At 38.1% G+C, this 60,825-nt stretch overlaps 3 protein-coding genes across 10 annotated transcripts; all 3 read right to left on the bottom strand.

The window, feature by feature from the left end:
- Window positions 1-13,520: 13,520 nt before the first annotated feature.
- Window positions 13,521-22,704, bottom strand: LOC145774520 (uncharacterized). 6 transcript variants are annotated; one of them, XM_082585776.1, is made up of 12 exons: window positions 22,474-22,704; window positions 20,918-21,069; window positions 20,605-20,696; window positions 19,339-19,487; window positions 18,818-18,976; window positions 18,269-18,622; window positions 17,867-18,058; window positions 16,306-16,445; window positions 15,762-15,894; window positions 15,516-15,632; window positions 15,070-15,164; window positions 13,521-14,061 (listed from the first exon to the last, which is right to left on the bottom strand). In XM_082585776.1, exons 1-12 carry the CDS (start codon window positions 22,517-22,519, stop codon window positions 13,834-13,836), a joined length of 1,857 nt encoding a protein of 618 aa, XP_082441902.1. In that variant the 5' UTR covers window positions 22,520-22,704; the 3' UTR covers window positions 13,521-13,833. The 6 variants fall into 6 exon arrangements, with proteins under 6 accessions (XP_082441902.1, XP_082441903.1, XP_082441904.1 ...); XM_082585777.1 differs by having other exon boundaries at window positions 19,339-19,436; XM_082585778.1 differs by lacking the exon at window positions 18,818-18,976.
- Window positions 22,705-24,702: 1,998 nt separating this feature from the next.
- LOC145774745 (histone H2B-like) lies at window positions 24,703-27,975 on the bottom strand. 2 transcript variants are annotated; one of them, XM_082586044.1, is made up of 2 exons: window positions 27,900-27,951; window positions 24,703-25,124 (listed from the first exon to the last, which is right to left on the bottom strand). In XM_082586044.1, the coding sequence occupies exons 1-2, from the start codon at window positions 27,900-27,902 to the stop codon at window positions 24,738-24,740; spliced, it is 390 nt and encodes a 129-aa protein (XP_082442170.1). In that variant the 5' UTR covers window positions 27,903-27,951; the 3' UTR covers window positions 24,703-24,737. The 2 variants fall into 2 exon arrangements, 1 of the variants encoding a protein (XP_082442170.1); XR_014290050.1 differs by lacking the exon at window positions 24,703-25,124 and adding an exon at window positions 25,740-25,867 and having other exon boundaries at window positions 27,900-27,975.
- Window positions 27,976-40,030: 12,055 nt separating this feature from the next.
- Window positions 40,031-54,824, bottom strand: LOC145774044 (uncharacterized). 2 transcript variants are annotated; one of them, XM_082585182.1, is made up of 14 exons: window positions 52,920-54,824; window positions 51,864-51,935; window positions 51,519-51,643; window positions 50,180-50,281; window positions 49,731-49,919; window positions 48,859-49,006; window positions 48,198-48,337; window positions 46,959-47,105; window positions 46,201-46,347; window positions 45,103-45,243; window positions 44,797-44,914; window positions 44,431-44,574; window positions 44,167-44,280; window positions 40,031-40,932 (listed from the first exon to the last, which is right to left on the bottom strand). In XM_082585182.1, the coding sequence occupies exons 1-14, from the start codon at window positions 53,302-53,304 to the stop codon at window positions 40,364-40,366; spliced, it is 2,541 nt and encodes an 846-aa protein (XP_082441308.1). In that variant the 5' UTR covers window positions 53,305-54,824; the 3' UTR covers window positions 40,031-40,363. The 2 variants fall into 2 exon arrangements, with proteins under 2 accessions (XP_082441308.1, XP_082441309.1); XM_082585183.1 differs by having other exon boundaries at window positions 44,167-44,277.
- Between the last annotated feature and the right edge of the window lie 6,001 nt (window positions 54,825-60,825).

Below are 60,825 nucleotides of genomic sequence, written 5' to 3'. Positions count from 1 at the left end.
CCCCGGGCCCTACTCACTTATGCCCGGAGCTGATACTCCATGCTTCTGCCTCCTTAAAGTCCTGGTTAAAAGACTTTCTTTCCTGCTGTTTGCGCCACCTGAAAATTTCCAGAATCTGGAGAAGAGCCCTTGTGGTTGCAGTTCCTAAGCCGAAGCCCCCAGGGGATCCGAAGAGCTACCGCCCAAACTCACTGGTCTGCATCCCTTTCAAGATCCTCGAGAGACTCATCTACGTCCGTGTCGAACCAATAATAGATCTGCAGCTCCCCCGTGAACAAGCTGGCTTCCGACACGAACGATCAACCATAGATCAAGTCACACTTATGACTCAAGACATTGAGGACAGTTTTTCGGCTAAGAAGAAGGCTGTTTGTTGCTGTTTATTGCTTTGTTGTTCTGTTTGACTGTTTTGTTGTGTTTGTTGATCTCACGGCTGCCTATGATACCGTATGGCATAGCGGCCTTACCTGCAAGTTACTCCGTCTGCTCCCTGACAGACACAGGGTCCATATGATGATGGAACTTGTGCAAAACCGCAGTTTTACCCTCACAACCAGTAGCGGTCGTCGAAGCAGACTACGCCGACTTAAAAACGGCGTCACACAGGGCTCAGTCTTTGCTCCTCTCCTGTTCAACACATACACCTATGACTTGCCCCCCACCATCTCCAGGAAATGTGCTTACGCAGACAACCTGGCACTCCTGCACTCAGCGGGAAATTGGTAGTCAGTGGAGAGGAACCTCAGCCAGGACATGCAAACACTATCAGCATACCTCCAGAAATGGAAGCTACAGCTCAGCAAGGCAAAGACAGTGTCATCGGCCTTCCACCTTAACAACCGGGAGGCACAGCGTGAGTTGAACATCAACATTGATGGGGAGCGCCAGCCTTACTGTTCCGAACCTACTTATCTCGGCATAACTCTGGACAGGTCACTCACGTACCGCCGACACTTGGAGTCTCTGCGCAAAAAACTATCTACACGCGTCGCACTTTTGAGGCGATTGGCGGATTCCGGCTGGAGAGCTGATGCCAAAACTCTTTGTACAGCTACCCTAGCCCTTGTTCATTCCACCTCTGAGTACTGCGCACCAGTCTGGTGCCGTAGTTCTTCTCACACCCACCACATTGATACCACCATACGACGCACTGTGACTGAATGCCTGCGTCCCACTCCGACGGTCTACATACCCATCCTAGCAGGCATCCAATCGGTTGAGCTACGTCGTAAAGGAGCCACGACTTCTCTCGCTCGCTGCGCTCTGGACTCCGACCATCCCCTCCATGCAACATTCAAGCCACCACCACCTTCAAAGCAGCAGCTGAAATCAAGACGCCTCTTTGTGCCTGCCGCACAACAACTACTTAAAAACACAGAAGAACTTGGTTTAAGTGCGGAACACTGGACGAACCACATGTGGAACACGGAGTGGCAAAACCACACCTCCACGCTCCGTGACTTCATACCCGACGCCGATCCCCGTCCACCGGGGATGTCCCTCGCAAGACTTGTGTGGGTCAGACTTAAACGCCTGCGAACTGGCGTCGGCCGTTTTCGTTCGGACATGCACAAGTGGGGCCTGGCTCCTTCACCAGAATGCGAGTGTAGGTGCCACTGAACAGACCGCAGACCATGTCATCCACCACTGCTTAACCCACCGGCCTCCACACGGTGCGCATAGTCTGAGGGTCCTGGACGATGAGCCTATTGAGTGGCTGATGATTTCTTGCCCTCCAATCTAGCCTGAAAAGATCTGCTCGTACGCCGATGATGAGTAGTTTTTTTGATAGTTACATTCATGATAGGCCTATCACTAATCAACCTGTATAAAATACTGGTTATTGCCTACCTGCTATACTAACCTATACGAAAAACATCTGAAAAAAAAAATCACAAAACAAAATTATGACGTCATTCATGATGCAATGCTGACGTCATACTTGAAGAGGGAATTATTTTAGCATTGGTAACTTATTGTAACCGAAAAAGTAACACCAACAACAAACAAGCGACTACAATAAGAAAAAAAATGTTATGACGTCATCAATAACATAATTTTGCGTGGTTTTTATCTCGTGTATTTTGTAGTGGCAGTCAGTCCAAATATAAAAAAAATAACATAACTTATCTAATTCAACAATTGCATAGAAATGCCGTAAAAAGAGCTTAAAATTGATTTGGGGGTGATCACGTGATCCAAAAAGTTGCAGCACCCACTAAAACTGAAGTTAGATTCATCATCTACAAAAAAATGCAAAAAACAACGTGTAACACGTTTAGCCTAAAGACGCTCATTTTGCCCCTAAGGGCCTGAACTAGATGAATTTAATGAAGTTAAAGGAAGATGTACCTAATCAAAGTTACAGAAAGCTGGAAAGCAGGCTACTCGCAAGGTTACGTTGTTATAGGAACTATGAATTAAAAAAAAAAATTTCTTGGGACGGAAAGCTCCAATAACTCCGATTCACCAGCTCAATCTTACAAACGATATTTATTCTACTTTACGCTATGTTGCAAAGGATTCGCTAGCTGTTGGTAGTTTATTCACAAATGTAGACTATCAACAAACTCAGATATCATCGATAAGTTTGAAGTCCTGTGGAAATATCTTTGTAGGCCTACGTCTGATGTGTAGTTGTAGGCATGTGGAACAAATTTAAACAACTTGTACAACAATGACATTTTGGATAAGTTGGTAGGCTACTTTTGAAAGAAAGCTACCCAGCAAACTTGAGTTGCAAACCGGAACGCATCACCCCATGATATCTACTCGAGGAAATCATTGATTGCAACTTTCGAAACACTTTTCCAAATATTTTTGTTGCTTTGAAAATTTGTTACCTAAACCAGTAGGGGAGACCCGGGTAAGTTGGCGCAGCAAAATGTAAATTGAATTTGTGAGCTAATAACAAAGCATATGTTAAAGCGAATGCTATAGAAGAGTAGAGAATTTATCACTCTAGAAGTGGACATGTTCTTGCATCAAACCAACATTCCTAGGTATGTAAGTTTTCAAGTTTTCGGAAAAAATTAAAATGGGCCGACTGTGCATGTAATTTGGCCCACCATGGAAGGTAAGTTGGTCACGTGGCCAACATGTCCATCTCTTGGTATACTAAACAGTGGAAAAGCTCTTTCTCCTCAATTTAACTTTCTTTCTAATTATTGCTTGGTTTTATACACTAGCGTACGCAGGGGGAGGGCATGGCTCCCCATAAAAATGTTTTAGTAGTTATCGACGTAGATTAAGACATTTAATATGTTTTGGATTGCACTGTCAAAGCAATTAACAACGTTGTTTTAGAGATGATGTTTTTATTTTTTGTCCGATCTGAGGAACTATAGGCCTACGGTGAAGCCATTACTATACGGTACCGAGATTAGCTTGCTTTCAAAAACAGAGAAGTAAAGTGGGGCGAGTTGTCACAGCACGATTTCCATGTGATAACCCAAGCGTATAACTACGAGTTTTCAATGGAAGGCATAGTTTTCCGTTCTCTTTCGTACAAGCAGTGAAGGTTAATAAATTTGTCACGCAGAAATTATGAGGAGTGCCATTGAATTTTGGGCAAAATCAGGTTTTATAACCGAACTAAAAATTGGTCTGGCAAACTAAGGTATGATCATAACTGATCAAGAAAGATAGCCTACCATTCGTTTGCTTTAAGCCTGCTTATTTCATCATACCAAACAGATAAGACATGCAAGTAGAGATGTACACATGGTTGTTGAAATCACGTGATTTCATACCACGGGGCGTGTAGTCACAGCTGTGACAAGACAACAAAAATAAAAACTGTATCGTTGTCACAGCTGTGACTACACGCCCCATGATGTGCATTTTTGCTGTTAAGAAACATAAAAAAATATTTTTGCTTATACAACAAGGTAATATGCGTATTTGTTAAAATACAACGCTTTTTTAGAAAAATGTTTAAGCTTATAATGGATAAATGATACACACATATATTCGATAGTGACACATAATTCTCAAGATGACATTTTTATTGCTTTTGAAAATGGGCATAAACTTTTTACCAATATGTTGTCAATCAATTTCTTTGCATTTCGCATATTTGTTTATTCGTTCAGCCTGTATTAAAACCATTTTTTATTGGTTTCTGTCATATTTTAATCATAATAAAGCATGTGCAAAAATTTTGTGACAACACGCCCCGGGGTGGGGCGTGTTGTCACAGCCCATTTACTTGCATTAAACATGCATTTATGTAAAAACGAAATAACACTGGTCAACAAAAAAAAATAATAATTTCTTGTTGCAAGAGATTTTTTGATCGATTCTGAATGAATTTTAGCCACTGATTCCAAATCTGCAATCAGATTTTTTCTGCAAGCTCTAGTTTTTATGCAATAGGCCTACACCAATGGATATTTTGAGGCTTGCAGCATTTGGTCTGAAATTTAAAACAAAATTCCAACTATTTAGTTCTAGTTACCACGGCCGTTAACCTCGATTTACAGCTAACCTACGATTTATTCGTGAAGCAGGCCTACAAAGCTTATTTTCAAGTTCCTCTGGGAGATCCAGAGAAGAAATGGGCTCCACATATTGTCTGCCATAATTGCGGAGAAATGCTTAGAGACTGGGCAAAGAAAAAAACGTAACGGTCATGAAGAAGGTCATCTCGCCAAGGACTGTCCGGAGAGGAGGTGTTTCCGATGTAGGAAGATGGGTCATCTCGCTCGCCGATGCACTGAAGATGTTGAGGACGTTGGAGACTTTCGCCGAAAACGTGACTAATTGGTGTCCCTATGGTGTGGCGTGAACCGAAGGACCACTGTACTGATTGTTACTTTTGTTTGATTAACACCAAGGGCATTGGCAGGAAAAACAGACAAAATATTTATTATCCAAATATTCCATCCGCTATTCGACCTGCCCTTCACTCTGAAACGTTTCCACCTCCAGTATTTAATGGTTTTGTATCTTCCGATGATGAAGAAACAGTCTCTTGAGATTTACCACGGTAGGGGACCGTTCAAATATTACGTAACGCTATCGAGGGAGAGGGGGGGGGGTTGTGAAAAGCGTTACGTTAGCGTCACATCGTGGGGGTTCAAGCAAACGTTACGTAACGCTTACGAGTAGGCCTACGGTACGGTAGTTTATTTGTGCTGGCTGGTATCGTCGTTTGGATACTAAATAAAGCTGAAATCATATCCAACAGCACCTATTCACTTCAGCACCAACAAAATCTCTATCAAGTATCAACTACGATACTGTAATTTCCGTAATTCTATACAGGTTCTAAGTCAGGGACGGGCAACATCCCGCGACGAAATTTTGAGCGGCCCGCAGACAGTTTCCGGTCTTTACATAAATGTGGCCCGCGGCCACACTCTGCCGCAATCCACCACTATACTTGCTTACTACGTCAAATAATAGTGACTGTTGGTTATTTTTTAGTTCTTTGATTATTTGTTTTCGGTTTTTAATCAAGTGACAAACATGTTATGTTCTGTCATAAACGGGCCTTCCATTCTTTGTCTCTTGTAAGAATCTCCTTCAGTCTCAAGCCGGAAAAATAGATCAAAGTGAAATTTGGCTGATTAGTGTAATAATTAAACCGGGAACGTATACAAATAATAGTGATTGTTGGTTAAACTTTAGTTCTTTGTGTTTTAGTTTCTTTGTTTTCAGTTAGAATTAACTTAGATTTTGAATTTACACTAAATATTTTCCTATGGATTTTGCTAAGAAACGTAAAGTTGAAAAGGAGTGTAGCGAATTTAACAAATACCTATGCTCAAGCGCTTTTTCACACAAGTCGGCAAAAAAGCAGTAGGCTACCGTATGTTTGCTTTGCAATGAAAGTGACAACTTTGATCGACCACAGATGTCTCATTGACTTCAGCAGCTATTAAAGTAGGCTACATTACGTTAATTGTTAATAAATTCATTAACTCTCGTGCCCAGCATCATTTTAAAATGATTTGCGGTTTAATGCAAAACGCCCAACATCATTTTAAAATGATTTGAGGTTTAATGCGAAAAGCCCAGCATCATTTTAAAATGATGCTGTTTGATGCGCGATATAAAACTTTGTGTTTGTAGCAGAATATCCATATATTTACTTGTCCCTTGCAAAATACTTATTTTATTGATATTCTCGTGTTTTAAAAAAAAAAAAAATTGCTCAAATTTGACAAAGTGTGATTACTTTAGCCAACAGTTAAAAGAAAAGTATGTACTAACTAAAGGAACAAGGCATGTTTGATTTTTGTTTGACACTTCATCTCATTAGGAAGCCCACTGAAGAAAAAAAATCTTTTTAGGTTTTACAGAAAAGGTGGGAGTACTTTTTTTGTAAAATGCTTCATTTTCACAAAATTTTTAACAAAAAAAAAGTACACATTTTGAAAATACTGCATCATCAAATATGTTGTATTAGGAAAGTAGGTTCTAACATTTATAGTCAGAACTTGAAATTATCTTTCCAATGAAATATTCCATGTCAATATACACAATCGGTGTCACGCGTGTCAACTCGTTAAAGTTAGAGAAAAAATAGCAAAAATGCCTGGGTTTTGCGGTCAAACCGTGTAAAATCGCTGGGCGCGAAAGAGTTAAAGACTGTTTTTGGTCTTTATGCTTTAAACTTAAAGGTGCACTGCAACGAAAATACATGGCTTTTGTATTTTGTAGATCTTTCTGAAATAAAACGTTTTTCAACAATTTTTTTATTTTTTGTGTTACCATTTAATTAAAAAACCTTTTTTGATTTGAATGATTCTGATTGGTCAAAATTTTTGATGACGTGATTGGCTGGCAACGCTGCATCCAAGGTCTACTGTTTTGCGTGCAAACACAAGGAACAAATTGCGTAGGCTACCGAAACAGCGAACAATTTTGTGCTAAGGGAGTTTTTACGCCCTTAAAATGGTGGCTTCTTGTATGGCTCCCGGTTGTAGCCTACTAACCGGGGAATCGTCAAAGGGGTACCCTTTCATCGTTTACTTCTGAATAATGACGACAACCTGAAGAAATGGATGTCGGCGATGAAACTCAAAGACCCACCTGCAAACAAGCACTGCCGTGTGTGCAGCAATCATTTTCTGGCCAACGATTACCAACGTGATCTACAGGCAGAGCTACAAGGCACCAAGTCCAGACACCTGCTCATCCCTGAAGCTGTTCCTTCTGTCTTTGATTTTTCAAGATATGTGAAAGCCACTGTCAATGCAGTAGCCTATTACCCACAAAACTCGATCGACCTAGGTACAGGTCTGTGAGTACGATCGGGCGTTTGGATCGAATAGCAAAGCGAGAAAACAACAAGACTTTGAAACAGTTTTGGCTAACACAGAGTCATTCTCCTGGCAACATTCGCTTTCAATTATTGTCGGCATGATGGCACAATTACCACACATAGGCCTACACCAATGCAAATTTTCCATCCGCTTGCTGTAGGCTACTAAATGTTTTCAGTAGGTACATAACGTTTTAATTCCAAAAAAAATAATATAGCTAAAATTTCGTGTCTCAAACGTAAGCTTTAGGTGCACACAAACCAAGATATTTTATCAACACGTGTTTCCACGTCATAATTTTGATATAAACTGGCAAAACGGGCTTTGTAATGGAAAAGCGTCACGTGGGAGAGGGGGGGGGGGGTCAAAAATTCGGAAAAACAGCGTTACGTAATATTTAAACGCTCCCTAGAATGCGAGTACAATAAGGAAGTAGATGCAGACTCTGAAGGCTCTAGTTCTGAAACCATTCAGAAATTTAACCAGTCAGAACTAAATGACTTGGTACGAGACTTGGACTTATCCAAGCAAGCTGCTGAGCTTTTAGCATCAAGACTTAGTGAAAAACACGTAGGCCTATTGGACCGTTCCACAAAGGTTTCGTTTTTCAGGAAACGAGATGAAATGTTTATGTCTTTTTTTTTTTCAGAGGAAAAGCAGTTAATTAACTGCAATGATATTCCAGGCCTTCTCGTCCAACTAGGAGTTTCTTCATATGATTCAAGTGAATGACGCTTATTTATAGACAGTTCCAGGCGAAGCCTGATGAAGTGTGTTCTTTTGCACAATGGTAATGCATGTGGAGGAGTTCCAGTTGGTCATTCAACTGTCTTAAAAGAATCATATGATGATATTAAGCTAGTCATTGACTTGCTGAAATATCATCTGCACAATTGGATATTATGTGTTGACCTGAAAATGGTTGGTTTCTTACTTGGTCAGCAAAAAGGATACACAAAGTTTCCATGTTATCTTTGCATGTGGGACAGCAGAGCTAATGACAATCAAGCATTGGACCCAAAAGGATTGGCCCATACATGAAACACTTGAAGCCGACATGTCAAACATGTTAAACGATCCGATTGTAAGTAGCCTAGAGACAAAATTGTTTCCCCCCCCCTTCACATCAAGTTAGAGTTGATGAAACAGTTTGTGAAAGCTTTAAGCCCTGATAGCGACTGCTTCCAATATATTGTTTATACATTTCCCTCCATTTCATACAAAAAGATTAAAGCTAGTGTCTTCAATGGACCACAAATTCGAAGCCTTGTGCGAAACCAACAGTTTACCGATAAGATGAAAACCAAACAGAGAGCAGCATGATTGTCCTTTGTGGGTGTCACTAAAGACTTTCTTGGAAACAAAAAGGCTCACAATTACGAGTTTCTTGTGAGCAAAATACTCTTTGCTTTCCGCGACTTAGGATGCAGAATGAGCATTAAAGTTCATTTCTTATTCAGTCATCTGGACAAATTTCCAGAAAACCTTGGAGCTGTCAGTGACGAACAAGGAGAGCGGTTCTTATGAAAGTAGAAGAACGTTACCAAGGCCGATGGAATCGACACATGATGGCAGATTACTGCTGGAGCATTAAACGAGACTGCCCCAAAAAGCTTACAAACGCAAGAGCCTCAAATGCCAATTTTGCCCAGCATGTAGTGTGGATTTCGCTTTCTATTTTCTGCCAGTGAACTTTTCTTACAACATCAAACTTTTAAAGGAGCTTATTTATACTTGTAATTGCAATAGGTCTGCATGCAGTGCTTTGGTTACTACTGTAGTTGTGAAAATGATTCGTTTGTTATGTATATAGCCTATATAGTTTTTGAAATTTTGTTTGCTACGCTTTTCGAATAATTTTGTAATGTTTTTTTCCAATATTTTGGTGCATTTCTATCAGTAAGTATAGATCCAAGCTATAGACAAAACAGTTAAGCAGTTATTTCAGTCGTAGAAAATGTTTTTTTTCCTATTCATCAAAATATAATTTTTTTGAAAAATATTCGGTTTTTACTCAAAAAAAGGAAAAAATTAAAATTTGCAAAAAATCTAGAGCTTCTAGACCAAAAATAACGTCATATTCGGATTCAGCACCCCAAAATCAAGTGAATTTGAAAATGCAACAAACTTTTTGTTGACCAGTGTAATCTAGAAAAACTTTAGCTGTAGCTAAAAGAAGTCGAATGATACCTCTTTCAATTGCACTATCTAGCATCTCGATACCATTGGCACAGAACGAGATATATGCTGATTTGTAAAAATTGTGACAACACGCCCCACTTTGCCCTACCAGCTGACACTCCCTCTGAATAGCCTACTTTACCGCAGAAGCGTATTCTATCCTTTCTTAAAGGCTTGTCTTCTGCAATTGCGAGAACGATTCAGCTCTCAAACAACTAAGCTTATTGCATTTTCACTTCAATCTCTGCTACCGAAATATTGTTCAAGTCGACCATTTAAAGCCATTGAAAAAAATGTTAGCACGTACAGCTCTTTTCTTTCATGTGGAAAAGATTCGGTCAAAATAGAATATCCGAGATGACAAATCCATTGGCGTAACAGTTCATGTATAGCCTACCTGATAACGTTATGGATGCTTTCAAAGCCGCAGTGGACCTAAAAACGTTCCCCAACATCGCAACGTTGCTACAGATATTTGCAACTAGGCACCAGTAACAACAGCTACGAATGAAAGATCATTCAGTACCGTACTTTAAAAAGTACATAAAGAATTATTTGAGATCTACAATGGAAAAAGAGCGTCTCAACGGACTAGCATTATTGTACATTCATCGGGAGTTAGAGCTAAACTATGATCATGTAATAACAGAGTTTAGCAAGAACAATCGACGATTGGACTTTGTCTAAAATTACTTATTTGGTTGTGTGTACGTTGCGTTTATCACCTTGGTGCAAACGCAATAACCTAGATTCCGGGTTTTCGTTTCTAATCAGGTGAATTTAGTCCTAGCAATCCGGCTTATCATTATTTTGCTCTCACCATTATTGCTGGACGATAATTAAAAACACTGTTGTCTTTTTCGTCATTTTATCGCCCTACGTGAGATCTCATGCAAACCGTTTTGCGTCTAATCTAATTCAAGTTTGTTTATTGTCTGGTAGGTCTATGGGCCACCAACCCACCATTAATATCCAAAATAACTTTTATAGGTAGGTAATTAATCTAATCAATATAATCTCGCATGCCAAAACCGTATTACATTTATCGAAATTTAGGTGTATCAAAGCTTGAAATAGGCTAATAATATGATATGAAATTTCATGGGTAGGCTACGCTTGGAGAGAAACCAGAGTTAAAAGCAACATTTTTTGGGAATCTTAATCAAAGTTTTCAATTGTCCATTGAATGATTTATTAGCTTTACATGGGGGAGACTCAGGTAAGTTGGCCCACTCTAAATAATTTTGTAAGTAGCCTACAACAGTTATTGTTACGTATCATACGCATACCGACAAAGTGCTGTTGAAACTACTTTATCACCAGGTTGGGGGCTCTAGCAAGCAGTGTAAACATGTGAGCACGATTTTTGTATGAAAATTTATGATTTTTAATTTGTTTGGATTTTAGAACTTTTTAGATGTCGAGTGATTTTTTTCTTACTATATAAGAAAAGTTATTATTTAGTGAGTGCAGCGCTAGGGTAGTTATTAAGGCTCACTTTGACGGTGAAACCGTTGTTAGAAGCTCGATAGTTTGACATAAATGTTAGTTTTTACAATATGGTTGCCATGCAGGGAAGTTGGCCCATTTCGTGGGTGGGTATGTTGGCCACCATGGCCAACTTGCCTTCATGAGGTATTAGCCTATATAGAATGATAATAATTGACTAATTAATACGATGACTTATTTTTGCAAGATTGAAGTGGCCTATCATCAAGTATCCAAAGTAGGCTAAGTAAATCGGGGCTTTACATCGGCATTTAAACGATCAATAACAATAATACACTTTCTAACATCGTTTTTATGGCACAGAATGCGACAACTTCCTAACCCATATGGTAATAATAGAATAATGGAAAGTAATTATATCAAGAAAACCAATCGTGGAAATGTGTCTCAGCAGGTGTATGAAGAGGGGCTAAAGATGTTCAAGAATGGTGTAAGTCAACGAAAAATATGCAACCACTTCTCAAGCGACGGTCTAAAACGTACCTCGTTTCGGAGATACATTAAAAAATGTTCCCATACAAAAATGGGGTTTGTACTGCAAACAAGGTCTTGCCTATCAGTATCGTTAGGTGACCAGATCGTTAGGAATAAAGGCATGCCGTTCCAACTGCATGATATCCCAGCCAGCAAGCACGTATGGGCCCCACATGGGGACCCATATGGGCTGATGTACGGGCCCCATGTGAGCTGCCTATATGGGGCCCGTACACATTGTGTCCGCGGGCATCACATTGAGCCAGTATGGGCTGCCCATATTCATTTATGGGTTGCTCACATTCAACCCACATATTAATGTGGGCTGCCTATATTATGTAACCCATAAATCTAATACAGGCTGCCCATATGTAACCCATAAATCTAATATGGGCTGCCACATGCAACCCATAAATCTAATATGTAACCCATAAATCTAATACAGGCTGCCCATATAGTATATATATATAACTGCAGACATTGCACACCGTTTCGACCTTCCGGTCTCCTCTACTGGCAGACCGGGTATAAGAGTCAAGTACCTGCGCCGAGGTCGCGTGAAGGAGACGTGGGCGCCGCCCGGCGGTCAATTACTGCCGGTTCCAGCGTCCACACGCGACGGGTCGCAGGTCATTCTTCTGGGCTATGCAGAAAGAGCCTGTCTCCCTGGCCCGCTCCGCCATTCCCAATTTTCGGACGGGTCATGTAACGTCTTCAATCCACACTCTCCCTCCACAGGTACCTCGACTCTCCAGCCTGGCCCCCGCGACCTAAGCTGGTGGACTTACCCCTCCGGGTGCATCGTCACCCCTAAATCACGCCGCCGCGGGGTGTGGCAGGCCGGTTTCCTAAAGTCTTCGACCTGGCTATGTTTGTTTGTGCTCTCTCGCCGTGTTTTTTTTTTTTTTGGTTTTGCGCGTTGGACTGTTATTGGTGGTTTGATAAATTCGCCCCCTTCGATCGTTTTCGCCCCCGATCGCCCCTTTTGATTCTTTCGCCCACTTTGAGAAACGCTGGTCTAAAACGTACCTCGTTTCGGAGATACATTAAAAAATGTTCCGATATTGGTACCCATGCAAAAATGAAGTTTGTAGCCTATTGCAAACAATCCTACCTATCAGTATCGTTAAGGTGACTAGATCGTTAGGAATAAGGGCATGCCGTTCCAACTACATGATGTTTGATACAACCTTTGTTAGTTTCGAAAGCTTATTTGGTATAGGCTACTCATGTAAAAAAAGTTTAATGAGGTAAAATACAGCATTATAGCCTAATAGTAGATTATATTATAAACCATACATGAATGCATACAATGTATGTATGCCTCTATAAAACCAAGGAATAATTAGAAAGAAAATAAAATTGGGGAGAAAGAGAACTTTTCCACTGTTTAATATACCGTAGATGGACATGTTGCCCACGTGGCCAACTTACCTTCCATGGTAGGCCAAATTACCCGCACAGGAAGGCAAGATGGTCTATTTTATTTTTTTCGGAAAACTTAAAAAATTATATACCTAAGAATGTTTGTTTGATGCAAGAATATGTCCACTTCCAGAGTGATAAATTCTCTACTCTTCAATGGCATTCGCTTTAACATATGTTTTGTTATTAGCTAACAAATTCAATTTTTCATTTTGCTGCGCCAACTTACCCGAGTCTCCCCTACTTATTAAAATTCTTCCATGTGTAATATTGCGAATGTGCCTTTAAACTTTTAATTTTTGTGGGAACTTGCCCTATTCGTACCCTGCGTTTCGCATTTGCCTTACGCGTTTTCGATGACCTCTTGATTGGCCGCTGTTAAATACGCTTTCCTGAGCGTTGCCGCATTCCAACTCGAGTTCCAATAATAAGTTCAATCGTTTTAGTGCCGCAGGTATGTGAGCGTTTACGTTGAAGTCTGAGTACATGTTGAGATTGAAATAAAGCTATCTGTTTGCGTATGACAGTTCGTCACGAGATAGTTAGAAGTCAAGGATTTCGTGTAACAGTACAAGCCCAGGCTACACCATGGTGAAGAAACAATAATTTGAAACTTAATTTCAATTAACTAAATCAAACCTTTGTGACTTCCACAAAAATCTAGTTTTTAATTGGTTGAATTTAGTCAAATACAAAGTGTGAGTCTTGGGCAAAACGACAGAATATTGGAGAACAAAATAGCCTACGGCTAAAAAAGATAAAAATTGCCAACATTTTTCTGAGGGACAAATCCCCCACACATCGTTAACTATTTTATTTTAATCACAACATCTAGCCTACAATGTTCACTTCGCTTGGAACTTTTGCATCACTAAATTTCTGCTGATCAGGCATTAATCCGCTACTGAGTCACTTTGAAACACAAGGAAACAAATTTGGAGATATCTGACCAATATCACACCTTGGCCTATTAGATGCACTTTTTTTTTAATTTGTCTGCTGTCAAACATACTGTTGAGACAGTAAAAAAAGCAGCAACTAAACTGATAATAACGATCGAGTAATACTCATTATCATCATTACCTACAATTGCAGGTGAGTTATCTAAAACATTAATGTAAAAAATAATCTGACGTTGTTCAGGGAATTGAGAAGATCTCACAGCAAGAAAGTACTTCCCTTCGTGGGACGGCTGCACCTACAAATAACAAATTGAGATTTACGCTATGACACGTGCAACGTAGCGTATAGGTGAAAGTGGTCCCGTACAAGACCTTACTGCCGTTATGAGCTTCAGCCGTAGTGCAGAGTATCTTCAATTCACAGCCCGTCCGATACCTCAGTTGGAAGCGCCTGAGTTTATGAGCTAATTCCTAAGAAGCTTCAAGATCAAATGGCGCTGGTTCGGCTTTCGGGGTGTGCGCTTGAGCAACGCATTTCAAGCACAGCTTATCATTCAGCGGCACCTATAGAATGAAATAGTTTATAGGACATTTTAACCATAAGCGGAAACCTCATTTTGTAAAATCTTTGCAACGGGGCATGCGTCAGTGGTTAAAAGCTTTTACAAGTATGCAAAACGGTCGAGTATAAGCTCTGAAAGAAGCTTTCTCACGTAGCCACTTTAACAAGTCGAAATTCTGCCACTGAAATTGACTACAATGCAACCGCCAACCAATCAGAACGTGTTACAAGAGGCTACCGTCCAATTGTGACCCTTCTAACATTCATCCAGAGAGTTAATGCTTGTTTTGAACTTTATTTGGTAATTACAGAAGAAAAAGAGCAATAGCAGTGGTGAGAATCGAACACGCGTCAATGAAATGACTACTTTCTAGCCCTAACCCTAAGCCAACCAGCTGACAAAAAATCCATCACTTAATTTGCTTTCTATGATCTTCTTTTCGCCATTTTTACGTCACTTAAACCATAGCTTATGATTGGTTGGTGGTTTCATTCTAGTCAATTTCAGTGGCAGAATTTCGACTTGTTAAAGTGGCTACCGCTTTCTCAGTCAGAGGATAAAGATTTCCACAATCAATCAATATGCGTGTGATCTACACGCCTACCACATACAAAATGATCTTCTGCAACGCAAATACCCTTAACATATATTTTTATAGGCAAAGGCAACTGCACTAGATCATTTTTGTGTATAAATTAGATCTACTAACTAGTTTATTATTATCAAAACTAGTTCATTTACTTGAGGGGCGGTAAAGGTGAAGGTATAATTATCATCAACACTTGTGGGCAGTCGCTCGAAATTCAATCCGATGAGATTTAAACTTGCTGACGAACCTAGAAAGCAGTAGACACTTAAACAGCAATAATAATGTATGCGTTCTTATATAATATCTTATGGCGTTGTATCCATCGCAGGTTTGCGTTGTAGGCCTACTCGGTGCTTTATAAAGCATAGTCAGCGCAGCCGAGTACATTGTTACGTCGAGTGTCATGCAGGAATAACAAAAAGTGCTATTTTTGAAACACTTTTGCCAGTAATAGCTATAGGCTATAACTGATCCAAAAGTACATTATTTGCATCAGACAAAAAAAAACGACTTAACTACCCAATAGGCTACCCATGCATAAAACAAACCAATCAAACAATAGTAAAGCCTACAATCATAAATAATTTCCATGTCTTACCATATTTAGTTAAAGTCACATACTCAACACGCGAGTTGGACAATATTGTTACGTCACAGCGTTCTTTCCGCTGAACCACCCACACACAAGTTGTTGGGGTTGTTTGGTACGGCGCGTCTGCAACATACATGCAAGATAACGCTTTTATAGAGAAACCTGAACTCGGGCTAATTTTTATTGAAACTTTTTCCTAAGTCCATTGACCTTTGAACTGTCATTAAAAGTTGAACATTACTGTTTACTGACACAGCACGGACAGTTTTAATTCTCGGGCCCTTCCATTTTCATTATACTTCTTTGTGTAAGGCGTTATGGCTTGACACGATATAGATTTTTTATCGTCTTTTCGTTGAACTGATGCAAGTATCAAAGGTTGCCGCTGAAAAAAAATTCCAAAAATTACCATCAGCAACAATTTAGGCATAGTCGTAAGCTTAGCATACAAAAAATGAACAGTTTTGATATTCATGAAAATTATTATCTGAGAATTACTTATCTGCAATAAGTGCAAAGTTTATCCAGAGAATACGAATGTAAAATCAGAAAAAATTATATCGTTTTAATTCTTTCGTGGCGTTTCCTGCAGCTTGGCAATGCGCAATCTTAGGGAGTGCCAAGTGAGCTAGAATAGAATGTTCTTAAGATATATACCGTGCAACAGTATGATGGACATGAAATGTTTACTTCAAAATACTTTAGAACTGTAAACAAGAGATGTAAGATAATTAGCCTACCGTGCTAGTAGAGAAAAATTTAGAAAATAAAACATCCTTGCAGAACCTTGACCCACTTTTGGAACACGCAAGCTAACATCACCAATTTGAAACACTGAATGGTCCCCAACAGGATATTCATCTTGGTAATTGCATGTAATAGACAGTTTACGCCCATCCAGAACAGTCAAATTGCTGTCTATAGATACGTGAGGAGCTATGAAACAAAAGTTTTCAACATTAAACATGATGATACCACCCGCTCACACTTTTTGATAACATAATAATGGAACAAAATAAATCTCAAATATTGTAGCTTTATAGTTAGAGTAGCCTACAAAAACAACTATCATGATAAACTAGTTTCATTTCTAATCGATAAACAAGCGCTTCGTAAAGAATGGTCAAAAACTTAAAAGTCACTAAAACTCCGAAGTAGCATATCAATAAAACCAGGGAATTCTATAAGTAGCCTACAGAATGCGAAACTACCTTCTCAGAATAGGGTGCGTCAAAAGTTACCAGATGTTTTCTTCGCCAAAAATTTTATTTTTGCCTCAAAAGTAAACCAACGTTTGTTTGGTAAATCTATTTTAAAATCTGCGAAAAGACACAACTTTAACTTAATCAATTTACCTTCACTTAATTTATCAAGGCAGCAGTTTTTGAAAGTTTGAACTGCTCAAAGCAAGGAGGCTACAGCCCTCCCAAAAATAGAAGTTTACAAAATGAGCTACAGCTGTGCAAAACCATCAATTTATCTAAGGGCAGCATTTCTGCATGAGCAAGTTTTTAGCACAATGTTTGTTAAAATAATCAAGTTGTAACGAGGCTATGAAGCCTAAATTTATTAACGCCATCACACTTTATAAACTTTATTTTTGTCATGTGCAAGCTTAGCCAATACAGATAGACTACGGTAGTTGATGAGTTGAAGAGATAACTTTGAATTAATTTTTACAGCTTTTGCAAATTTTGGACTAGAACTGACTGAAAAATGTTGGTTTACTTTTGAACTAGTCATACGTTATTAAAACTGGGATTTTGTGAGGAACTGTACAGAAAATCTGGTAACAATTTTGCGTAGTATTATTTATCTCCATTGTCATGCACAGCGCCCGGGAGCATAGTTTGCACTGTGGAATGTGGATGTGGTGCTACTGTATATAAAATTATAAATGTGGTTATTATTATTAGTGCACCTTACTCTCAGAGCCAAGATGACGCAAGTCAATCTTCCCGGTACGCTCTTAATTTTCTTTATGAAAACAAGCTATAAACACCAGCAAACTGTTATAACTTACAATAAAAAAGTAGCTACAACCTCCACCGTGTCGTAACCTCTTAATGAGTAAAATCATCTAAGAAAAAGGCTGTTGTTTTTAAGGATAATTTTTTAATCATAAACAAACAGTGCTTAGCACCACCACAACACTTAACATTATAACAAAACAAAAATAAATTAAGATAGCGATCGTTTTCATATATATAGATGTATTCAATTCATATATTCTCTACCCAAATTGTAATGTTTTAATGTAGGCAAGTGCCAGCATCGCTGATAGAAACAATAGCTTGATTATCCTTTCAGTAATAAATGACTGTTAAAGCAGTAGCCTAATATCTACGCCAGCTGACCCTTCCAACACTCCAATTCTCCTTGGCTATCCCACTGAGCAGTTACAAGACAAGAAGTGGTCATTTCTGTTGGCTCACTACCATTCGGATGAAACAGTTTTCCATAATTAGCACACGTGAATTTCCCTGTCGACCCGTAACTTGCAAAGCTTGGAACAACAGTCACATTCTTTAATAGGCTTGGCCGGCAATCTAGAGACAAATTCATGCGCAATTGAAGATTGAAATGCGTTAATGACCTACATTTTTTATGCTTTGTACATAAAGTTAAAATTTTCAAACTAGAAAATCTTGATGACTATGAAAAACTATTCAAGGTTAAGTAGAAACTTCTGATCATTTGCTGTAAAATTTACAAAATTTGTCCAGTAGAAACATACACACAGTATTAATGCAAATTACGTTGGACTTTTTTCTTCGGCAAAATAAGCTTCTTCCCAGAGTCGCATTCCACGAAAATGTCCAAATCAATATTTAGCGGCTTTGTGAAAGTTAAGTTGGAGGAAATGCGAATTTCACCACTCGTCTGTTCCTCTGTGCAAGTAATCTTTTCTCTAGTTCCTGCCCTTGGAGTGCATCCTCCGAAACTGGAGATGTAAAACTGTGCATGGTCTAACTCTCCCTGGTACCTCCAAGAACAGACTGTATTATTTCCCTTAACAAACAGCGCTCTCACAATTAAACCAGCAAAGCCAGTGACCAAAATGTTATCAGGAGAGGGTGGTAAAGTATGAATTGGAAAGGATGAAAGAGGAACTGTAAAAAAATAGTGAAAGCATGTCAGGGGTAGGCTACACTAGAAATGACTGCATACGGTGCTCTTTAAAATTTTCATTTCATATCTTCTCCAAGTTGAAATACTGCTTTGCCATACATCAAAATCTCAAATACTTAAACAATGAAAACAAGCGAAACAACATTCTTTGACACAAATACTAGGGCGACCATTACTTGAACTGCAGTTTGGATGAGGAAGAAAATAACCGTTTGGTTGGCATGTGCCACGCTTTATTCCAGGCATTCCCGATTGACACGACAACACAGCCTTGCATCCGGTGAGACATGGTGTACTAGATTGACTTGATATGATATACCGAGAGTTGGTACATTCTACAGGACACAGGTTGAAGAGTTGTTGTTATAAAAAAATATTAGAAACAGCTAGTTGTCAACTTTATTGTGCATAGAAGTTAGCTTTAACTTGTATATTTTGCATAGCCCACCCACTAAACATTAAGCAGCGTTTTGAAGAGTATTTTTCACTTAATCACATCCCAGTCGCCGTGAGGAAGAAGTGTATAGCGATCGCGACACCTTAATTGTAGTAGATCTGGCTACTCTTGGAAATGGGGACAATAAAGGATTAAAACATGACACGGGCATGCATTTGTTTGAGTTGCAAAAAAGACAGGATGGAGACTTTTCAAGAAAAATACAACAAAAACAAAGTACAGTACATGTTCTAATATTACCTGAAATAATTAACTGACTAGAAACATTAACCCCAGCACCTATGCTTGCCATGAACGTATGGCCAAGATCAGCAATGCTAAAAGGTGAAAGCTTCAGCCTAGATGTAAAGGCATGACCATCAGTATGAGCAACATTAGAGGGTTCGTTACTGAAAAACAAATCTGATGTAACAAACAACAGGGAGCAGCAAAGGGACACATGGCTATCGAGTCAGCCGGAATGGCCCGTTTCGGTGAGTCCGATCCCTTAACGGGGGATTTTTTAATTTTTTTTTTTAATTATCGGGTACCGTAGCCTAATTATCATTGCCGTTTTAGGGTTAGGGGTTAGAGGTTAGGAACTCACCGAATCGGACTCACCGAATAGTAGCAGACCCATTACTTTCCAATGTCACAAATCATTTAGGTATTTTAATATTTATATCTATAAAAGAAACTTATCCTAGTTATCCTTAGAAACCTATCCTTAGCCAGCGACGTGGCAACTGGCAAGATTTGAGAACATCTTGGCAAGATACTTGATGGCAAGTCAAAATAATGGGAGCAGCTGACTCGGATAACTAGGATAAGTTTCTTTTATTGATATAAATATTAAAATACCAAAATGATTTGTGACATTGGAAAGTAATTGTGCTCAGGCCTGGCACGCCGCATCAACAGAATGTTTGTCAACTTTAGAAATTTCTTCTTTGTCTCTGAAGGTTATTAAAATTATGTGCAATACCGGTAGCAACTTTCACCAAGTTATTTAATTGAAAACATGCACATTAAAAAGAAAACTAAATGGTAAGGTCTTTAGCCTCTAGATTTACACTGCTAATAGCAACACACTTTTTTATCATAGGATGAAAAAATTGTGGAAGTTTAAGTTTTACGAGTGCTGTAATTTGAATGTTTTCAAACGTGTTTTCCTACGGTTTATTATATTTAATTGAGTAGTGATGATAGCTGGTGTGAATAACAAACATTGTAGTAAGAATAACAAATGCTATCACCGTAATTCACAATTTATACTTGTTTGGGATGAGAGATTTTTAATTGGCACATAAAGTAGCTTACATGCAATGTGTAGCCTACACCAGAATTTATGCAATACACAAGCAAACTATTGCCAATGCTAAAAGTTTCCAAAAATTGAACATCTCATCTATTTTGTCTCTTAATTCACTGCATAAATATTACAAAACAGTCATGCAAAATTTTAGTATTTGGCACAACTTCCGAACACAATGACAACAAAAAAAATAAAAACACATGCTTACTAACTGGATTGAGGTAACACCGGAGTAGACATTGTTTGATGTGGAAATTGCATAGGTATTATAATTTTTTAGAACTCCAACATTTAGAAGCAGTTCCTAAAAAAAGTAGAGATTTTTGCCAAATCTTGTCTTCACATGATAAATTTTATAGATGTAGTCTAAGTAAGATGGTAATAAATTAATATTAAATGCAAACAATGTAAAGATAGAGATGTGTTGGAATTAAGTTTTTATTGCAATGTCGATTTTAAAATGAGTCACCAGTCTCATTAACTTCAAAGTCATATACTGTATATCCAAGAATGATTGCTACGTACATTGTTATAATACCATGAAAAATGCCATGGAAGTCCAAATTTTCCTGATGGTGGAGTGGCAACACAAGACACTACTACAGAGCTGTCATCATTGAAGTGAAGTTGTAAGCCAGATAGTGTTTGTGCATATGTTGATAAAATAAATGATATCTCTGTAAAAAAAAAGTAAAACTGCTCGCTGTACTAGTCAGTGCTCAGCCTTGTGCTGATAGCCGAGAAGAACGCCCCTTTCTTCACAATGTCCTCTGCCCTGGCGCCTGCTGGTTTTGTTGGCTCTTTTCTTTCCACAAAGATAAGAGTTAAACTGACTGGTAAAGCGGTGGTCGAATCCTTTGTGGCAGAATTAGTGGTGCGATACTGACGAGCCCAGCCTCATGGGCAAAACACGGTGTCTACCGCTGTCAATTCTTGCTACAAATCGGCGGCCGAGAAACATATTGTTGATTGGATGGTCTGAATGACTAGCGTGGAAGCTACACCGTTACGGTTAGCGAATCGCAACTGCCCGCTGTACTAGTGAGTGCTCAGCCTTGTGCTGATAGCTGGGAAGAACGCCCCTTTCTTCACAATTATAAAGTTTGTTAGGCTATTGTATAGGCCTAGTACATAAACATGATAAATTACAAAATGCAAAACTAACAGTGGCATACACCAAGCAAAATATTCTTGAAAAGGGCCATTCAAATCCACTTTGATATGACTAACTCATTAGCAAAATACTCAGCAGCAGAGAAAATCTGGCAGCTCTGGCACAAATCAATAAACTACCTCCAGCTTCTCGTAGATGAGATGGGTACTGAGCTATGATTTTGGCTTTTAATAAAATTTAGAAGATTTTTCAACTGCTACAATTTGAAAAACCAGCCAAATTATTTGTTTGAAATTTAAAAGCCCACAAAAAATTAGGCTATCCATTAATTATCCACTGGCTCCCTGTGACTGCGTACACTGTACACTTGTACAGTGTACACCACTGAGTAATGAAATAGACTCTGAGGCCAATTCAGTAAAAGTGAAGATGTTTCATAAATGATATAAACCTCCAACTTTACATGCTTTTAAAAAAAACTGACTCTATTGTTCCCATACATGTGTTGCCAGATAAGGAATTCTGCCCTAATTTGAAAAAAAGTGTAAAGTCGTTGAAAACAAAAACTTGTGCTTTAGAAAATTTTGTTGTCCTGGGCAGAGAAAAATTCTTAAACTAAGCTTAATCCTTACTTTGGCAACACCTGCCACAAAGCAATGCATTTTGATCGCAGCCATGTCAACTAACGTGAAAAAATAACCCCTTTGTTTTGAAAAACTACAATAGGTAGGTCTATGTAATGCGTTGCAAGCTTTCTAATTAGAACAAGTGATCAAAAATTTATGATGGATTTAGTTTGTCTTAATACAAAATGAAAAATACAACATAATGTTGAAGTTACAGTATACGATCCTTTGCTGGTAGCAGCTAAGCTACCGTACCGTACATTATGTTTTGTTGGAATTGAATTTACAAATAACAACTTTAGGCACCTACACTTTTTATGAAAATTTAAAGTTTGGCTTACCAAAAACAATAGCAGTTATAACAATATTTTCATAATTCTTCCACATTTCATCTGTCTTTCAAACCTCAATGTGAATGCTTCATCCCGTCTCGCTTGCTTTCGCGTGGCCCATCAACCATAAATTGTATTTACACTGCATCACTTAATACATAACCAAGACTACACAAACTCTTATAATCAAAATAAACATTTGGTAGGCCATAGGCTCAAACCCTACAGAATTCCTCAAGTTCAAACTCCAAATGCCCCTGATTTTTTCCAAAATCCAAATCTCAACCAAAGCATTAAACAATGCAGTGTTGCCATACATCCACGTATAAATTTTCCCGGCACCGCTCCTAAATTTCCACGTTCAAATGTTCCAGATCAAAACTTCCAACTCGCCAAAAACAGACCCCAATCTATTCAAGACAGCGTTATTTTTTCAGAAAAGTTCATCGCCGCCGCTGCAGCACCAAAATTATCAAATGTTTTAAATAAAATTTGTATTTCTTTGACTTGTTTCAAATTTCCACAAATCAAACAAAAATTATCTGACAACATCTGAATGAAGATTTTATTCTGCTGTCTTCTGTTTCAGAGTTTCTAAATAATTTTTTTATTTTAAAAACAAAATTAAATCTGAAATTTTATTCAACAACAGTGGAAAACTACTTGCAGTATTTATCTTTGTCTTAACACTTGCAGGCACTTAACCTGGCAAAAAACTACTTGCATTCTTATTATTTACTTTTCAGTAAAATTCCATCTAAGCCAGTGGTTCTTAACCTTTTTTCTATCAAGCCCCCATTCAATTTTGTCTGTTTATTGTACACATCAGTGAGATACTTGACACTGCTTCTTAGCGAATAGATTTTTAATGCGAGGTTTAACTCCAGAGAGTAAACAACGTAAGTCCCCTTCTACTCTCAGCCTGTTAATCTGTACTTGGTCTTGACAGCAACGAGAGCAGAAAATGCAGCTTCACAAAGATACGTGGATCCAAACATTGTTAGAATTCGAAGAGCCCGAGTTGCGATAAGAGGTTAAACAGGAAGGTAATTGGCCCAGAACGTCTCAAGTTCCAGTTCTTTGAAGTCTTCTTTAGCTATGGAGTTGAACTCCATCTCAAGAAACTCCTCTTGTCCTTTTTCGAAAAGATCAACTCCTTCGCATTGTGTTGAAATGGGTTTCTGATGAACTTCTAATGAACTAATAAAGCAAGAATTACTGGATACAACAAGTAAACAACATAAGATGAAATACAAAAGATGACAAACAGCATAGGTCCTAGGACATTAAAATAATTAAAAAAAATTGAAATTGTTGTAGAGCTCGCGCCCCTCTGAGAGATGTTTCACGCCTCCCTGGGGGGGTGCGCCCCCCTCCGGTTAAGAACCACTGATCTAAGCTATCTCTTGCCTTGTAGCACACAAGACTGTGTTCACCTCATACTTTTATCAACATTGGAGTAGCTGGAATAGATTAATTTTGTTGCAACTATTAGAAATGTGTAATATAGAATAGTGCATAGCTTTCTTAATTTCGGGAATCACACATGAAAATGTCTATCTCTTAAATCTACTCCCAAAATCACATGCTAATGCCGCTAGTTGCGTTCATTGCCTTTGAGACGATATTTTGGGACCGGTAGCCTACCTATAAAATTTTTGGGCCTCTAATCAAAAAATGTTGTAAGAAAAATGCAATGTATCCAAACAATACACTGTGGTTTCTCTATGTTGCCGGGCCCTTGAATAGGTTCCGCACCCCTAAAATTATCCCGGGTCAAAAAGTACCCCCTTGTCAACGCTACTGGTTGCGTTAATGAAGTGTGATGAAGAGAGCAAAGACATTTGGCACAAACGGAGAAAAATTAGGCTGCATAGGCTACTTTTTTTCTTGGTTTTCGAGGCATGTGGAAGCACCCCCTTAACATCGCTACTGACCAGAGATCCTTCTATGATGCTTAAACACCATCTCAATAAGGTTTGCATTTTAAACCATCCGTTTACTGAATATAAAAAGAATAATTGTAGGCTACTAGATTAAAAATAAATGTTAGGCCTAGTAATTGCATTTTGATATACATTTCGTCAAAGCGTAGATAAAAAAACAACCTGCCAATAAGGTTGGCTTCGTACTGTTTGGGTTGTGAAAGGATGCAACGTTTGCCTTACTTTAGATCTATAAATTGTTTGATTCAGAAAATAACTTTCATAATTCAACATAAATTGTCTTGCATTGCGGCACTTTTAACCTGTTGTTTATTACAAATTCATTAATCACATTTTGTAAAAACTTTTGAACTTCACAACTGCTTTTGTGCCTTCGGACACAGCATGTTTCTGCAATTCACCGGGCAACACTCTTCGAATAGCATTTTGTACATCATTTGCTGTTAATATGTTTCTGTTTGATTCCATCATAATAGCTGAGGCTTCAGATGCAATTACTTCAAATAAAAAGTTAATGAGGGAGTTAAGAGTATCCATAGCTTGCTTCGTAATGCCGGTATCACTGTATATTTCTTTCAGTATTTTGAACAAGTAGTTTCGAAAATCCTCTTGCTCTTTTTTGTGTCCCTTTGACGTCCTAGAAGAGCTTGTGCCAGACGAAGAAGATCGATGAGATGCGCGACTGTTGTTTCTCAAATGTTTGATAGGTGCCATCTAAAAATAGATGAACATTGTAGGCCTACAATGCAATAACTTACAGAAAATTGTGTGGCTATCGCAATAGCGATAAAACCAAAAAGCTTTATTTCCGTATATTTAGTAGCAACAAAATAAATAATTCCAAATTATATAATAGCTTTAAGTTTTAAAATGAATTAATCTGGTTGAAACTTTGCTATTTTGGTTTTATATTTTATTGAAACAAACCAGCAGGAAATTTTATGAAATAAACTAGGCAAGCTAATTTTAGTAGCCTACCGTGACTTAAATAAGCGTGTGACATAATAACAAAAGATTTAAAAACTTTGTTTAACAGTTCATGCAATTTTGCTTGAAAAACAAACAAATCTGTCAATACCACCTAAGATAGGCCTAGACTTCCAGTCACAAGAATCAAATCAATTTCTAGAGAAACCCACTGTCGACTACTTCAACTTTATCGCACAAAAATATTATCCTTTCCTATAGGCTACTGATCGATTTGTGCAGAAGCTCCAATTCATCAATTACACCTTGCCACAACTGCCAGAAGGGTGCTTTAAAATGGTAGGCCTATTATTTTCATAAAGTCGACTTTTTATGAAAGCACAAAAAAATACGTCTTCAACTCACGTCTTCTTCGAGTTGCTTTTTTTCTTCACAACTCTTGACAGAAATATGAAAAATCTCAAATAAGCAACTTTCTGGTCGTTTGGCTTTCAAGGCTGATGCTCCAAAACCTTCTCATGAAGTAATTTCTATAAAATTTTTGAATCAATTTTACGCTAGATCGTTTAATAGACTCAAAAGTAGGATCTAGACCAGGGTTGTCCAAACTTTATGGGACGCGGGACGCATTCGGCAAGGAAATTAGATCGCGGGCCGCAGTTGACATTTTTCCTCTTATACACTGTCTCACCGTACCAGATGTAAAGTAAAACACGTACATGTGTAAATGAATCTTTATATTTATCATAAAAACATATTGGGGAATAGATTAAAGAAGCTAAGATGTGAATACTACGAATAAGAGAGTTTTGGAAATTTTAAGCAACGTCAGTAGACCAGGAAACCTTATAAATAACTGACAAGTATGAATAAGAATAAACCATAAATTTATTCGTAAAAAATATTTAAGGAAGTACGTAAAACGGTACAGTTTACTTAAAATTCAGTGAGATGGGTGTGCCTGCATTTTGGAAGCCAGCTCCTTTGTGTCAATGTCAACTGAGGTTAAGGCTAAACGAAGGCAGGCTTGGAGAGATGTTTGTTTAAGTAGATTCCTCTCTTTGGATTTAATCGACTTCATTGCGGAAAATGCTGCTTCACAAAGGTAGGTACTGCCAAACATTGACAGCAAGTGCAATCCAAAACGGCGTAAATTAGGATAATGCTCTTCAGAAAGAAGAGGCCAAAATTGAGTGATTGGCAGTGTAGCTTTGCTTAATAAAAACTGGTCACTTTGCAAGTCACACAATTCAAGCTGCAAATCGTCATCGGCTTCTGATATAGTTATAGTCAGCGGAGCATTGAATACATTGAAGTTTTTTGGATTTAGCCATCAAAAGTGATACATCATAAGAAGCAATGGTTGTAGAAGACGAAGGCTTCACTAATTGAAACATGTTTTCTTGACGCTTACGCAGGTTTGATTTGAGATCATTGAGTAGGGCTCGCCGCGCCTCACCAGTGTATTTATCATAGCCAGTGACATGAAGAGTGCTGTAGTGTCGTTGTACATTGTACTCTTTCATAACCGAGAAACAGATATCATTTCATTACAAATTAAACATAAAACTTATATGCGGATTTTTATAAATTTACCATTTTAAGGTTGTTTTTCTAGGGTCGGCTTATATGCGAGGATATACGGTAATTTTTAAAAGTTTTCTAGAAGAGGCGGCGGGCCGCATTGAAGGAGGTCGCGGGCCGCATGCGGCCCGCGGGCCAGGCTTTGGACAACCCTGATTCTAGACTTTAGAAACTTTGTGTCAAATTACTCTACCTGCTGGAGTAATTTGACACAAGTTGTTTTATCTTGACGTGACGTTTTTTTGGTCAGTTTTTTCTTTCGTTTTTAAATACGTTTGCATTATGAAGAATGCAATCTTATTTCGTTTTACCTTCGAAACGAAATCGCAACACACGAGAATTTTGATAGCTTACATTGCTTTGTAGGCTACCATTTTTTTTGAAGATTTATTAATTAATTGTTCAGGCTCAGGACTGTTTAGCGCAAAATATTCGAGGCTTTCAATTTTGACTCTTTTTTTTCTTTGTTTAATGATTTAAGTTTTTACAGAGGAGAGTTTTCGTTTTACTTTTTAAACTACCTGTCGTAGAATAAAATCGACTTTCGTTTTGACCGAAATAAAATTGCTTCGAACAGATCTAATGTAGTTGAGTGAGACTGTTTATCTCGTAATTAGGCCTACAGTATACAAAAAAAAATCGTTATTTACAATTTCCTTGACTTCTTGGTTTTGGAAGAAGACGTGACCAAGTGTGCATCTGGTTGGGGTGTCTATTTTTGCTTCAACACTAGAGTATGGTTTTTAGTCAACACTGACAGTTTGTGAGTATTCTATTTGTGTTAATACTGACACTAACTAAAATATTGTAGGCCTAGAGTCGCTCGACTCAAAGTAATAATTTGGCTATTTTTTTATGCTTAAAAAAAGAGTATTTGCTTTTGTGTATAGCTTATGAAAATTTACTTTTTTATTTACTTAATTTTCAACAACAGAAGTAAGCAGTCTGCTTGACCCAATCGTTTCAGTTCGATCTTACCATATCTTGCTGCGTAAACTTGTAATTGGTTCTTGCGTTATTTCTTGAACAGAGTTTGTAAAATTTTCAAGCAACAATTATATTTTACAATGTATTGTCGTAACAATGAGATAAAAAAAACTGAACTGTTAGAAAACAATCAAAATAAAAAACTGAATTCAACAATGATCAATGAAGTCATTTTCACTTTGACCACTTCTTACGGAGAACCTCCACGACCTGCATTGTCGTGTTGTCGACGTGTGGAATGGAGGCGTGCGTGCATTGATGATTCCAGTCAGGCGCGGCCAACACAGGATTAGGTGAAAGTTTTAAAAATCCTTTTCTTGAACAATCCGCTTCAATTCTAGCTTTTATTTCGTTGTCAATCGAAGTACCGTAATTCGTTCACATGGGTGTCTCGACGGGGGCGCCGGAAGCGGGAGGGCGGATGCCACCCTGCCCTCAATTTTTCTGTGGATGGGGGGAAGGGGGGCAATGGTGCCCTTTTAAGGTCATGTAAGCTACTGCACATTTTGTAATACGATATAACAATATCAGCTTTTCGCTTTTAGCCTAATTATAATCTTTCATTTCTGCCTCAAAATAATATTCACTACACAAAATTCTGTATCACACTATAGGTTAGCCTACATCATTATATAACATACCATGATGCCCTTCCTTGCCATTGCTCTTTGTATACCAGACACTTGTATCATTATTCGATAATGAGCTGATGGATGAGCAATATCGCTAGAACTTATCTTAAAACTTAAAAAAAAATTGCCTTTCTGCAACAAAAGTGCCCTTTTTTCATAATACTACCCCTCCAGTCAAAAACCGTTTCGATGTTCCTGTGTCTCGATGCTTTTAGAATAAAATGTCTGGTATAAATTGGATGTTGCCCCTTTGCATCTGCAACACACGAACTGGTGTGTGTATTGTCACGTGTCATTCAAGTGTCCTTGTTGCGCAATCTGTGTTACGTTTTGTTCTGTCAGTTCAGTTGCTATTTGTCTCGCCAGGTGAACGTTGTATTAGCCCGAATCAAACCTTGTGTCTTTCAGTAAATAGAGACGACAGCAATCAACATGGTGGCAGCGGTGGGATTTGAACCCACGCCATCGAAATGACTGGTGTACACTGTTTAAAAAGTTCAGTTGTCACTTCAGTTGCTATTTGTCTCGCCAGGTGAACGTTGTATTAGCCTAAATCAAACCCAATAAATCCCTGATTGTGTCTTTCAGTAAATAGAGATGACAGCAATCAACATGGTGGCAGCGAGGATTATTATGAAATGCTAAATTGATTAAGTTCAAAAGACAAGCAACTACAATGAGCATAGACGCGAGAAAACCATCATTGTTGGATATACACAATGCAAATGTGGCGCAAATTTTCCCAGATTGGAAGACCGAAGTAGAAATCTACATGATAGCCAGTGGAGCGTCCAAGAAAAGTCAGGAAGTTCAAACAGCAACAATACTCAACTGTGCTGGTCCTGAGGTAATCAAAGCTGCAAAGCAATTTACATACTTAAGTGAAGAAGACAAGAACAATCCACAAGTCTTGCTGGAAAAACTGCAAAATTTCTGTACGCAAGCAGAAAGCGAACTCGTTCACACACAAAGATTCTGGGAAGCCAAAGTAAGTGAACCCTTTAACTTTTTCCTGACTGAATTACGAAAAAAAGCAGAACTATGCAATTTTGCCAACTACACCGAACGGATGATACGCGATAAAATTGGAATATCGGTATGTAAGAAATTACAAAGCATCTTAAATAGAGAAGAAAATCTAAATTTGGATACAACAATCAAAATTTGCCGCAATTTCAAATTAAATCACCGAATTGTAGAAGAAACCGACTATTCTGAAACAAATGTGCACAAGCTTGATCGCAAAAGTAAGGAATACGTATACAACAAAAGCGCAAATAGCCACATCGTTGCTGAATGTAAATTTTGTGGTCGAAAACATCGAAAAGGCAAATTCTTTTGTCCCGCCTATGGAAAAACTTGTACTCACTGTAAAGGAAGAAATCACTTTAAAGTTGTTTGTAAAAAGAAAATTAACCAAGTCTATGATGACGCAGTGAAGCAATCGTCACACAACGAACGTAGTGCCGACAGCGTAGACCGTAGACCTTCATGGAGTGAAAAATGAAATTAACTCGAGGCTAACAGCACTGCTGAAAGTAAACTCTTTCAATGTTCGATTTCAACTAGACACAGGAGCTGATGTTAACACGATCTCAAAGAAATTTGTAAATGAAGAGCAAATATCCAAATGCACGAAAGAACTGACTATGTGGAATAAAACATCGATGAAACCCGTTGGAGAAACTACTTTAAACGTTTGTAACCTGAAAAATAACAATGTTTATGCTGTTAAATTTATCGTAGTAGATAATAAGTACAATTGTCTACTAGGCTTAAGAACTATCCAAGAAATGAATCTTATTTCTGTTAATCATGACGTTTTCATTGCTAATGTTAACTGTGATGCTAAACTAGGTGATTTGGGCACTGTTTCTTTGCAGATTGATTCTAATGTTTCGTCGAAAATTTTGCCCTGTAGAAAAGTACCAATTGCTTTGAAAGAGCAAGTGAAAATTGAGCTTGATAATCTTGTGCAACGCAGAATTTTATTACTTGTTGACAAACCAACTGATTGGGTTAGTCAAATGGCTGTAGTGAAAAAGCCAAATGGTTCTTTAAGAATCTGTATTGATGATCCTCAACCACTTAATGTAGCTTTGAAACGAGAATACTACAAATTGCCAACTCTAGATGACATTTCACCTGAAATGCTTAACGCTAAAATTTTTAGTAAACTTGATGTAAAACAGGCGTATTGGCATGTTAAATTAGATGATCATTCGAGTAACTTAACGACAATGATAACACCTTATGGACGATATCGATGGACTCGACTGCCATTTGGTCTAAAAGTGAGCAGTGAAATTTTTCAAAAACGACTGAATAACGCTTTAACTGGTTTAAAAGGCGTATTTGCTGTCGCTGACGATGTTATTATTGTTGAATGTGGAGAAGATGTAGACAAAGCACTTGCTAATTACGACGAAAACCTAAACGCTTTGCACGAGAGATGTAAGGCGAGATGCATCAAATTGAACGACAAAAAGTCAATTTTAAAGAAAACTGAAGTCACTTTCATGGGACATCTGATAACGAGTCAAGGAATCAAGCCCGACCCCAAGAAGATAGAAGCGATCGAGAAAATGCCTTTCCCTGTTGATGTCTCTGGAGTAAAACGATTTTGTGAAATGATTCAATATCTCGCAAAATTTATGCCTAATCTTGCTGATAATCTGGATCCACTACGCAATTTGACCCGCAAAAATGTACCTTGGATGTGGACAGACGACTGCGAAAATGCCATTGAAAAAGTGAAAAAGAAAATCGTGACCACTCCACTGCTTAGTTACTACAATCCAAACAATGAACTCACTCTTCAAGTGGATAGTAGCTCAACCGGTCTTGGAGCTGTGTTACTACAAAACGGAAAACCAATAGAGTACGCCTCCCGAGCCTTAACGAAATCTGAGAGGAACTGGGCTCAGATTGAAAAAGAAATCATTGCTGTAGTATTTGGTCTTGAAAGATTTGATCAGTACACGTATGGTCGAAAAGTCATAGTGCCCAACGATCATAGCCCTCTTGGAACTCAAGAAACCATTAAGTCAAGCTCCGAAACGACTTCCAGCAATAATCATGAGATTAAATCGATACGACATCGAATTTCACTATGTACCAGGAAACACCCTTGTCATTGCAGATACACTGAGTCGTGCCTATCCAGAATTGAGAAATCCTGATGATCGAATAACCAGAATAATGTCCGTGAACGCATTGGAAGAAATTCCAGACGCAAGACTAACGTCGGTACGTCAAGCCATGCACAACGATGACGAAGCGAAGAATTTGCTTGAGATGATAAAACACGGATGGCCCGTTGATAAAACTAATTTACCTTGTAATGTTAAACTGTATTTTTCCTTTCGTGAAACTTTAAGCCATGACAATGACATAATTCTAAAAGATGAAAGAATTTTTATTCCTAAATCTTTACGTGGTGACATAAAGAAACAATTGCATTGCGCTCATCTTGGTTACGATAGCATGATGCGACGAGCTCGAGAAACCATTTTTTGGCTGGGCATGTCTAAAGACATTAAACAACTTGCTGAAAGTTGTGACATTTGTAATCAGCTAAAACCTTGCAACACGAAAGAACCTTTAAAACAACACAACGAAGGAACTTTTCCTTTCGAAAAATGTGGTGTGGATTTGTGTGAATTTAATGGTAAATCTTATCTAGTCACTGTTGACTATTACTCTAATTTTATAGAAGCCGACTTGTTGACATCCACAACCGCAATGTCTGTTGTACACTGTTTAAAAAAACATTTTGCACGATATGGTAGGCTATTCCAAAATGTTTGAATTCTGATTCTGCTGCTATTTTTATGTCTGCTGCATTTAAAAACTTTTGTGCTAACTGGAATATTACGCACACTGTTTCCAGCCCTGGTCATCAATGAGAAAATGGTAAAGCGGAATCCGCAGTAAAAACTTTAAAAAACATGTTCAAACTTACTTTTAAAAACCATGACGATCAGTATTTAGCTTTACTTGAAATCGGTAACACTCCTTGTCAGGATGTGGGTGTCAGGGCCGTTGACAGGATTTCTCGGGCCCGGTACCAATTTATTTTCGGGCCCCCTTCGGCCTTCATCGACTATGTTATGAAAATAAAGGTTGTTTACAAACTTTTCTTGATGTCGTTTAAGCATGGTCATTTAACAAATCTTGCGCAATCTTAAAATTTCTTGAACCGCAAAACTACTATCTCTATCTAGCGGCTGCTTTTTTGAACTTTTATTTGTCACATGGCGCTAGAGTATTCTAGGCTCACCAGAAGAGAATTTACAGCAAAGGTAGTGCAGACAGTCAGAAAGTTTTCAATTTGATTTGGGAAAGGTGTTTGGGCCTCGATCAAACATTTGCTGATTGCTGCAATCTGAAAAGCGGTTTTGTGCAGTTTTTAGTGCAGTGCAATGCAATTTTTAGTGCAGAAACAGGGATAGCAATCTTCTTACCTGTGCCATTTCAGTTTGAGTTTAAACAAATATTAACCTGTTTATGTTGAAATTCGTGTTTCGGGTAATATTCATGGTTAGGGAAATCACTATACTAGACTAAACTAAACTCTTACTTTACTGTTTGGTGGCTGAAGTGGCTATTTGACCACCAGAAAGCTGAAGTAAAGTGCTGTGTTAAGCCCTTTGTGGGCCCCCGGGGCCAAAATAATTTTGAGCCCCTCATTGGCAAGCAGACTTATGATAATGTAGTGTGTATGTTAACTGCACTGATATGGAAAGGTGGTTCACTTCACTAGACTTTCTCACCAGTTGAGAAAACAATACAAATGTAAATAAGAGCAAACACAGGTCTATCAAGTCATAGCTACACCTTTGCTTGCAATGAAAGCCAAAAGTGTTAACGATTTCTAAACATACTGGCAACGGTCATGAAGCGTATGGGTCATTCAACCCAGATCTTATATCACACAGTAGAAGCTGGTATCAAAATTTGACATGCTTATCACATTGAGTTCATACAATTTTTTACATCGGACAAGACTTGACAAAATTATGAGAATTTTAAATTGGTTACCTACATTTAGAAGCAATTTTTTCCAAAAATTACAATTGGCATTTGAAATTTCACTAACCTATTATTTTTAAATGTATAGCCATAACATAGCAAAACAGTTTAGAAGTGCAAAAAAAAGTGAATTCACAAATGCTTTAACAAACAACATTTTAACACTTTCACCAAGTGGTAATTATGTTTTGCCTTATAGGATCGCCGAGGTGGAGGCTGACTTGGTGACTTCATAAGGTCTTTCGCTTCTTTCCTATCTCACTTTTATGTAATGTACCAGTGCATTTGATGTGATATTTTGTGAAAAAAATAAACCAGTGATTGATTGATTAAACCACTCACCTATACAATACTTTCAAAAAGCTAACAAGTACCCAATCAAAATGCTAACATGAAAACTCAAGTGTACTCAAATGTGCATAATCAGGAACTTAAGTACGATAAAAACAATAGTTTACCAATCTAGTGGTATACTTTCAATTCACAACAGAACAGTGTTAATCCATAACAGCACAGAATGGCGTACATGATTTATTAACTAGGCCTACTCACACAAGATACACTATTATTAGAAACCTGTTGTTAATCATGCTATATTTCACTAAAACATTTTTTTTATTAATTGCTTTATTTTTGGAACATTGTGGTTGTTGAATTTAAGAAGCACAATTATTATGAGCAGCAGTTGCTGTAATGTAACTGTTGAATTAACTTTTCTACATGTAATTATTTTTTCATATGCAAACACCATTGGTCATGCTAAAAACAGTTGTTATTGAAATGGTGCATAAGTGCTGACTTATGTAGATGAAGTTTAATAACTTCATCACACGTTGCAACTACTTCACAGGAATCACAGCATACATAAGAAAATTACTATGATCTTTAACAAAACGGAGCAATATTTACAGTGTAACACTAGTTAATAGGTTTCTAGGTAAGGTCTAACAGCTTCATCACTCACTGACAACTTTGCAGTACTCAGAAAGCCTTCATAGGTTACTGGTGCTTAATGAAATGTTATAATGCTTACTGCACAATACCGGCTAACTACTACCTAGTTAAACTTTTATAACTTCATAAACAATCATCATTCATCAACCCAGCAGTGTACAGAACACAGCAGAAATATAACTAATAGTAAACACAGGTCTATCAAGTTATAGCTTCATCTTTGCTTGGAATGAAAGAAATGAAACATAAAGCAGCAACGATTTGAAATCACAAACAAAATACTGGCAACTGTCATAAAATACTTATTATACTGGTATCTAAATGTAGTATGCTGGTTACACTTGCTGATAGCTACCTCTGTAAAGTCAGGGATATTTATAATTGCGGGATTGTAAATGCTAAAAATGAAATGCTAATTAATCTATGAGAAATGCTATTTTGTTTACTGTTCACAATTTTTTAGCAATAAACAAAATATGACTGCACAAATGGAATAGGCTACAAATAAGACAAACATTTTTATGGCCTACAGTTAAAGGCAGGTTAATTGATTATATACCTATTACACTACTCAATGTTCGCTTATTACTTGCTGACCTTTGACAGTTTTTGAATTGTTGGTCTTACTTTTAGTGGTCGTTCTTAAGCTTGTGGCCTGCTGATCACTTTATCTGGTTCTTACCACAGCAATTAAAGACATGGGTAAAGATGGCATTAAATGCTTCATGGTTTCTGGTACATTCAAGGTTTAACATTTGGCTCAACATAACTTTTGAAAAAAAAAAACTATGCAAAGACCTTGGAGAAAAACATTCCCTTGTTTGGAACATCTGCAAAACTTTTACAGCACGTCTGCACCATTGCTAATCATAGTAAACGAATGTATTCCAATTGCAATAACGGCAAAGCAAAGTTTGCTAGGTTCTGACAAACCTCCATGTTCAGCCATTTCAAAGAATTCCTCTTTGAGAGTTTTGTTTATCTGAAATGTTCAAAGCAAGAATGTCGGTAGTTCAAACAAGACATCTTCTTTATGAAATGCTGAATGAAATCTTGGTACATAGCAAGGTTACACCATTCTAGAACTAGATTACCGGTTGTAAACCAGTAACATTCACTTTGAAGTAAAGCTTAAGAAAACAAAACACCCTGTAAAACCAAAACGTTAAGCTAAAAGTGCAACAGCCTTAATGCAGCTTCTGACACTTCAAAAAATACTTTTACCTTGCAAGTTATACCGGTAGATGTAGAAAAAATATTTTATTGTTAAATGGGATATCAATCGACCAACCATACTTTAAGCTAGTCCAGTATTACAAAAAGTATTTCATGTGTCTTGTTTACTTATTGGCAGACTTCAAAATCAATCGTACCTGACTCTTAAAGTTTATGCTAACGAGAAGCTAGCCTACAAAACATGAACGCTTTCAACTTATGCTAAAGAAAGGTTTCAATCTATGCTTTTGCAAAATTTAGGCAAGGCATTGCAATTAAGTTATGCAAATGTCTTATATAATTTGCCCATTTATGACAATCATTTTAAAACGAGCTGTCTACTTCGTGATTTAACCAATAACAGTAGTACACAAAGTATGGTGACCCTACCACTACCAGTGTATAAAGCGGTTTCAGTTCAACAGTTGCCAATTCCAAAGTTTTACCACAAAATATGAAAAAATAAACAACCAAAATAATTAAAACACATTTATCTTAAACACACCTTTGTAGGAATTGGGCCTGTCTTGATTTCAAGTATTCAATTGCAACCAACCTGTTTTATTTCAAATGCAGGTAATTTTACTAATGTTGTCACATTTTAACTTAAGATAATGTGGTTTTTAGAGATGTTTTGGTATAAGGGCCCAGCATCTCATTGGTACCGGTACCGGGCCTAAATTATCTTGTCAATGAACAAGTAGGCTACATGCAGTAAACTTTAACAACTAAAAAACAGATTGTTACTGAAACGCAAAAGTCAATTACCTGTGGGCCCCCTGAAATTCTATCACAAAATAACGACCAAGATAATGTGGTGATTTTAGAGATATTTTGATATAAGGGCCCAGGCCCAGCATCTCATTGGTACCGGACCTAAATTATCTTCTCAATGGAAGTACACACAGTAAACTTTAGCAGCTAAAAAACATGTTGTCACTGACACGCAAAAGTCTATTACTAGTAGGCCCCCTGAGATGGTGGGCCCAGTACCCAGAAGGGGGCCCGGTACTTTACCATCTGACGGCTAAAATAGCAGTTTTAACCTCTGATGGCAATTCCTTCAGATCTGATTATATTAAGATCTTGATTATGTTTGAAGTCGCGGGGAATTTTTAAAATCCGGGCCCCTCAAATATTCCGGGCCCGGGTCCAAAAGTACCACCTAGACCCCCCTGTCAACGCCCCTGGTGGGTGTTAGTCCCACTGAAATTGTATTTGGACGACAAACTCGCTCTGTTCTACCTGTGATTACCAAGCACTGCAAATCTGTGGAACACTGTAAACGGCAAAAACGGAAAAATAGCATTAAGAAATACTATGACAAAACTGCCAAACGTTTGCCTGCATTACTTGTTAACCAAAAAGTATTTTATCAAAACCCAGAAAAGAAAGAATGGCACAGTGGTACAATTGTGAGAAAACTATCGTCACGCACTTAGGCTACATCGTTAAATCTATGAATGGTGTCACATACAAACGAAACCGTGTTCATATTCGTATTGATCGCAGTGAAAACCAAAGCCAAACGGAGGATAATGAATTAAATGCACCGTATTTCAATTCAAGAGCCAACAACAATAATTATGTACCTCCTTGTAACAATGTACTACCCAATGCTGATAGGTCTACCCCTGATGCAAGACCACAAAGAAATCGTAGACCTTCAGTAAAACTTAGTGATTATTTTTGGTGAAGATTTTGTGAATGGTGTTATATTATTTATGTTTGGTAACTGTTATTTTGTACTGTACAAACACTCATGTAAACAAGAGGGGATGTTGATATATTGGATGTTGCCCCTTTGCATCTGCAACACACGAACTGGTGTGTGTATTGTCACGTGTCATTCAAGTGTCCTTGTTGCGCAATCTGTGTTACGCTTTGTTCTGTCCGTTCAGTTGCTATTTGTCTCGCCAGGTGAACGTTGTAGGCTATTAGCCCGAATCAAACCCAATAAATCCCTGATTGTGTCTTTCAGTAAATAGAGACGACAGCAATCAACAACTGTCATGTGTTTTTAGGTAGAGAACACATAGCCTACTTCTAGATCTAGACGTAGGCTATGTTGACTCAAACAATGCTCAATCACTGACAGTAACTTAATTAGCCTACTTAAGTGCAGCCGTTTAATAGTGGGGTGTTTTTACATGGGCACATTTTTTTATAACTCTATGGTCCGTTCTATTAAAACATGTTGTAGTTTATATTCTTTTCAAAGATCAATCATGTCCAACTCAGCCCTAGCCTCATTTGAGAGAAGCAAAGCTTGCACAGTCCGTCACAGGATTAAACGGGTAGACGTTGTTGTCTTGGTAAGAAAAAGTTTCTTTGCCTCAGGTGTCCCATTAGGTCAATAGCCTACGATGTCGTCGTTAATGTGCGGGTTCAACTATGGAAGGAGGGTCTGGCAGCCGGACCGACATTGGTCAATATGAAGCTCTCACCCGTAGAGGCCCTTCCTTCCGGAAAGCGTGAACCGTGGAAGTATTAGCGATGCCTCAACCGCTTAACTGGCATTGGCAGGTGTAAAACTTTGATGAGACACTGGGTTATTCCATGGGGGAACACAAGTTGCAAATGCGGAAAGGAGCAAACGATGCAACATCTAGGCTACTCCAATACCCTGTCCTAAAAGCAAGGTGCTCTGCACAGAATTTGGCCGGGTTCAACGATAGAGCTTGCGTGATGCTCTGGGCTACGGCCGTGTGACACACGATGAAGAAGAACAAAATTTGTGGCCTCTCCAGTATAAATCAGAGCACAAAGCATTATTGAGGGGTTTCAATAGCAATGTTGCATATCCAACACTGCTTATTCAGGGCCATGCAACGAGTGAGGTAGCGATTTTATCTTATCTTGAAAATTCAAATCGGCCATACCAGATCCATAATCTACCAAGGATCCCGAGTGTTTAGGATAGTTTTTGCTCTTTTCTACGATTTGCAGTTTCACGACATCTCAAAGCTGAAAGTGGGCTAGGCCTACATGGCTTTTGACAGCCCTCCTAGAGCACACTGCAATGGCAGGTCACCTGGCAGCTTTTAGTTCAACTCAGTGACGACGGATGAGATTCTTAAATTGCTGGTAATTGACTAATTGAGTGTAAACGTAGTTGACGATTTTCATCATAGGCTTCATGACGTTGTCCAAATTCAATATTTTAGACACAAGCTAGGCCAACTTCTTGCAGAGTTTTAAGAAGTCAACTTAAGCGAGTTATACTGTGCGCAAGAGCCACATAAAATAGGAATAAGAGCCGCATGCGGCTCGCGGGTTAGCCAGGCTATGATAACTTACATCATGAATAACCTTAGCCTTACTGGCAACGGTGTACGGAGTCAGGTTTTTTGCACCTCTTCGACTCCAACTCCCGATTTTGCAGGGATATTTAGTCCAAACTCCAATTCAACTCAAAGTGCAAACTACAATTCAGCTTGTTTTATACTATAACTTGTACCTTCTTTGTCATGAAACTAAAAACATATTTTAAAATGAAAAAGTAACTACCGGTAGTTGGAAAATAAAACTACAGAAGTAAGCTGCACAAAAATAACAACTGCGACAAGGGCAGAGTAAATATTTGTACGCTAAAGTATCAACTGACAAAAAAATCAGACTCTGCCTCCTGCTGTGTGGGTGCGAAAATGAGCTGTAGACTTTGAAAACTGTATCAAGTATGATACAAGGTGAATGAATGGGCTACAAGCGAAACTACTCGTTTTTCTATTTGCCTACAATGCTATGGCCTAAGGGGGAGGGATTTTCCCAACTTTCTCCATCCCTTGTTTAGCGTCGTGCGGAAAATCAATTTTTTTTATTAATGGTTTGTGTGAAAACCACGCAATCAACAAAAATAATCAACAATAATTCTGAATTTGAATTAAAAATTCCGCTTTAAAGTCCAACTGATCGCCAAAGTTCCGAAACTCAGACGACCTACTATTGCAGCATTGCATTTAAGATGACTGAAGCTTGAAAGTAAATCAAAATCAGTTCCATATCGATTTTTCGGTGCAAAGTCCATCGAGCGCTACAGGCTACAGCTATAGATTTTTTCTTCAGTTGGCATTTGAAATGGATAGAAATTCGAAAATGAAAGCTTACCCAAGCGAGTGTTGACCAATGTCTCTTAAGAGTTTCATCGTGATTGCGAAGAGCCATTGGAAACTTTTGATCAGACGTTAAAACCACCATAAGGCTCAGCTTCTTCATAACCCATGCACATTGCACAACCCTATTATGTCGTGGTCTTGCCTGTTGAAATCAGCTGTACCACTCTCGGGGCGCTTTGAGAAGTTTGTAATCACTTGTAAGATGCAAAAATGCGCACAGGTAAAAATAACAAAATCAAGAAACTATCCACACACTAAGCGAATGACAGCCAGTTGCGACGGATACGAAGCACCATTGACTCTGCTCACTTCCACGTGAAATACAGTATTTCACGCGGTGAATGCAATTATTGTATTGGATCGCTTACTTAAAACACCTTTTGGGCACTCCAAAATAGCAGCATCAGCATTAAAAAAACTAGGTAGTACTGGACAGGCTAGTAAGCTAGAACTTCAATCAAGATCGGTGTCACGTGACAGGGGTCACTATTGATCAACGCCGACGTCACGATAACGGTACAGGTGATTGCTGCACGCCTGCCATTGGCGAGTCAGTCTGAGAATGTGTCCTTGCTTGGCGGTAGCTACTTTGCCTAATGGAGTTACCGCGGCCAAAAGATTGCTGTACGTATTCCATGGGTTGCCCTGGTGCTGCCAGCATGCCGAAAGCGGTTTGCTGGGGAAGAAATAACGCGGAGTGCTGCAACTGTGTCGGGAGCATATCACCTGAACCTCCAGGTGGTTCATAATAACCGGAGTGGCTTGCTTGTACAGGCGGTGACAATCCCGAGAAATGGCCATTAAATGGCACCGCTCCAAAAGGGGGTGTGACGTCAGATGACGAGCTGTTGTTCGTAAAATGAGGTTGCATAGGTAAAGGATTAGAACTGGACAAGTTTTCTGTGTTTTGATTCTGTCTTGGAGAAGACTGGGAGGTGTTTGCTTCGCCAGAAAGATGAGAGGAGGCTTGCAGATGATTGACAGCAATGCTGTAACTTTGAGGTGACTTCACTTGAGTTGGTTTTAAATTCGCTGGTGCTGCTGATGGAGGGACAAAGGAATTCGAGTGGTAACCTATCAAAAATATGGCAAGGTAAGCGATAACATACAAGACATAACATATTTCAATACATTAACAAACTGCAAGACGACTATAAAAAAAGCAATCTAAAGCAAAACTAAACCAACAAGTGTTTTTTTACTAAGATGCTCTGACATTCATAATCACTTTCTAATGAGATATGGCCAAACCACCAGACGTACAATAACTGGGTCTGCTACTATTCGGCGAGTCCGATTCGGCGAGTCCGATTCGACTAGTTCGATTCGGCGAGTTCCCTATTCGGCGAGAGCCCTTTTCGGCGAGTGCCCTATTCGGCGAGGTTTTGAAATTTTTGAAAGGAAATTATCGGGTACCGTAGCCTAATTATAATTGCCGTTTTTACATCGTTTTAACGTCGCTAAACGTTGAAATCGTGCAGAAAGGAATAAAAAGAAAATGTTTGAACTATTAAATTAAAATTCGTCATGTCAGTTCGGTTGTTTTTATTTCTGACCATCATATGAAAAACAATACACGTCAACATAGCAAAGGTAGAAGCGACAAAACGCGAACGTTAAAACGTGCTTGTGACCGAAGTAAGTTATTGAGTTGAAAGAAATTTGGCACGGTCGCAACACTTTCAGAAAAGTTTAAGATATGAAGGAAAAATAAAACAAAGAAAATGTTACAAAAAAATAATAAAATAGATCATGTTTATGTCTATAAGTTAGTACTTTTGAATAGTTAAAATGATTAGTTTGGACCAACAAATGTGTGGCCTACAGCTTGGATTGAAAGGAAATTATCGGGTACCGTAGCCTAGTTATCCCGACCAGCAAAAATTTGTTCCAAGAACACAGTTCATTTTTACATTGTAGTAACAGAATGAAAAGGCTAAACAAATGTGTGGCCTATCGTGTTAACGTCGCTAAACGTTGAAATCGTGAAGAAAAGGAAGCATTTGCTGACTAGGATACTTTGAAACTGAGAAACATTCACAGAAGCCCTACGATTTGTTCCAAGAACCCATTTAGCATAACATTTCATTTGTACATTGATTCAACGTCTGAATACATTATCTTAAAAATGCAACGTATGGTAGGGCTTCTGTGAATGTTTCTCAGTTTCAACGTATCCTAGTCAGCAAAAGCACCCTTTTCTACACGATTTCAACGTTTAGCGACGTTAAAACGATAGGCCACACATTTGATTAGCCTTTTCATTCTGTTACTACAATGTAAAAATGAACTGTTAGGCTAACTGGGTTCTTGGAACAAATTTTTGCTGGTCGGTATAACTAGGCTACGGTAGCCTACCCGATAATTTCCTTTCAATCTAAGCTGTAGGAGTTTAGGTCACACATTTGTTGATCCAAACTAATCATTTTAACCATAGACGCCTAAGCCGTGAGGGCCAAGCCCCCACGCATATTTCCGCGTGGGAGCAACTTTTTATGCGGCATTGATACATAAAACAATAGATGAACTAGCGATCGGCAGCAGGAAAACATTTTTAAATACAAACCGCAACAGCTTCGCAGTAAATAATCACTAGAACGAGTAGCGATGCTACAATCCCACCCCAGACAAAAAAATCTGTCATTTTTACGTTGATTTAACGTCCGTCCGCAGACGTTGAATCAATGTAAAAATGACTGATTTTGCTGCCTGTGACATAGCAAAAATCTACCATTTTGCGTCGATTCAATGTCATCAGATGTTGAATGCACCCAAAAACAACATACTTTGCTACGTTGACGCAGCGTGCGTTTAACTTAATGCGCTTGCAAACAGCCTCCTGTCGCTTTCGAAAGTCGAAACCTCTGCAGAGAATTGTCGCGGCAGTGAATCGGTTGCTGTGAAAATGAACTTGAAGTCTCGGCCCGAGGTTACCACTAACCAACGTAACAAGGGCTGGTACAAACCGCATTGCCCACAGTCGCACAAGCCACATAATCAACACAACAACGGACTCGCGCAAACTGCATGGCGCACACACGTCCGTTGCCATAGAAACCCGATCAAAGGCGGGGAATATGCGCATTTTTTGTTTCATCTGCAACACGAAAACGGGCGTATCACAGCAAATTGGAACTTGAAAGCTGGTCAGCCATAAGTTGCGATATTGTAGTGAAAAGGGAGCAATGTCAAGTCGAAAACTTAATCAAACGTCTCTCTGTAACTATTTTTCAAGGGCTGTTTACGGATGTCAGCAACTTTTAAATTTATTAAAGGTGACGTGCTGTTGAATTGATGTAAACATGAATGATTTTGCTTTCAACAGGTATATTTTCAAGCATATGATCAAGTTAGTATTTTCATTCCATTTACAGTATACCTTTTAGTAAACCTTTTCGTCTCTTGTTTCATGCTAATAAATCTAGTTCGTTGCTAAACTTTATGTTGCGCTTAGCTTAAAGAGTCGCAGTCCATCAACCGCTAGCCAACGCAGACGCATAGCATGTGTTTTGGTCGAGCTTTGTTTATAATAATTAACGGTAGGTCGAACGTAGCGATAACTCCGAGTGTGGCAATAAAAGCAATCTTAGTGTGACGACATAATTACGTCATCCATCTGCGTGACATTTCGCTGAATTTACGTTGCTGCTGATGAAACACGCTTTCGCCCCCACGGCCAAAAAAATAGTTAGGCGCCTATGATTTTAACTATTCAAAAGTACTAACTTATAGACATAAACATTATTTTTTTTGTAACATTTTCTTTGTTTTATTTTTCCTTCATATCTTAAATTTTTTTGAAGATGTTGCAACCTTGCCAAATTTCTTTCAACTCAATAACTTACTTTGGTCACAAGCACGTTTTAACGTTCGCGTTTTGTCGCTTCTACCTTTTTCTACACCTTTGCTATGTTGACGTGAATTGTCGCTTCTACCTTTGCTATGTTGACGTGTATTGTTTTTCATATGATGGTCAGAAATAAAAACAACTGAACTGACATGACGAATTTTAATTTAATTAATAGTCCAAACATTTTATTTTTATTCCTTTCTGCACGATTTCAACGTTTAGCGACGTTAAAACGATGTAAAAACGGCAATTGCAATTAGGCTACGGTACCCGATAATTTCCTTTTAAAAATTTCAAAAACTCGCCGAATAGGGCACTCGCCGAAAAGGGCTCTCGCCGAATAGGGAACTCGCCGAATCGGACTAGTCGAATCGGACTCGCCGAATCGGACTCGCCGAAACGGGCCATTCCGACAATAACTAAATCTACTGCTAAATCCAAGTCAGCTGAGCACTTACCCGGCGAAACATAAGCCCCAGCAGCTTCGCCACTATGTATTTCAGTTGATGTGCTAAAGGGCTGGTGGACACCTGGATCGGATCGGGCACGGCCAGAGGAAGAACTGCTCCCTGCTGAAAACAGCTTGATACTAACACGATGCCGAAATAAAGTGGATAGGAGAGTTTATAATATTTAGTAAATGACTGAGATGATCACTTTTGCAGTAAAAAAAACACACACTGCAACAGCCAGTCAGTGATGGAAAAACCATTTTAACATACTTGAGGAAGTACTGAGGTCTTGTGCAGGACTCGAACTGGTGTTTGTAGAACCATCGGCCGTTTTCTTAAAGAAATTGTGTTGCAGGGCATAGACAGGGGCTAGTCGCTCTTTTGGGTCGTACTTTAGCATTTGAAGAATCAAATCTGAAAAATTATTTTACAACTGTTGCACAAGAGTGATGAAAAAACTTTACCTCAACATAAAAGTTCACCACATCTCAGATATTACAAGGGCGAACATGTACATACCGCTTGAAATAATAAAATACAAAACAAGATCACTACTGCCTGTTTTACCGCTGAGTGTGACCAGCAGAAAGTTCATTATTCAAATAGAATTAATATCATTAAGAAGCATATAAGTACCTTTAAATTTCAAATAGTCTTGCTCGGAGTGTCCGGTCTCGTTCGCCCTTCTTCCCCCGGGGCCTCCACTCCCCACACCGAGTATATCGGACAGCTTCCTCGTACCGGGTTCTTTATACTGGAGCAATATCAGAAGAGTTATTTTACATTAGCTTTGAAACCTACCTCAAAGGTGCAAATTCAGGTCAATACTTGGGAAAATAGCCATTACCACGTTAAACAACGGTGCTGATCGCAACCGACCAAAAAAATTTATTAGACGGCTTGTTGATGTAGAAATTTGCACTGACCATTCCTATATCTCACCTTATCGCTTTGTTTTCTAAGCCTCCAAGTGCCGTCTTGCTGCCTTTCAAATAGTTTCCGCACCTTTTGAGTGGAGGCGGCGTCCAGAATATCCTGCGGCGGTACGCCAAGCACTTCCATGATTTTGTTCATTTGATCTTCCTGCGACAGCGATTTAAAAGTCAAACACAAAATAAAAATCTTCTTAACTATTGAAAAAAATATAAAAAATACGATTTATGCATATCAGTTTGTATCCTCTGTGGATCCTTCTCTTGTATCATGGGCCAATCCTACATATACTTACTGGTACACCTCTACATTTTCTTTGAATCTTGTTTACTATGTAAACAGCTTGAGCATGTTGTAAACAGCAGCGCGTTAAACAGCTTTTTGTATGTTTATGGTTTAAAAGAGTTACCTCTCTACCCAAATTGTTTACTATGTTGTGGAGAACAAACTTAACAGCACTTGGGTAGACTAATGGGTTCGCCTGCTGATCCAACCCAAATATTTTTTATAGCTTTTAGTACTTCAGTTAAAGTGGATCATAAACTTTTTGCACAAAACCCATTAGGAACACCCCGAACCCATAAGAAACACTCCGAACCCATAAGAAACCCGAAAATGCAATCCCCAACCCAGTTCAAGCCCGAAAATATATTTAAACTTTGTTTTCTATTCGAATAAGAACCTTCTAATGATCCCCAATAAAGGGTGAAACAAGCTGCAGAGGTAATTAGAAAATAGTGGCTGAATTTGATGTAATTCGCTCTGCTTGGCATTGAGCACTTTTTGTAGTATTAATAGTTTTTATTGTTTATTTGAACTCCAAAATAGGCCCAAAGGATAAATTTCTCCGATGAATCAAATTTCACTTTTTTCTATTACGAAGTTTTTGAATATGAAGCTTGTAATTTGTATACCACAATTTTGAACTTAAATCGTCTTTTTGAACAGACCTGCAAAACTCGAGTTTGAAGGTTTAAAACTGGTTAAGTCGTTATTAAGTCAACAGGATTGTGAAGAGGACGACCTTGATCACAAACTGCATGTTGAAAACGTCTTAAAAACCATTACAAATTTGTCAAAAAATAACGATAACAACATGTCTAGTACCTCATTAGTGCCGGCGAATATAGGCTCCCCAGTATGCATTTCCACCAATATACAACCGAGCGACCACGTATCAATGGCGGAATCGTATGGAATTCCAAGCAGCACTTCGGGTGAGCGGTAAAAGCGGGATTGAATGTACTGGTATATCTGCGTAACATACAGCATATCACTGTCTGCTGCTTTGTACAATGTGGGTAACATAAACATTGATAAAGACCTTTGGGTGTTGACATTTTTAGAAACAAGATAATTTTTAATCAAAAAATATAGAGCTAAAAATATTGATACTAAACTCATATTCAGCAAACAAACGTTGTGAAAACTACACTGTCTTCATCTTCATATACACTTTCACCTTAATTTACATTTATAGCACTAAAGATGAAAACAGTACAGTTTTCGAAACGTTTGCTGAACATGAGTGTGGTGTAGTATTTACTTTTTGATAAGATTGACAAAGCGTTTCAACCGTTTTTCTCGATTATAAGTGAAAATAAACACATCGACAATCTCTCAAGCACATGCAGAATGTAGATGCATACTGTAGACACAGCGCAAATATTATGAATTTACGACACCTTTTTATTTTAAGAAAATGCCTATAAAGGCATTACCAACCACAGTAATTCTTACAAAAAATAGAATACTTGAAATTAACTGATTATTTTTACAAAGCGTTTTTACCTAGATTAATCAGCATAATTTCTCATACAAGTAAAATTTACTCAAAAAATGGCAATGTTTCTCACATAACTTACCCTTTCACCGAGTCGACAAGAGCTTCCAAAATCGATGATTTTAATAGCGCTCCGTTTAGGGTTACACAGCAGGATATTTTCGGGCTTCAGATCACAATGTATTATGTTTATTTCGGGGGTTGATAGAAACAGCAGTGCGGTACAAAGCTGCGAAAGAGCAACGACTTGGTTAACGAGTTTCAAATTTGATCCATTTCTCTATCAGCAATCCTTTAGCTCAAGAACAACGTTTCAGTTTAAGCATGGCAGTAAAAACTAGAATAGTGCATTAACTGTAGAAACGGATCAATATAAAAAGCATGACGTAAGTGTGTATCTGAAAAAAAACTACCAATCGTGGACTTGTTGAAAACAACTTTGAAGACAAATGAAGTGACGCAATTTTCTATTTCAAGACCCAGTGTAATCAGACTTTCAATGTCCAAGTTCAAGAAAACTTACATTTTTCACCGTCATTTGAATGTACGAAGCAGGGAACAGGATTTTAAAATCAATTTATGTTTGATCGATCGTAAAAATTCGATTCTTGTAAAACTAATTGGATAAAATATGCGACCAAAAGAACTTCTTTTGACCGCGAAATGAAACCTATAGCAGTTGGCAATTGCAAAGTTCATTTGTGACGTGAAGAACATACAGCAGCCGATCGGTAACAACACAGCAGTTCGCAGAAATGAAACAACAAACAAACATGTAAATGGTTTTGTTGGACATCAAAAAAGGAATGCGTTTAATTGCTTGCCAGCCAGCAAAGAAGTCCTTTTTACATTGATTCAACGTTTAATCAGTGTAACGTTTAATAAGAACTGAGTCACTAGCTGAGATTGGTAATGGTTTATACAGCAGTATTAAGTAGTGTGAGTGCCCCATTTAACTATTTGTAATATTTTCTCGACACAAAAATACCAATCCTACAGCAACCAATTGCATTGTAAACTGGTCGCTTTCTACATGTGAGGCATTGATTGAGCTTTCATTGAATAATCCCGGAAAAAGACACAACAAAATATTACTTCTGGGCTTCGACATAAAGTAGTTTAAGGATGGAAGCGATGTCGTAGACAATATTGACTTTGACGACTCTCACACGTCGCTTCAAGTACTGTCGGACTGGGTGTGAGTGGCACTTGTGTTGACATTAATTTACGGCCGGGCCATTTTCAAACAGACAGCAATGTCCTCGAATCTATTCTACAAGCATGAAATAAGAGATTTTTTAACGTTTATCTTCAATCTCACCTGCTGAGCAAACTTTTTCGTTAAATTCAAAGATACTCCACGGAAATTGGTGTTCCGTAAAAGATCGTATAGGTTGTAGGACAGCAACTCGAACACCAAACACAGATGATTGCGGAAGAGAAAATGACGTTTCAAACGAACTATAAAAAGCACACGAGTTACAAATACACGGCTTGAAATAGCTGCTGCGGCGAGTCTCCAGACAACAAAATCCGTTATTTTTACATTACGTCTGCAGACTTTGAATCAATGGAAAAAATACCGGATTTTGTTGTCTGGGAATTTATTTCTGTACGACACAATCCGAACTCTACCAATAAGGCAACTTAAAATTGTAAGTGTGGCAATGCGACCGAGCAGAAACAGGAAAAGCACACAGCTAAAGCAAAAATTAATAGGCTATTTTTATAGAATATGGATTTTTCTATGCATGAAATGGAAGATTTGGGTCAGAAAGAAAACTTACATAAAACCACCTCCCATACTCGCTTGTTTTGATGTTTTTTTTTTCTTATTAAAGCGTCTGAGACCACAAAAGTGATGTTTAAAATTTGGAATAAATGGTTTAACATAATCGGAAAGTATAAAGCAGACAAATGTGCAATGAAAGATATTGCGATAAGGAAAATTACAGTTTTATTCCTCATCAAGGTATACTTACCGACATAATACTTGTTGTCTGTGTCATAACGATTCATTAATTCAAGTAGTCGCACTTCAATGAGGGCTTGTTTATAAAATGCTTTTTTGTTCTTGATTATTTTTATAGCGACGAACTCCTGTTCTTCGTGGTCGTAAGCTTTGGCAACCTGTAAGTAGTCAATTTGCATATACAATTTTCCTTTTCATTAAATACGGTATTGGGCATGGTCTACATTCTCTACCTCTATGACTGAGGAGGGGTATATTTAACGATAACTTTCTTAAGACAAAATTTGTAAATTTGTCAGGCTTTATGTAAACGGGCTGTTGAGTCGGGCGAATAATATACGACTCTACTTTCTCGGAATATAACTGGTCGACTCTGGACACGTCAAAATCCCTCCGACTCCACAGCCCTGGTATTTTAATTCATCTCCACCGATTTAAATTATTTTGCACTAAATTAAATGCTTTTAACATTTGTGATGCTTAAAAGAGTAGACAAATGTGCAGGCATTGAACACATCCCAGCTGGGAAAGCAAAAAGAACGAATCTAGTTGGCAAAAAAAAGCTCAAATAAATTTCATACATTTGCACCAACATGTGCAAAACCGACAGGTTTTATTTCATGCACATCCGTTTCTTAGTTGATCAGCCTAAAACTAGTCCAAAACAAGTCGACATTAGCCGAGCGATGAAGTAACATGCTACGTTTGTGTCGTTTTTCATGCAAACTGTAGTCCACAACTTTGTTTGTTTGCTTTTCTCTTAAAACTTTCTGCAGCGGCACGACCAAACACAGCATTGCCGAGCAACCAAACCCAGGCAGGAAATCATTTTTCTCTGTCAACGACAGATTTTCGTGTTGGGAATGCTGACTTTTAACAAACCTGGCCAAAAGAACCTTTTCCTATGAGAGAATCGATTTCGTATCGGTCGTTCCACTTTTCGCCATTCTTGATGACGTAATCATAATTGCTGTCGTCGTGCCCATCATTGAAGACGCGTCGTTCTTTTTGGGGCCGAGCGCCTTCTTGGGAGGCTTGCTGCGCCCGACGCTTTTTTTTGGCGTAATAAACCTGAGTGGAAGAGATAATATGATGTCATTGTTTGGAAATGAAGCTGGTTGGCTGACAGAAAATACAACAATCAATGCGATCTTTTTACGAAATAATTAACCCTTAGATTTCAGTAAATTTCGTGATGTTACTGCATAGTAACAAAACGAGTATAAACATGACATTAAGGTCAATGAACAGAATCACGATAATGTGAGAGATTTTTGCAAGCGACGATGAAACACACTTTACATGACAACGTAGAGGTTGTAGATTCCTACCTCGTTGATGTGCTTGTAGGTCTTGATAAGGTCAACAGAAAGCTTTCTAGTGGGTGCAACATGCGACTCTCTGAACGACCCTGGAATTCTGGCCATTTGCTCCTACAACAAGCATGGGGTCTAAATTGCTACAACAATGATTTCTGAAGCTACGTGATCTTGGCAAAAAATCTAACCAGGGTGTAGTGCTCTTTTGCGTGATGATGAACCGTATGTTGTAGCTTGCAAACAGCATTGATTGTAATGCAATTAAACTTCTCCAGCCAGGTAAAGTTGCCGCTTTTTTAATGATGCAAATTGTAAAGGAAACTTTCATTCACTGCATAGTAATTCAATAGATCTCAAAATTTAAAGCACAGCATCAAAATAAACAACATCGATCATTTACATCAGGGGTGTCCAACCTTTTTATACAAAGGGCTACATGCCGTTGACGAACGATTGCGCGGGCCACTTGAGTGTTTATAGCTAATTTGCAATCTTAGAAATGGCTGTCTTATAATTTCAAATTAAAATCTTCACACCAACATTCTAATCTCAGAAATATGTATTGTCCTCTTTTACTATTATATTTATAAAAACAATAAACATACCAAAATACACCATAGTAAAGTGAACAAAGTTTTTACAAGACGTCGACATTTCAATATGAAGTTTGGCACTGTTTTTCTCTAACAAGTTTAGCAATATTTGGTGAGATGGACGATGTAGTAATGCGAAGCAAGTTTTCCATATGGCTGTCAGAAATTAGTGATTTCACAGATTTTCATGGTTCATCCGCGAAAAGACTTGCTCGCACAAGTGCTGCGGAATAATGAGGTCACGAAAACTGCCAATCTGTAAATTTTCTGATATTATATTTTAAGCGTTGCTTGCTTTTCGTTTCCTATTTGACATATTCCGTTTCACTGCAGAGTGCAGAAGATATTTCCCTGCTTAATGCGTTTTGCGCGAGTCTCTGATATCAAATGTACCTCAGTGAAGCAAAAAATATTACTGATTGATTGACTCTTGAAGTATAAATACGATTGTGTGGAAAGGATGTGGACAAAACAACGTGGAAAATATGATGCGTAACAATGTGCATTGTGATGCAATTAAATTAACTTGAACAGTTGTGCACCCCTGCACTAGGGACTAATAGACAAAGCAAGCAAACAATAAATGCCAATTTCTCGAAAAGTAAGTTTGCCATAAATTACGTTGGCGATGTAATTGATAATATAAGTCATTTCGAAAAATACCAGGGGGCCACTCAGAACCTTCCCGCGGGCTATGGGTTGGACACCCCTGATGTTCATCACAGTTGATTTAAAAAGATTCGGCGTCAAAAACGAACCTGCTGTTGCTGTGCAAAGAATTGCTGCTGCATATCCTCTCCCCCTTGCGCCACCAAGTGGCGTTTGGGTTGAAGCTTTGAAGTTCTAGGTCGCGTGGACTTATTGCAACTTTGGTCGTGGAGTTCTAGAATTTCAAGAAAAAGCAATAAACACAACAGCGAAACCGCACCGACTAGTAACGTGTCACTGTCATATCAAAGACAGCAAAGCAACTGTTTTTTCATTATTATTGATCCAACGTCTGCAGACTGTCTGGGATAGAGTTTGCACAACATGCAGTATGCACTATGCACACATCTGTCAATAGCAAATAGTGGTTGAAACCATGGTTGAAACATACACACCGATAGATTCTAGCGGAGACAAAAGAGCGGTGAAAGGATTTTTGCTACTTCCTGGTTGCAATCCACAAGATCCTGAAAAAGACATGATATGCTTAAACTTCTGCATTTCAGTCGTGAGGTAGGTGTGTGGTACAAGTAGCACCTTTGAACCCTGGGCAGTCGCCATGGATTGTTACACCATGGGTCTCGAGGAACACTGGTCTTGATCACACACCAAACTAACAAGTGGGTCCACGTCCCACCTCATGGGCAACAACCTCGACTGGTTGGCTAAAACTTGTTAGAAATCCTGCTGCCTTGCAGGAAATAGTTTTTAAGTAAAGGCTAGGCCCACCGCCAATAACTGTGGTAGCGTCAGGAAGGGCATCCGGCTGGAAAATCTATGCTCCAAAATATTATTTAAATGCAGCAAAAGCTAAAAATGGCCCCTAAACCGACGATGGATTATGATTTCACATAAGTTATTTAAATTAAAATGGAACAGGCTGCGGTTGAACTCTCCAACCGGAAGGCTTTCGCATCCTATGCAGAAAAATCGTCACAAAGCAAAATCGATCAAATTTTACTGGTGTTCTCTCTCAGCAGTGAAATTGAAAGACAATTCATAATTTTATTTTCTGATAAATATACAAAAGACTAAACTCAATTTGAATCAAGGTACATAACAATTATACAGATTATGCGAGAAACATCACATGGAGTTATTTTTTTCTGTAGTCAATGAAACCTAAGTTTATTTGGTCAAAAGACGTGACACTACACATTTATCAGGCAACGAAGAAGCTCAGTCAAGCAAAAGTACATTGTCAGGTGAATATATGCTAGAATACTTCAGTCAAAAGCATCAGCGCCATGTCCTTCCAGTTTGACTAAGCTGTTAACTTTCACAATCTGACAGTCAGACAATTCCACACTCAAACCTTTAAAGTGAATTAAACTAAAACAACGTCATCAACATGAGAAAACAGTTTTTTAATAGTAGCTTGCATGTCGTTTCAAAACGAAGTCGTTGAATTGAAACAAAAAAAAAATGTATTTCATAGAACAAATCGTCACCTGTACCAGAGGCGCTACACTGAGAAAGTTGATCGGGGTTTTTGCCACTATAATTCAAAGGCTGTCTTTCGAAAGCGTTATAGTTCTGTGTGAATTCGGCGGCGAAATTGGGTGTTCCATACACAGCCGACGCAACTTTAGAGGGGAGTGCATGGCGACCTATCTGATTCGACTTATTGTTAAACCAGTCAATTCTGCATGAAGACAAATGGTTCCAGGAGGCGTGGTTCTTGTACGAATGGTCGTCGATAGCTACTGAGGCATTCCACATGATCTGTTGCGGTAAAGACGACGGAGAAGCAATGCTGAGACGAGTGTCTTCCGTTCTTCTATCACATAATGGTGGGAAACCCCCTGCAAGATGGTTTTCCTGCTCCACGATCATTCAGAGTTTAAAGTCGCTGTTTTAATAACGAACCAGACAAATTGATTGATGTAAAAACGGCTGTAAACGATTTAACTCTTAAACCCCGTTTGACACGTGTCAGTGCAAATAAAGCAATCCCGTATACTGTAACACTATTGCTTGCCACACAAGATCTTAAAACAGTTTCTTCTGTGATAAGCAAAGAAAGCAGCTGTTAGTTAGACACAAAACCTGTTCACTCACATCACTCGCAGATTTGGGTAATTTTGTAATTAGACAACAATCAAGGAAATGCTAGAGAGTATTTAATATTTCTACGCATGGGTTGATTACAGCTGGCAAGAAAATAATTTCCCAGACCACAACACCAAACGTTGTAACTATCATTTTTATTTTAAACTACAATGTATTACTTACAAAATGATTCGAATCGTTAAAAGCCAGATTATGCAATTTATTGAACATATATCAACCACTACTGTGACATCTGAATTCCTAAACCCGTTTGGAAGTTTAATCCCATACAATACAATAAACGACTACGAAAACAACGACTCATATTTTCACAGTCAAAACTTGAATTTACAACAATCCGATTAACGAACACTCCAACAAACAACACAAAAGTTGTATATCGGTATTTCGCTTCGCCGCAACATACAACTGCTTTGATTTTAAATGATCACTATTTTAAGTTAACTTTTGTTGTAAGCCGATCCATAAATACTCTCAGACATTAGTATGAGATTTCCTTACCACCTGAACCAAATTACGGTTACGGGCATGTGAAAGCGTATGTAGATAAATAAGATATTTAAAGCAAAGCATCCAGAAACACGAAAACATTAGGCCGCTCTAAGTATTGCAAACGTTGAATGAAACTATTTAATGGACTCGGAAAAAAGAATCAAGATTACCCATTCCAAAGATCGGGATCTGAAATCCCTACATACAGTTCGTTTACAAAAACCTCGCTTTTTCGTTCAAGCACTACATACACAAAAAAAACAGACTTTCTCAGTGTAAACAATTACGTAGTCTTGTTTATTAAGTCGTATAGCCAATAATATTATAAAATCCAGTATTGTAATATAGTAAAACATGTGATTCAAAAATAATAATTCGTACAACAAAAGAAATCAGTTTGGGCATTCCGAAAAACTTAGAATGGTTACATTACTATTGCGTACAAAAAATGTCATTTAATTAGAACGGACTTAAGCAAAGGCAACAAAATGTCTCGGCGGACAATCGATAAAACATAAAATGCATGATCAAAAGATTTAAGACAACATTTATTGACTACAAAAATCGAAATTGAAAGACTAAACGGTTTCACATTTTCACCAAGGCATCGCTATGCATTGTCCTTACGAAAGAATTTGCTGCTACAGGCGGCGGGACTTAGATTGCTAACTCTCGCGTGAGCAGCGCAGTGGACATATGTAATCTCCGATAGCACCATTCAATCAAGCAAAATATGGCTTTAACTCACATTGTAAGCAAGATGACGCTTTCTGGGTTTTTAGGCAATTGGACCATTGTTCGTGGTGCAGCAGCTTTATAGGCCAACTGGTTATTTCTGCTTGTTCCGGATACAACATTAGATTATGATAGCCCCATGACAAAAATCCAACTACTCATACAACGTAAAATCGTAAATCAATTTCAACTTTCCTCACAAACCGTTCTCTAGTAAGTAGTAACCAATAATTAACAACTTTAGTAAGAAACCTAGGTTTACGCAATCAACACAGTTTGAAAGCAGGTAGTTATAAATATAATGAATTCACTTCACTTGTTTGACAAATAGTCTACACAGCCCAAACCGCAATTTCTAACAGCTGCACCTCTCGGCTAAAGCGATAAACAGAAGCAAAAACAAACTTGGTTTGTAACAAATCTGCATTTGACATTCAATGAAAGCAAATTTTGCATGCACTTCCCATTCTATTACGATAGCCTACCAACAATCAGTTAGGCCTCCAGCACAAAGCAGAACAGCCATTACAGTTTCTATCACCTTAATCCACATTTCAACAAATCAATGATACCCATGCAATTCACGGTTGGATTCTAGTCAGCAAGTATGAATTGAAAACATTATTTAGTCAAGTGGAGCATTGCAATAAACAAAGTAGCAACAAACAGAATAAAGGATATAGTAAGTTGAAGGAGTGTGAAAATTCATGTTCTTGGTAGCAGAAAAACGTTACAAGGAAACCAGCCAAACATGATGAGTCATACCAGCATATCCCAACCAGAACAAGGACTAAAATAAATCTAAGTATACAGTATTTACTTTTCATATATCCAAGGTTTTAAACGACTAGTTTAGTGGTGAACTGTTTTGCTTGAACTGGCATTTGTCAAAACCAGACATGACAGACAACAAAGTATTGCGCAATAGTGCTGTGATTGACATGCCACTCAGATCACCTCCTGGTCAGCAAATCTGTCCTGCAAACGTTGAATCAATGTAAAAAAGGATTAATTTGCTTGCTTAGCAAGAGTTTCCACTTTTAGAAGCATTTCTCCAATGCAAAGAAAGTTTGAAAGATTGATTTGCATTTTCCAATGACTTACAAATATTAAATTTAGTTCCAGCCCAGCTGTAGACGTGCAAACGCATGAAATTGTTATTAATATCCTTCTTGATTTCTACAAAAAGTAATACAAGCAATTTTAAGCAGGAAGCAACTTAGAGAGCTAAGCTAAGTCATGTGATAAACCATGTGACAAGTCATGAGAATGGCAAAACACAAACACAACAGCTTTAAGCATTGTTTGCTGTCACATACCGGTACTCACTCTGCAGTGCTCAATACCTCAGTAATCTTTCTGATCAACCGGACTGTACAGTGTGCAATGACTTTTGCACCTTTTCATCATAAGGATTAGAAAAAAAGTGCTCTCATACGTTTACAACAAACAAGAGTGTCTGTTTCGTTGCAACATGCTAACTTAACATCAAAAGTAAACAAATTGATTGAAACTTTAAACCCAAATACGTTTGCAACACGCAATCCGCCATCATGCAAATGCTTTGTGAATACTTTTCGGAACCAGAACTCGCATTGTTAATGGGAAATTTTTACTTGGAAGATAGTCATGAATTACTGGTGAGTTGCTGTGTAACGCGCAAATCACATCAAAGTAACTAGTAACGCAGCTGATCTATCCAACTTTAAAAAGAGTTGAATTTTCGGTATAGTCCACCAATCACAACAAATACAGATTTCAAACGATTGTAAAAAACTAAAAATCTTCCTCAGAAATGCACAAGCATACAAAATTTTTTTTTACAAAGCAACACAAATAAATTTTGAAAGCTCATCTAATAAGTCAATTTCTGCTGCAGTGTCATGAGCGTGCTGCCACGCTTGAGATAATAGCGAAGAAGCAAAACAGATAAATATCCTAGCATTGTCATGTACAATACTGCAATTATCTTGTCCAAAGAGCTAACTAGTTCTCGTTGTGGTGCTTTTCTTTCTGACCTGCAAATTTAGTACTGTTTGAACAGATCAGAAGCGTTCAACTCTTCTAAGAGCTCATGCTCTTGAACTGAAAATCTGCCAGAATAACTAAACAACTCTCGCAGTGGACACACAGCAATGGCGACGAATGCAGGAAATGCAAGCAAGCCAATTGAACAAGAACTAGTTGTCTGCTTGTGCAATGTAGAAAACACACACACGCTCGTGTGTTAAGACGCGCGGAATTGTATGAGTGCGTCTATTTGAAGGAAAACGCTCGAGTCAGTGAACAAACAAAAAAGAGGGCAAATGAAAAAGGTAACGGCACGAGCATGTTGCTGAAAAAGAGCGGGAGATTTATCAAAAAACTTGTCCAGGTGATCAGGTGCATAACTAAGTGTCGCGCAGAATGCACGTTCCACTCTGTTGATGTTGCAATTTGCAAACCGACTCGCTGGCCAGGAAAAGAAGCTACAAACGACACTTTTAAAAGGGCCCATTTAAAATTTAAATCAACAACAAAGAACCTTATTTTAATAAGGATATAAGATACAATGTAAAAACACGGACATTCACAAATGATAAAACGATTTGACCGATAAAGGTAGATTTATAGAATGCTTGAATACTTAGGTTTGGTGGCCGTGCTTAATTTACTTTCGTGTACGTAACCTTTAAATTTGCATTGCATGCACGTTTTAAACTTTTGTAGTTTTGCCACCTTTTCCTTTTGTTGGTTTTGTTCCCGTTCACTATTTGTAACTTTATCATTGCTGTTGTTTTCCGACAAAGAAAAATAAATTGAATTGAATTGTTTTACACACCACAAATAATAAACAATGCCACTTAACAGTTTATGGAAGATAAAAATTACGCAAGAAAATGCACAACTCAGAATGCAAACCAACATGGAATTTATACAAAAAAACATAACAAAATTAAAACAGTTTAGTCACATGATTCGCAATAATTCTATTCCAAGACAACCAGTAGAAAAAATAACTGTTTAAAAATTTCAAGTCAATACACAAAAGATATATTATTATTTCAGCTGGTTCAAAGAGCACATGTATTGATAACAAAACCACAGTTTTGAGTCAGTCTAAAGGTGGCTTGAGTCTGGCTTTAACTTCATTCCACAACATAATTTATGCTTTTAGACGTTTTCTAAGCAATATGTGGAGAAAATAACATTTTCAACTAACATATATCAAATCCTGGCCAAGTGTAAAATATAAATTAACATTCACACTTTATGTGTCCTTCAACGTATTTTCGATGCTGATGTCAAACTACTCGTACTTTTTTACTACCGCAAAGGATTGCGGGATTGCTACGTGGGTAGTTTGAATTTTTGAAACAAACATTACGATACAAGATTTGGCTTAATTATTATTAAATACGTAAAATGGTGAAGTACTAATATTTCCAAAACGTGATGGGTTGGAGAATGGAGATACAACAAGCGCAGGTCCTGAACCAAAATAAAAAGTTTCTCTAGAAAAGTTTCATAAATATCTTGACTAATGTTATTATCCATTCATTCGTGGCGATTCAACTGGTTTGTTCGTTTGTTTTTATTTGTTTAAAAGACAGTTAGTTGTTTCACTTTAATGACAGCGTTCTCAAACGCTACATCACTGAATGGTCAAAAATAGCAATATCTAGTGCATTCAATATTTTCTATCTTCTTTCTAGGCTTTATTCCCACATCCAGTGGAGTCGCCGCAGTGGAGGGCCATCCTCCACGTCACTCGGACTACTTTTTGCTGTGTTACTGTATTTTTTTTTCATGTATATACTTGTAATAGATTCCTTGGAATTGGAAATGCTCCAATACCCAAACAATTTTGATACACATTAGTTCTTGTTCTTGATACACATTAGAGCCTTGCAGGGGTTTGCCAGCTCTATTCTTACGATTGCCATGTTAATGTTATGGCAGGAAGATTCTCTCTGCCTAAGCTTGCTGATAGCAGAATGACCAAACATAAAAGTATTCACATAGACCTCACTCACACATATTTGACAATTGCCATTTTAAATAAACCTACAGCCAACAAATCTGCACACTGCCTATCTAATGATAGCTATCGTTACTTTAAATCTTTCAAAAATGTATTGTGTCTTTCGGTCAACAGTACATAGTTTAGTCACTCGATTAAAATATCAGAAACAAGTACCGTTGGAATGTGAGATGCTAGCACTGAGACTACTTAAAGCACTCATCAGGAATAGGTCTTGTGTGGGAAGGGAAGACCAGGAAAACGTGATTGGTTTGATCATCTGCTGAAAGGTACTAACCCAGTAACCCTCAGCCCCGCTGAGACTTTAACTTTAAGCAATATTTTCCATGAAGATAAAACCACATAGCCTCACAACGTGTCTAGACAGGAACAACGTGTCCAGTTTAGAACTTACAGTCAAACACATAAGGATACGTTAACCACAACTAATTGAAAAATAAAGTACAGACAATGATTTTCCATGTAGTAAAGTGCAGCACAAAACAAATTCAAGTTCCACTACAGCACTTTGCAATTTAGTTCTCTCTACTGGCATTATTTGAAGTTTAATAATCAGAGTTTTACAAAGCAGGCAGTGTAAGCACAGTGGCGTAGAGGTGCAGGAGAGTGCATTCCGCATAATATATAAGCCTACATAAGATTGTCACATAATTCTTAATGCTAAATGTAGTAAAACTCCCATGGATTAAGCACCGTGCAGTTGCTATAATTCTATGTCCTTCATTGCTCTGCATCTCAATAAAGTTTTTTCAGAACAAACAATTTTTTTTACATTTGCCCTTTAATTTCAAAATATTGTTTTTTTATAGACACAACCGAGAATGAAATTTACTGAAACATCGAACATACCTTTCTGTTGGCCCCAGACTTCTTTTGGTAGCAGATACAGCAAATCAATAACTTCACTGCACCATCAATAAACTGATATTGAACACCATCTGCAAAACAGTACATATTTAATGCTTTGACCACGGCAAATGGAGTAAGATGGTATGGACATGTGATAAGGAGGGAGGAAGGAAGTTTTCTTAGAAAGGCACTAGATCTAAAGGTGGATGGGAAGAGGAAACGCGGTCGTCCAAGAAGAACGTGGAAACAACAAGTGAAGGATGAGTTTAAAAAAGTCGGACTGAAGGAGGAAGATGCAAGGGACAGGGTGAAATGGAGAAAAGGAATTAAGACAATTGCTGCGCGGAAACAATCGGCCACCCCCACTAGTGGGGAACAAACTGACGATGGATTATGATGATGATGGCCATAAAATTCATAATAATGTTTAAGCGACGTAACAACCTACAGTACTTCAACTTATTCAACAACAAAATAAATGCCAAATAGTTGAATTTTTGCAAAGACAACTGTTGCACACAAAAATTTTATGATCATGCTGCAGTCAAACCCCAAAACATTGCAATTTTGTGTAGCCCACCTTGGTGCGCTTTCTCTGTAAGTTGTTGATTGATTTGACAGTGGGAATCTTTATCCTCGGACAGACAAAGCTTCTTTGAGAGCTTATTCCTGGCAGTTTTGCATACTTGTAGAGGTTTTGAACCACTGACGCAGGCCAGTCATCGAGATTGACAAAGTGAAGTTCCCCTTTGTTGTTAAAGTGTTATAGGGCAAAAGGCCTATTGAACAATGCAATAATTAACATATCTTACTTTGTTACGTTTGGGAAAGATAATCCATGCTGTTCACATAACTTATAACTCCAAGTCTTTTGTGTTAGTTAATTTTTCTATGCACACTGATTTACAAAACTGTGGTACGTATCAGTAAAACTATTACACTTCAAACCTTAGCCTATTTTAATAAAAATCTACTGACATTTCTGTAATAAAATTTAACACTCAGTCAAGTAAACTGGATACCAGAATGTCCCCCTAAGCTAGAGTGTAATAAAGTCTAAATCAAGAGTCTTAAATAGCAAAAAAAGGACCAGCGACAACATTTGGTACAGTCGACGATGCAATTTCAACTTTGAAATAATTAAAAATTACAGTATATATGGTACATATTTTTTCTATAGATTT

This window comes from Aplidium turbinatum, chromosome 7 (assembly GCF_918807975.1).
Source record: "Aplidium turbinatum chromosome 7, kaAplTurb1.1, whole genome shotgun sequence".
Taxonomy (NCBI): domain Eukaryota; kingdom Metazoa; phylum Chordata; class Ascidiacea; order Aplousobranchia; family Polyclinidae; genus Aplidium; species Aplidium turbinatum.
This window is presented reverse-complemented; position numbering and strand designations above follow the sequence as displayed.

Bases quoted from the DNA above. Each gene is read 5' to 3' on its own strand.
- LOC145774044 (XM_082585182.1), bottom strand. From the start codon at position 53,304: ATGATCGTGGAGCAGGAAAACCATCTTGCAGGGGGTTTCCCACCATTA. The intron at 50,282-51,518 runs GTTCGTTTTTGA...TGCTTGTTGTAG, and splicing joins TCTTTGCACAGCAACAGCAG to GAGCAAATGGCCAGAATTCC. The intron at 44,915-45,102 runs GTGAGATATAGG...ATATTGCTCCAG, and splicing joins TTAGAAAACAAAGCGATAAG to TATAAAGAACCCGGTACGAG.
- LOC145774520 (XM_082585776.1), bottom strand. From the start codon at position 22,519: ATGTGGAAGAATTATGAAAATATTGTTATAACTGCTATTGTTTTTG. The intron at 18,977-19,338 runs GTAATATTAGAA...TGTGTCCTGTAG, and splicing joins TAGTCAGTTAATTATTTCAG to AATGTACCAACTCTCGGTAT. The intron at 16,446-17,866 runs GTCAGCTGGCGT...TTTGTTTCATAG, and splicing joins AGAATTGGAGTGTTGGAAGG to CTCCTCACGTATCTATAGAC.